The 72,089-nt window shown below is 43.0% G+C and overlaps 1 protein-coding gene across 1 annotated transcript; it reads right to left on the reverse strand.

The window, feature by feature from the left end:
- Positions 1-7,931: 7,931 nt before the first annotated feature.
- NAA15 (N-alpha-acetyltransferase 15, NatA auxiliary subunit) lies at positions 7,932-50,459 on the reverse strand. The gene is made up of 20 exons (XM_075615161.1): positions 50,059-50,459; positions 36,041-36,125; positions 35,356-35,460; positions 31,114-31,271; positions 29,770-29,904; positions 26,804-26,957; positions 25,757-25,876; positions 25,271-25,366; positions 25,059-25,165; positions 24,479-24,551; positions 24,214-24,383; positions 22,794-22,946; positions 22,292-22,420; positions 21,081-21,294; positions 19,922-20,115; positions 18,990-19,098; positions 15,883-15,981; positions 13,853-13,996; positions 10,022-10,119; positions 7,932-9,511 (listed from the first exon to the last, which is right to left on the reverse strand). Exons 1-20 carry the CDS (start codon positions 50,110-50,112, stop codon positions 9,311-9,313), a joined length of 2,598 nt encoding a protein of 865 aa, XP_075471276.1. The 5' UTR covers positions 50,113-50,459; the 3' UTR covers positions 7,932-9,310.
- Positions 50,460-72,089: the final 21,630 nt, after the last annotated feature.

Raw genomic sequence — 72,089 nt, forward strand, 5'->3', positions numbered from 1 at the left:
GACCTGGGGCATGTAACTTGCATCTTCACTGCCGAGCTGACTCCTGTTGCAGCGATCACTAGGAGCCAGTCATCAAGGATGGCAGCAGAATCAACCCCTCTCCCCCTGCATTTGGGACCCACGGTTCCAGCGGTCTCTGTGGAGACCAGACAGTGTCCCCTCAATCTCACATGGTCAACGGAGAGCAGGCTGTGCCCCAAGTTAATCACCACAGCTTCAACAAGTTTGTCTGTGGCACTGACAAAATTGATGGATTTTTATCAGACTTTGAGACACAGTGTCTGAGCTACAAGGTGCCATGACAAGACTGTGTGCTGCGGATGCAGCCCTTGCCGTCGAGCAGGGCAAAGGAAACCCTGCAAGCCATCCCACGAGAGGATTGTGATGACTATGAGCATGTTAAAGCATTACTGCTTTTGCGGTATGCCCTTTGCCCAGAAGCCAATCGGGGCAAGTTCAGGACGGAGAAACGCTATCCTCAGGAGTCCTATGTGAACCTTGATGCTCGCATGGCGAGACAGGGCACCTAGTGGGTGGAGGGTTGTGAGGCTACAAAATACAACACTTTGCTGAACTTAATGTTTCAAGAACAGTTACTGCAGCAGTGCCCCACGGACGTGTGGGCATGGGTCTTTGACCAGATACCTAAGACCCATTTGGAGGCGGGCAGGATGGCTGATGAGTATGTGTGCAGCCGTTCCCTGATTGATGAGAAAGGAGCTCCAAAAAGACCGGCTGGGCCAGCCAAGGAAGCCAAGCAAACTCCTCAGTGGGTGCACAAACCTGCAACAGCAACCAGCAATTCCAAGTCTGCAGAATTCAAGCATGAGAGAAGGTGATATCTCTGCAATAAAGTCGGTCACATCAGACCTGACTGTCCGGACTGTGCCAAGTCCGGTGGACCCCAGCTGGAGCAACGCGCTCCAGCTGCGAGGCCGGTTGCCCGTGTGCGACACACACACACAGAGGAGTCAACCCACAGAGGGTCGTCCACGGAGAGATCTGCCCTTGACCCCCAGGAACCAGCAGCGGAGGGAGAGGGAACATCAGGTTGCGCCAGTTGGGTTGCAGCCCCATGATGTCTGACAGAAACACCTGCAGAGGGTGATCATTGGAGACTCCGGCGCTACTGTTACCCTCATCCGACCTGATATGGTCCGACCAGAGGATTTGCTCCTGGTCACCGGGATGTGTGTGACCATGCCAGATGGAGGACCGTGGTCACTCCAGGTTGCCTGGGTCTTTTTGGATTGGGGTGCCGGACATGGCATGAGGGAGGTGGGGGTATTTCCTGGGTTGGATGCCGAGGTTTTGCTCGGAAATGACCTGGGGCATGTAACTTGCATCTTCACTGCCGAGCTTACTCCTGTTGCAGAGATCACTAGGAGCCAGTCATCAAGGATGGCAGCAGAATCAACCCCTCTCCCCTGCATTTGGGACCCAAGGTGCCAGCGGTCTCTGTGGAGACCAGACAGGTAAGCCAGACTGGGTCGCGACCAGAGACTGACTTACTGTCCCCTTCCCCTGTTCCTGTGTCCCGACTTAGAGACTAAAGATGGGTGGCCAGTGTTAGGAAGAGAATTTAGGGATGCGGTGAAAGCTGACCTCAGCTTAGAAAGTATGAGACTTTGGGCGTCCGAGTCTCGGGAAAATGAGGGGTCAGACCACTTCTTGTGGCACCGCGGGCTTCTGAATAGGGAGCAAGGTTCTACCGGGATAGATAGGATCTGGACTGGTAGAAGACAGCTAGTGGTACCCAGGGAGTATAGGCAGTAATTATTGCAGGTCACCCACTCCATTCCACTAGCGGGGCATCAGGGGGTCACACGCACAAGAGCCTAGCTGTTGCAGCGTTACTTCTGGCCGGGGGCATCAGGAGCAATGGCAGAGTTCTGCTGCTCCTGTGATGCCTGCCAGCGAGTAGATAAGGCGGGTGATCGTGTCAAGGCATCCCTGAACCCATTACCGGTAATAGGAGAACCTTTCCAGAGGGTAGCTATGGACATAGTAGGTTCCCACCTGGTCGGTGAAGCGCTACATCCTCACGGTGGTGGATTTTGCCACCCGGTACCCTGAGGCTGTAGCGCTTGCGACTATAGATGCTAAGGCAGTGGCAAAGGCATTATTAGTTATCTTCACTAGGGTATGTTTCCCTAGCGAGATCCTAACCAACCAAGGGTCGCAATTCATGAGTAAATTGCTAGTGTCTCTGGGATGCGTGCGGGGTGAAGCACCAGTGCACGACCCCTTATCATCCCCAATCGAATGGACTATGTGAGAGGTTTAATGGTACCCTGAAGCAGATGCTGCAAGCCTTCATAGAGGCAGAGGGGAAAGACTGTGAGATTCACCGGCAGCACTTGCTGTTTGCATACCGAGAGGTACCGCAGGAATCTACCAGCTTTTCTGCCTTTGAGCTGCTATATGGTCGCAGGGTACGGGGACCTCTTGACTTATTCCGTGAGGGATGGGAAGGGGAGACCACCAATACTGATGCCACTGTGCTTCAGTACGTGGTAAATCTCAGAGACCGGTTAGAAATGCTCATGGGGTTGGCACAGGACAATCTCAGGGATGCTCAGACCAAACAGAAGACTTGGTATGATCAGAATGCCCATAGTAGGTCATTCATCCCAGGTCAGCAAGTGCTTGTTCTGAAGCTCACTCGGGAGAACAAATTAATGGCTGCCTGGTCTGGACCGTACACGGTTCTCAGAAAAATGAATGAGTGTAACTATGTGGTACAGCTAGACGGTGAGACAGGTAGAACTAGGACGTATCATATCAATATGCTCAAGGAGTACTTTGCACCGAGTGAGGCATCAGTGCTGGCTATCTGTAGCCCACCGATGGGGGGCTTGGCGAGCAATGCTCTCCCCGACCTCCTAGGGGAGACTAGGCAGGGGGGTACAGTGGAGCAGGTAGAGATAGGGTCCCAGTTGAGTACGCAGAGGCTAGGCAGAACGCATATTACAGATCATCCTATGCTCACAGGTGATCTGCGTCCTATGCATAAGCATGCCTACCGAGTATCTGCAGAGGTGAAGGGCAGTATAGAGAGGGAGGTAGAAGAGATGCTGGCCCTAGGGGTAATTGTACCTTCCCAGCGCCCTTGGGCTTGTCCGGTAGTCCTCGTTCCTAAGAAGGATGGGTCCACCCGCTCCTGTGTGGACTACCGGCAGATCAATGCAGGGAAGGTTTCAGATGCTTATCCCATGCCCCGAATGGATGAGTTACTAGATGAACTCGCGGGGGCAAAGTATCTGACTACAATGGAATTGAGTAAAGGGTACTGGCAAATCCCCCTGACCGAGGAGGCTAGGGAGAAGTCAGCTTTCATCATTCTGAGTAGTCTCTATGAATTTCTAGTGATGCCATTCGGGATGAAGAATGCCCCAGCTACCTTCCAACGCCTGGTCAATAGGTTGTTAGAAGGGATGCAGAGTTACGCAAGTGCATACCTGGACGATATTTCTGTCTTTAGTAATTCATGGGATTCTCACCTGGTACATGTAGCAGCGGTGCTAGCAAGAATTAGGAAAACAGGGCTTACTTTAAAACCCACAAAGTGCTTAGTAGGGATGGCGGAGGTGTTGTACCTAGGACACCGGGTGGGTGGAGGGCATCTGAAGCCTGAACCAGCTACGGTTGAGTAGTGCAGTGGCCCGTCCCCAAGACTAAGAAGCAGGTTATGGCTTTCCTAGGCACCGCTGGCCATTATAGAAAGTTTGTGCCACAGTACAGTGCCATGGCTAAACCTTTGACGGACTTGACACAGAAGCAACTCAGTTCTGGGTGTCTGGTCTCCAGCCTGTGAAAGGCATTTCAGGCTCTGAAGACCGCCCTGGCCAGTGCTCCTATTTTAGCTGCACCAGACTATGCTAATAGAAGTTTTTGGTGCAGACCGATGCCTCTGACTATGGTATTGGTGCTGGGCTAAGCCAAGTGAGGGAGGAGGGAGAAGAGCATCCTGTGGTCTACCTGAGCCGCAAACTACTGCCCAGGGAAGTGGCTTATACCACGATAGAAAAGGAGTGTTTGGCGATCGTATGGGCACTCTGTACGGTTATCACAGACCATAATCCACTGAGTTGGTTACAAAGGATGTTCGGGGAAAATGCCAGGCTGCTGCGCTAGTCTTGCCCTGCAAGAGTTTGATTTGACCATCCAAAATAAGAAAGGCAGCGAGCACGGTAATGCGGACGGACTATCCCGCAAGGACAGTCCTGTTGACTTGGTAACCTCAAGAGCTGTGCTGTCCGTCAAACCACCAGTTGAACCCCACTTTGAAGTGGGGAGGTGTGACAGTGAGGGGGTACCCAGGCCAGTAAATAAAAGTATTATGCCCGGCTGGGTACCAGAGTCATATTGGGAAAATGTGGAGTGTCAGCTCTGCAGTCAAGTAATCGCTACGACCCTGTAAATGTATTATAATTGTATGTGTGTGTCCCACTAGGTATAGAGGGACCACATCAATACCCTGAGTGAAACTGTATAAGTGTTGTAACAAGTGATGTCAATTATAAACATTGTAACAGTGTTTCCCCGCAGACCGGAGAAAGGATAAAAGGTTTTAAATACCAAGAGCCTCGCGCATAGCACATAAACGATAACCTAACTTTGGCTAGGAACGTCTTAGCGATTTGAATTTTGCTGTGCGTGCAACTGGGGGTAAATTATTAAAACGGGTATATTTTACTTTTTATAACCTTTCATAAAAAAGTCATGAATGAAAGTCCCCCTCTTTTAAGGGTATTAATATTATAAGAGCCAAGGAATTTGTATTCAGGCGGGCGGAGCAGCGGAAACCCTTGATTCACAAGTACAGTGATCAAAAGGACATCCCTGCAAGTGAGTCATGCATAACTTAACCCGAACTTCTAATACATCCTGCTGGTACAGTGCCTGGATGTCTGCACCAGTCCAGGGTTAACAAAGGAACCCCATTTTAAAGTGTTAAGTGGGGAGGGGTAGAAGGAAACAGCTTTCTCCTAGCATATGGCCAGGTGTCCGAGGGAAGGGAGACAAGATTTCACCGGGGAAGTGGGCTTGGTTAGATATGCCAAGCGGGACAGGTGCGAAGTCTGCGCATGCCCGTGGCATACCATGAAGCCCTTTGCCCGGTTCCATGAAGTACTGCCAACCTTGCCATAGGTGGGGATCTTGGTTCCCACGCCACGATTCGCTGCAGAGTATACAGACAGGACTTTGGTGCTTTTAAAAGTCTGCGCAGCCAAGCGGGATTAATCTGAGCTGGATTTGAAACTTTATCACATGGTAACCTAAATCGATTATCTACGGCGGAGAAATAGTGGTTGTGAGCAGCGCCACTAGCCAAAGACTGTTTCATGGCTCGGTTTGCACGCAAACCCCACTTCTGGGGAATTGTGCCAAGAGACTTTATTTCTGTGAAGTTCTTTCCGAGAAGATTTTAATTTCGTTTTGCCCTGTCCCAGTAAGTGTTAATTCATATTTCGTAAATCAAGCTGTGTATGTTTATTTTGTAAATAAACCACAATTTATTTTCTCTCGCATTGCTCAATCAAAGGATCCGGTTATTAAGGTGTTAAGAGCTCTGGTCTCGCGTGACACCCACCCCTATTCCGGAGTGCAATCTACTTCTCTTGTGGCTATTGCCATAAACAAATTCATTTTTTTTCTTGTTCTTACTTCCATTTGGTTTTATTCATGAGAAAAACTACTATATATAACATTTTCTGAAATGCTATTTATAATAACTTGCTTAAAAATATATATCTAGTAGTAATTCCTTTCATGTAATGTGATTTTAGAAATTGTCTTCTGTATTTATGTATGCCAGGTCACATTATGATGTTGTAGTTGATTATGTGGGCCACTTAATGTAAATGGATGTACATGATTATTATACAAATTATATGCCAAGTTATGTATTTAGTAATTTATTTATAATTATTTATGCGCAACGTTGGTCATCCATGTCAAGATTTTAAGTTAAAATGCTACATGATGGATACGTAATTGATATAGGCAGATATTAGCATTAAAAAAAATCATTGATTGGGTCTTATATAGTCCTATTCATTGTACTAATGTTGAGGGATAGACATTGACTCCTAGAAAAACATTGCAGCCAGATCCTATTCATAGTGCTTGTAGAGGAGACCGGGATCACGCTGCGGGGTAAAGACATGCCCACCCGTGAATCTGGGAGTCCCGTAGGATACCAGAGAGAACAGGCTGATCGAGGATGGAACTGAATATCGCACTAAATGCTCATTTTGAATCTATTAAATGAGAGTGGGATTGCCACATGACAGTTTTAATACACTTCATCTACTTGCTACACTGTTTTGCCTTTTTTTTTTTAAACTTAATTTGAGTGAGCTGTCAAAATTACGTTAAAGATCTTAAGAGTGAAAACGCCAAATGTCTAGACACTTATGCTGCATCCATGGCAATTTCAGCCATGTGGAGGCTGAGGGAAAGAGGGTGCTTTCCCTGGCCATGGTACGCACACCGTCCGTGGGCGTGTCTAGGGGCGTGCCAGTGAGGTCACAGAGCTGGTTCACCCTCATTGGGCAAACCGCTCACGTGACCGGCCTGTCGCGCCAAGAAATCAGTTTCAACTGATTTCTTGCGCAACACACGCCCCCTCCCGCCCGCACATACACGAACAGTGCCTTAAGGCAGTCTGATCGCTCAGCGTGCAGACGCGTCTGCGCGGTTCTGCCATACCATGGCTGCAGCCTTAGAAATGTAGGTTTATCTTTGACTACATGTGATCAAATCAATTGGGACATTTTCCACATTGGTAATTTTGCACCTGAATAATTATTTTTGCTCATCTTATCAGTGCAATAACCCTTCCACCAACATACTACAAAAAAAAATGCTGTAGATCAGTATCAAATCTGGAAACAATCATAAAAGGGATGTTGCACATTGGCAAGTGTTGGGCTCACAACTAGATTAGTGGCCCTAGATGGGCCTCCAAATGCATGAAGCACCAGGGCCCATTATAGAACACGTCCAAATGTGTAACTTGTTACTTCTTTCTTTCTCTCTCCCCTCCCTCCCCCCATGCAATTACTATGTTCACTGTGTAATGATCACCAGTCTACGTAAACCAAAAAATAGACTTGTATAAAGCCTGCAGCATTACATTTCTTGATGCAATTTTCTAGTGGTTTTCTATTTTGTTACAGTAATAGCAAGCCCATATAGCTTGGTTTTGCTCACAAAGATGTATTCGCATGCGTTGATCTCACTAAAATGTGAGACTGCAGCAACATGCGAAGTTAGGCATTATTTTTATTGCACAAAAGCACTCTGTTGAGATAAGGCTTTGTACAAGGCAGAATTACACATGGAGTTATTTTCTTGGCCTTTATCACCCAAATCCAACTAGTGAAGATATTGAAGGTCTGCTGCCAACAGCTTTGGTGACCGAATGTCAATAACAAATATTTGAAACACTCATACAAATTATTTATATACCAACTTCTGCAGTATTCATACATTTTTTCAATGCCACCCAAATGTTCAGTTTTAGAGGTCCCCCCTCCCCCCCTCACATCTGGTTGAGGAGCCTGTATACTCAATGCATCAAAAATGACATTTCAGAAAAAGCAGTGTGGAAATGTTGCATTAAAGAAATATTTGAAGAACGCCACATTCGAATTGTTTTTTTTTTTTTTATATTCACTTTACTAATTTCTATAAAAAATAAAGAAAAGCCTAAAAGCTACTCCATATGCAAAAACAGAAAAATAAAATAAGTAACTTTGCTGATATCCAGAACAAATCCTCACTTGGCAGCAGGAGTGTAAAAAGAAATCCTCCACTTCAATGAAAATCTCAGCAAAGAAATGGCTCAGAACTAATTTATCCCAATATCTGTAGTGAGGAACTAAAGAAGTCAGGCACTGATTGGTTGAAATAGTCAGACGTGTTTTTCAAAAGGTTTTATTGCATTATATTTGGTACCTTATGTTTGACAACAAAAAGGAAATGACATGTATAACTGCAGGAAAAAGAAGCTGGTCTGTTATTGGAAAAAGTATCTGATGCCCCCCGGTTAAAATCTGAGGCCTGTCTGAATTAACTGAGCAAGAAATATACTTCTTAGAAATGTAGGGCTTCAAGTATTACAAACCTGTTACACTGTGGGGGGAAAAAATATCCAGAGGTATCTAAACTGCAGCACTTCTGTTATCTGCATAATGTGAACAAGGCCTGCTGAGGTTTTAACTGTAAGTCTCCTGATCATTCAGGAAAAATGGGAAGTCACTGCCAGAAAAACCTGCTCTTGGGTCCTTGCCAACTTCCAGCCATGGACAACCATCTTTTTCTTTTACCATGTAAAAGAAAAGAAAAAAAAGACGACATGCTCGATTTTTACCCTTTCGGTTGGTGCCACATCACAGTGCATGATTTCTTTTGGTTCTTGCAATACAGTTTTGACATGTTTGGCAAAAAATAAAAATAAAGCTGCTGCGTTGGGGGGTTTCACTTCTCCCTTTCAAACATCAGGGAGCATTACTCAAGTTTCTTTCAAATAGGTTATTCTAAAATGGTTCACAAAATTAAAAATAAAAAAAATGTTTGTACAAGCACACCAAGCTGATAAGTGTCCAGAGACTCCCAGGGGACACAAGTTGCTGAAAGCTGTATTCTCCTGGCACTTGATTCGAGTGTGCCCAGGTCACGCTTTCTTCTCTAGGTCTCTGCAAACCGCACTTCACGGAGTACTTCAGATGATCAGGATCGGACAGACGCCAAAGCCCCAACATCTCTGTGCTCAGTAGGAAAGAAAAAAAAAAAAGTCCAGTGCTATAACATCAACGTGAAAGCCTCGCAGTGCCCGAGAGGTCTGCAAGGACGTTGCATTGCACACCCCTCCGGTACAGGTAGGATGATGCTGCCCGAGATCATTGTAATCTCTTAACGACAAATTGTTAGTAATATTTCTGCCACACACCTGCTCTGACAACTGTAACAACCTTTATCTTTCACATAAATTAATTGGTTTTAAAAACAGGGTACGCCATTCAGTGATCGTTTGCTTTTGTTTTTTTTCCCCTCTTCAAATCTTAGCAGCAAGTTTTATTTTTAAGAATCTGATCCACCCATATCCTGTAATACATTATATATTTTATATATACTTTGTCAGCAGGATAAAAAAAAAAAAGTAAAACGCTCTTTAAAGGCAACAATTCTTTTACTCCTTTCATTCTCCACATACGTTACAGAGCGATACAGCAGGTGCGTGTCAAAAATATTAGATGGTTGATATGGTCCAATGTCTGTGTTCATTGTCATCAGCTGTTCACATTTCATTAGCCAGTTCTTCTGGTTCTGCAGAACTATCTCCGTTAATTGTGATACTCATGTCCTCTTCATATCCAGGCGGCAAGAAAGCTAAAGCGTAAGGGTAGAGCTTGTGGCAGCCGACCCGGTAACATTCTGCAACTTCTTTGCTGTCTCCTAAGCTGCCATCACGCAAAGCTTCTAATACCTCAGTACAAGTCTAGGAGAGAAGGAAGGAAGAAGGCGTTTAACAGCACCACTTTATTCTTTACTGTATCAGAAGCAGGTATTCTGGGAAGCAATAACAACAAGGTGTCTGCCATCTGTAAGAAACCGTTTTTTTTTTTTTTTTTTTTTTTTAAATATACTTATATTATTTCTTTTCTATGGGATTTACTATGTTGAGCGTGACAGCGCTTTGTCTTTACTTTCTGGAACCGTGAAATGCTTTTCCAATACATAATAGTGGGTTTGCTAGTATATTCACTGCGTCTGACATGCACATTCCTAAGATAAATTGCATTTTCAACCCAGATATCATGCAGAGGTATAATAATAGAAGGATGGGCCAAAGTCAGACAGTATGGTGGGCAAGAGGAATTTGTAACAAAACCGCACAACAAACAGCCATCTATACAGACATGGTGATACTAGAAAGAGCCATGGTGATGGGAGCAAGAGGACAGAAGCTCAGAAAAACAAATGAACTCTGAAGGATCGGAATATTTACCTGGAGGCTTCTGTTGTTGAATGATTCATCTAATGCTGTTGCCAGCTCTACTGCTCGTTTCAGGCTGGAAGGATCCAGATAATACATCATTTTGGCAGCTTTAACAAAAAATAAACACTATTAAAACCATGTGTTGTATGTAAGGTCACTTCAACTGGCAGCCCAACAAGTCCCTCATGGGACGCAAAGCTGTTTAAACAAGTTAGTAGTTAGAAGTTAGTAGGAGCAGAACAGTTTTCATACAAATTCACACAAGATAATATAAATATGGTACAAATGCTTGCAAAATGTTGAAATATAGTATTTCTAAAATGACATGAAATCATTTTTATTTACTGTACACTGGGAAAGTTTCTCACTTTACCCACCATAACTTTTTTAAACGTCTGGTTTACCCACTGAGCAGCTTCACTTTGCATAGCCAGCAACCAAGGTCGAACAGCTTTCTGAGCAGGTTTACTGGCTGTGCAATATGGCAGGTATAAGCTTAGAGGGCTAAACAGGCATGGAACAGAGAGCAAATCCTCCCGGGGCAATAGGGTTCCAGATTCACCTAAACCTATGGTGCAGATAAATTTTACCAACAATGAATGGATGCCATCTTTTGTTAGAAAATTGATCTGCACCTTGCATTTAGGTGAATCTGAAAGAATTGGCATTTACAGACACACGGAGACGGGTCACTCAAGTGCTGAAAATCCTGCGACACCAACTATATGTTATCCTTGAAGATACTATTTTATAACTATTGCACAATGTGTTTATTTCCACAAATAACCCCGGGAGGATTTGCGCCCCGTTCCATGTCTGTGTAGCCCTTTACGACCTTTTTGGAAAGTCTTATAACTGGAGCAGCATTTCACTGCGGTTGTATAATTTATATGCATTTATTACTGTATTATTTGTGAAAGCATTCACGCTTATTTTTGTTTGCATAAGCTTATAGAGGTCCATGTTAAAATGGATAAGTAAAGGGTGACACACTGAGCTCATTTGCATGCCATTTCCCAGAATCCCTGGCTGCACTGGAAGAACTGTATACTAAGGTCGCGTCCATAGTGCAGGATACGGCGTGAGCTACAAAACAAACACTATGATGCCAATGCATATGCGCATAGTGCGCGCGTGCACATTTCAATACAAACAAGTTTGTATTTCGAAGCACGACGCCACGTCACGGAGGAGCGCGAAAGCTGGCGCGTTCCACTATGGATGCGGCCCAAGATATAATGGGGAAAAACAGGGTTGCAGAGCTGTCTGAGACATGCGAATGCAACACAAGTGGTATTTTTACTTAATGTAAAATTACACTTAAAGAAGCTTGTAGCTCTTCTACTCCTAAATGTGGTCGGATTGGGCTAGGGTTTCCTACTGCATTTGCATGCAACATTTTATTACAAGTATGCCAAGTAATGGCTGCACTAACAAACAGATTGGTGCAGCCAGACGAGACGGATTAAGACCCCGTTTCAGAATTCCTGCACTGCAAGTTCCTCCGATTATAAATTACCAGGATAACTTCTCTATGCTGAGACCGGTTTCTTTCACGCTGTACACTGTAGTAATTACGCGACATCTAGTCTCCTTATGTAACCGTTTTTCCCATGCCGAGCTGATACTATTCTAGTTCACATTTCATTCTCCACACACAATATTTTGAGAGAAATACAAAGTTTCACATACCTATCAAGTATTAAAGTCGTAGACGGATCGCATACAGTAGTTGCGTGGTTGCCCATGATTGAGTTAACTCTTTCAAAGACTACTTACATTTTAGTGTTGACTCGCACAGGGTTAGGTTCCTCGGGTGCAAAGAAGCGTTGTGCACCTCTCTGTGCGAGTCCTCAATAAAAAGGAAGTCTGCTTTTTGAAAGCATCGATGTGCAGCTCCCCTTCATTGAGCGGTCATGGATAGTGACCATTGCGTTAATTAGTACCACCTCAACATCATTTTTGCTCACAACCAAACAATGAAATCAAAGTTTAATTGAGTGAGATTCCCACTGTACCCGTTAGATTGAAACAGAGGTACTGTTTAACCTCAAGTGCAGGCTTTTACGAAACATTAGGGATTCATTGTTAAAAGGTACACTGCTAAATAGTCTGCAGGCCTCAATACTGTAAAATGTTAATAAAAAAAAGTAACTTTTTGACAGAAATTCAAATTGTAATGGATCTGTGCAGGTGAGGTTAGTGGTGGGATTAAAAAAAAAAAAGTTAATAACCGGCTCTTACCTGTCGCAGCGGGCGGCGTCTACCAGCATCTTTTCCCTGCATGTCTTCTCAAAATGGCTGCGCGGCATCACGTGGCGTTGCCATGACAACGCAACGCCGCGAAACTTCACGTAGTGTCTCGTTGCCACAGCAACGGACATCACGTGGCGTTCCCGTTGGCATGGCAAAGCGGCGACATTTCACGCCGCTTAGCCACATTGAGAAGATATGCAGGGAAAAGATGCTGGTAGACACCGCCCGCCGCGACAGGTAAGAGAATGAAGCACCGGTACGGCGAACTTGTGAAATGTTAGTAACAGGTTCGCACTGTTCTCTACGCCCTGGCGTTGCTCAACCTGCCAAGTCACCAATAAAAAGGCAGTTGAAGTGAATTGGTCAAGGCATCAACAAAATAAATTAAAAAATAAAAATAAAAAGAAATCCCTATCTGTAGATTATACGATTGACGGTTAAAAATTATTTTAAAATACTATTGCCTGAAAAATTACATACCCAAGATTATTGCCTTTAAAAAGACAATAAAAACACACTACTGTACTGCAATTAGCTTACTTTGGTCCTTAGGACGGTCGCTGTAAAATTAACCCCTCCCACATTAGCTTTCACGAGATTGCTCTCCTGAGACTTCTTACGATTGCTTCCGTCTTCCAGCAATATTAAAGGAGCACTCAGAGCCGGTAATATTTTATTGCAATTTAAAAAAAAAAAAATACATTGAAGCAGGGGATCTCCAGAGCTGAAACCCATCAGTGTCAGCTCTGGGGACCCCCTATTTCCAGAGATAATTACCTCTGCTCCACAGACCCCATGCTTCAATCTTATATATTAAAAAAATGTGCAAACAAATTTGCTGGCTTGGATTACCCTCACGTTTATATTGCAGTTAGCGCCTCCAGGGTGTCGCTTTTCATGACGTATAATTTGTCTATAGGGCACTAAAAGGATTAAGAGTTGGAAATCCGTACTGACCGTTAATAAAAGGGCAGAGTTAATTCACTGTGAAACATACCCACAACAGGCAGGAAAATCTTTCTGTATGCATTTAGGAAATTAACAAGTTAACCTCATATCTAAATGTGACCTTAAATCACACACAAATGTTACTTCAACCAATCAGAACACAAGAGCTAATGAATGTACGCAACACGGAACCACGCAGAACGAAGTGTCCATAATGGAACAAAGATCAACACATTAGATCTCTCTCTCTCTCTCTCTCTCTCTCTCGCTCTCTCGCTCTCGTTTATAAAAAAGATACAGAGTAATTGGTTACAACAGGTCAAGTCTAATTATGAAGTCAATTATCTCCAGCTTCGAAAGTCAATGATTCAGCGTTGCTGTAACATGTAACCCCCCCACCCCGACCCCACAAAAAACACACTAGCTTTTATAATGCAGCAGTAAGGTCATTGTCCTGATCAGGTATTCCAATACAACATTATCTCTACATTATTATGCTGGTGGCTACCTTATCTTGTCCATAGAAATATATTTACTGCGAGACAAACAGAACAGGAAAAGACTGGTCTTGAAGATATTAAACATCCAAGTATTGCATCTATTCAAAATATTTATGGTGGCGAACAAGAAGCTTACCTGATGCTCTGTGTGGTATAGAGTTAATATTTTCTTTCAGAAAAGAGTTGTTAAAATTTGCAGGACTTGTTTCTCCAAAGAGCCTGGTCATTTCTTGCTTTAACACTGTTCTAACCGATTCATGCAATTCTTTGCTCTCAGATACTGTTAAGACAAGAGAATAAAAACAAAACATGTTGCTTAATGTTTCCGCACTGTTACACAGGCTCAAGGCACAAAATAGACAAATGCCAGGACTACGAGACAAGATAGTAATAAAAGATAACCAAACGTTACATTAGAGGTACATTAGAAACAGTTACATACATGTAGATCAATTTGTATAGCCCCGTCCATGTACATGGCACCTACCAGCAGTAAGTTCGGAAAGTGGTGCACTGACAATACCCGTTATAGCCGTCCTGTATCCAATCAACAACTGCCAATAGCCCAGAAAACACAGGCAGCGGCACTTGCGTGGTCTTCAAAATGAAGTTCAATATTAATTGTGCAGAGATGGACGTTTCAGCCTGCTCGTGAACAGTCATCTTGATAAAGGGTCACAAGCGGACAGAAACGTCGATCTCTGCATAATTAATACTGAACTTCATTTTGAAGACCACGCTAGTGCTTTCTGCATCACAGCAGTAATAAATGCAACAAAATATTAGGAGACATAATGGGAATAAGCACTACAGACAACGCTGAAAAGGAGTCACTGCCCTGAAGAGTTTATAACCTTAGTAGTAAGTTACAGACAGAAGGAAGGTCTACATCTGCGTCACCCCAAAGGCGGCCGTGTGAAAGACTTCCCCAAGAACGGCTCCCCTCTGCACAGAACCAGCATGCTAAGAGTTGGACATCCCAGATGTTTTCTGCCATGTGTTTCAACACCCTGCAGTGTTTATAACTGGACAAAGGAATTTCAAAGCCTAGCTGAATTAATTCAGAACCCCTTCAGCCTACATCTAAGTCACCCCAAAGGCGGAAAGCCCGTGGCGGCATCTGAAAGGCAGCTAAAGGGTGTCCACCGTTTGCTGATGTTTGGATATGTTACAGCTGCTCTATTGCTTCCGATACACACCAACCTTCTCATCCCCTGTCTCTAATGTCAGCTTACCTAGCCTATAGACTAAGATCCTTGAGACAGAGCCTCTAACTCATTGAATGTCTATCCTAACACTTCCAACACAATTTTAATCCGGTCTATAAATGTTACTTATGCCAATATTCATATTTCTGACTTTCCCTTAAATATTTGTAAACAGAAGGTGTTATATTTGTTCATTTAATGCAACCATTTATTATTGTAGCTTATTTTTTCCTGCCTGCCTCTTGTGTAACAAATAATTGAATCTAATTTAGTTATCAAACTGACTGTAAAGTATTCCGATTGCCCCGTATCTGGAGGACTGTATTTACATAAAAAACTAAGGATAATGATGTTACGGTAAATGTATGCAGGGGTTAGTACTTTGGTGCTATTCAAATGCTCTGTTCGGGTCTTTTTTTTAAATGGACCCTAAAAAAGGTGCAGAGGGTGCCAGTCAGATATTGAGGGGCATCCCAGAGATGTGGGGCAGTGCGTGAGAAGGGTTACAGGCAGGAGAGGGCTTTATATACAAATTGGGTAGACAGAAGACATCCTTGAGCAGAATATACATGGTCTCAAATTAAGTATGTGAACCTGGTGCTGTAATTCAAAGTAGAAGCCCATAAAAGTCCCCCAAACTAGTAGTTTAACTAAACACATATGTAGCAGCGTACAAGCATTAGAGGAATGCAACTATGAAACCAAATTTTTATAATTCTGGGTGTTTTTTAACAAAACAATTAATCTCACAATTGGCAAGTAAAGTGGCAGCATGTAGACAACTTAATGCTCTGCCCATATACCCTGATAACCAGGTCTTTGAAGAATCACATTAGTAAGTAAGGCAAGTAAGGAAAATAGTCACAAAAAAAGCCTCACTTAATCTCTGTGTTGCTTATGGGGATACACTACTACAGTCACGCAGTGAATGTGTTAACATGGTTGTGTTAAGACTTACCGGCACAAGAGAAGCGGATCATACACTGGTGAAGCCAAGGGTGGCTGGAGTCAATATCAAATGCCCTCTTCACAGACTGCAACATCAAGAGGAACTTTTCTGTAAAATAAATGTACTAGATGTTAACAGCTCAGCACATAACTCAGAACAACAAATACATCATCTGCACTGTAATAAATCCCCAAGAATAAAGGTACTACAAGAGGGATCTGAAACCATTCACGTTTCCACGGTGTAACAGGTTTAAGTAGAAGTCTTGTGCCTGTCCCAGAATCGCCAACCTACCATTTAACCCTTTGGGCGCCCCAAGCCTGTCACTACGTCATGCCCAAAGAAAGCTTTTTTGTTCCAGATTACATCGTGCTTTGTGTTCCCATGAACCACAGGACAAGATCTGCAGTGAAGGGAAATGGAAAAGGAGCTCTACCCTTCCGTTTCTGGGTTAAAGGTCGCTGCGGTCATGTGACAGGGCTTTGTCGGAGGGGCTGTGGCCATGGCAGCACTAACTGTTAAAGGGGAATTTCGCCTTGCCCGGTTTTGTTTTAATAAATGCAGTAGTTCCTTGAGTTTACAGCATTGCAATTCTCTAAGCTGTCAAATCGATCAAGATCTTGCTTCCCAGGGTCCAAAAATAGGCGCCGCCTATTCCAAGAGGAAGTGGTGTGACATCCTAAAGAGTTCCTATAGCAACCCAAGGCAGCTCAACATTAAAAATAATTCAAAAGGGCATATGGGGCAGGGGGCGAAATGAAGGAAATATTATCCTATTAAACCACTCTGAGGAATATGCTGACGCTTTACAAATAAGAATAGTATCTAATATTACACAACTGATTTATTTATTATTTAAAAAAAAAATAATAATAAAGATTTTGACTGAAATGCTGCTTTGTAACTAAACTTAATTACCACCCTGAAAGTACATTTCCTGTTGCTATGCACGTTTAGATTTCGCAAAAATCCTAACTGAAGAATGGTAACAACAGCCCATGTGAGCATGTCTGTGTGGCAATCCCACTTGACATCTCACATAAGCAGGGAGGGTGACTGTTAGGGTAACAAGATGTCCTACAAATGTCAAGTTGTCTTATAAAGCAATCATACTTCATTGCAACAGACAAACCATCCCCCCCCCCCAAAAAAAACTGCACATTAAAACGTAAGAAAAACAGTCCCATGGTAGTTTTTTTTAGCTTTATTTTATTGATTAAGCTAAAGATGATATAATAATTACCTTATGTTACAAATTGTTTATTATCAGTGCAGCATTTACGAATTACCAGCTTTCGTATAGAGGGATTCCGTACCTTTTCCCCCACACTTCACCCTGATGGCAGGGGTGGCAGAGTGAGGCTCCTCTTCTCTATCTGCTGTTACCGAACCCTTACTATTCCTCCATCTCTTTCCTTTCCTTCCTTGGAGGCTTATACTGCCCAGTTTTTCTCCTCTCCACGTGGCAGTCATCTATCGCCCACTTACCTCTACTCATCCCCCTTCAGTCTCTCTTTGAATCCTGGCTCTCTTCATTTCTCTCCTCCGACTCACATTTTCTTCTCTTTGGGGACTTATTTTGTCATAATTTTATCTCTCACTTCTCCACCTACCCATCGTTTCTGAAGAAACCTGCGTTCCATTAACATCCCGGCTCTTGATTCCACTTTGTGCTCCTCCCTGTCCTCTCTCAGCCCTGCTACAGACTGACAACCTGGTCAGGAACTACAACTCTGCCCAATCCTCCTCTCTTGATCTAGATGCCTCTTCTCTCCCGCTCTTCTAACCCCAGACCCCGACTCAACTGCCACACATGTATGCTCCACTCCTGCACTCGCTCCTCTGAACGCCTCTGGATGAAAATCGCAAACTTGCAGGCTTCCTTCACAAGAAATTTATCCTATTTCAATTCTGCCCAGGCTAAAAATAAAATACTTTTCGTCACTAATCAACACTCACAAGTCTAACATATGCCGACTCTTCCCTGTCTTTGACTCTACTGCGACCACCGTCTGTTACCTGTTTCTCTTCCTCTATTTCCCCTCAGGACTTTGTTGACAATTTCAAGACAAAGGTGTATTCCATGTCAAGACATCCCCTCTGTATCCTCTTCACATTCTACACCTCTTTCTACCACCCGACTCCTTTTCCTGTCACAGGGATGTCGCTGCTGATTTCTTCTCCTCTATCATCTGCCCTCTGGACCCCATTCCCACCCATCTCCTCAAACCTCTTGCGCCTACTCTAATCCCTACGCTTAAAAAATATTTTCAACTCCTCCCTCTACTCTGGTACCTTTCCCGCCTCCTTCAAGCACGCAACAGTTACACCCATACTCAAAAACAAGCTTGACACTTCGTGCCTAGCGATCACCCTGTCTAACTCCTGCCTTTAAACTCCTTGAACACCTTGTGTTTTCTCGCTTGCTACATTGTCTCAACACCTACTCTCTCCTATTCCCTCTACAATATGGCTTCCCCACTGCTCACTCCACTGAAACACCCCATACAAAAATAACGATTGACCTCCATGCAGCAAAAAACAAAGGTCATTACACTTTACTCATATTACTCGACCTCTCTGCAGCATTTGATACTATGGACCACCCTCTTCTTCACATTCTCCATACTCTTGGTAACCGTAACAGAGCTCTATCCTGGAATTCCTCTTTCATCTCTCCCATCGTACTTTCAGTGTCTTGTTTGCCAACACCACCTCCTCTGTCGATCTCTCTGTGGGTGTACCCCAGGGGCTCTGTCCTGGGACCTCTTGTCTTTTCACTTTACACACACTCTCTAGGTGACCCAACATCTCTAGTGTATCACCATGTTGATGACCCAAATTTACCTTTCAACCCCTGACCTTACACCTGCTGCACAGACCAAAGTATCAGAATGTCTTTCTGCTATATCATCCTGGATGTCCCTCCGCCGACTCAAACTTAACATGTCCAAGACAGAGCTCCTCATACATCCTCCCAAGCCCGGCCCTACAACCCCCTTCTATATTACTGTTGGCAGTACCAGCATACACCAAGTATCACAAGCACGCTGCCTAGGGGTCACATTTCACTCCTCCCACACAGTCGCAATGTAGCTATATAAAGATATACATACCTTTCCTGAAGTAAATTTCAAAGGCATACAGATGTGTTTCTATTTTGTTCTTCACCAAGTTCTTAAGCGGTGTTAAAAATTTAATAGCTTCTTCCAACGGACTGTCAATCTAAAAAAAAAATAAGTGTACATAAACAAGGCAAGTGGATAAAACAAAATGTGAGAACATTTTAGCTGCTGGACAGGCAATCAGATGACGTATTGTCCGTATTTGTTCTAAATAATGCTACAGGGTTAAATCCCACTGGGGGGTGTGTGTATTAACATGCGCAAACACAATACAGGCATACCCCGCATTAACATACACAATGGGACCGGAGCATGTATGTAAAGCGAAAATGTACTTAAAGTGAAGCACTGCCTTTTCCCACTTATCGATGCATGTACTGTACTGCAATCATCATATACGTCCATAAATGATGTAAATAACTCATGTGTAACAGGCTCTATAGTCTCCCCGCTTGCGCACAGCTTCGGTACAAGTAGGGAGCCGGTATTGCGGTTCAGGGCGTGCTGACAGGCGCATGCGCGAGCTGCCGTTTGCCTACTGGGCGACATGTACTTACTCGCGAGTGTACTTAAAGTGAGTGTCCTTAAACCGGGGTATGCCTGTAATACCTATATGTGTGCACGATTGCAAATTGATCAAATATAATTTGACCATATGTATGTAGAGATCACACACACACTTTAGAAAAGGGTCTTGTAACACCATAAGGTGAAGAATCTGATCACCTGAACGTCAACGTGCACCTCACGCCGTAATTGGAGGAATGGTTAATAATTTCCGCTTGCACAGTAAATGTACAAATGACAAACGTGCCCTTTGCAGCAGGTGACAGGCGGGGGCTTGCATGAAATAAAGCTGCCAGAGAACTCCAATTGCTGCACAACCTTTCCAGTTCTGCTTTTTCAGCCATGCATACAAATACCTTAGCCAGCTTATCGGGGATCAGTTCTTCCTTCGGGCCTCCAATCTCCTCGTCGTCATCTTCCTTTTTCTTCTTTTGGTTCCTCTGCTGCTTCTCTTTCTCTGCAATCTTCTTCTCTTCCTCGAGCTGCGCTTTCTTCTGTGCCCGCCTCTGCTTGTTACGGAGCTTCTTCAGCTCTTTGTCAGACATGTTGGCTGCAAGGACAACACGTTTCCGATGAAGACAAGAGGACGGGCGGGGGGGGAATAAATAAATCAGAACTTTAACCTTTCAATTACCTTTACCTGCTCATTCATATTTAATCAACCTTGAAACGAATGTGTGAACAAAAAATGAACTACAAAATAGTATAGAGAACAAGGTAAGGAGGAGCCTATTTAATCAAATCAATGTAGACTTCAAACTGTTGCAATTGATGTCCAATGTGTAACTGAATACCCACAGTTGATAATTTGAAACAAAAGCTGCTATGCCAAGCTTTGCAGCAGTAAGATGCAGCTATGTAAGTATATAAGATTATCAAAATGTTAACTTCAGAATGAGGCCTAAGCGTCTGTAGAGAAGGTAGAGAAAGGTAGTGAAGGAGCCACAAAACCGAGAAAAATCTACTGGTCAGATAACAGTTTTTAAATCGGAGAAAACCAAGATGTAGGATTCATGAAACTCAGAATCACAGTGTTGGTCATTCAACACACACACAAAATTATTATATGTATGTACATATCACTTTCGTAGTTGTTATCTAATAAAATTGTATTTTGTTTTAGCAGCGATTTGGAGTATGTTGATGTGCACCCCCTCAGCTATTACTCTGTAGGCTGCTGCCACACACACTGATCCGTATAGATATTGGCATTTCATTTCCGATTGATTATCCTTTCCCTTTGCAAAGAGTTCATAGGTTTAGGGACTATTTGTGATCCTTTGGTCACTTTCTCAAGTTACATATTGTATTACTTTCCCTTTGGCACCTTTGTTGTTTCGATAGTACTATATATGCACATCAGCTGAGAGGTTGTCATAGTGTAGTAGTAACATTTTCTATAGCCACTAAGACAGTTCCACGGGTGAAGCGTGTCAAACTACTGTTGAAGAAGGACTTGATAGGCCCTCTGAAGAGGAATAGGCAAACTGGATCCTGAAGAAATGGTCAACATACCTGTGTCTGCTTCATGCTCCTTATTCTCGTCTGTTAAGGGATTATCATGAAGCTTCAGGTAAATCTCTATAGCGATCCGTGCAGCTTTGAAATAAAATGGATGCTGTCTAAGTACATCTTCTAATTTTAGCAAGTCCACGTATGACCTGAGCGTAATTTTTCTCATACAATAGGTGTGGAAGTCAAACTGGTCATCTGTGATCTCCACAAAATGCTACAGACGGCAAGGGAAAAAAGGAACAAATGTTAAGGAAGAACAAAAAGAAAGCTTCAGGCCTCTATCAAAGGGCAAACAGCAATGAAAAGATTTAAGGTAACAGAAATTTAAAAGGGAAAGCGACATGTACAAATACTGGAATAAGGATACAAAGAGCTACTATAAACTTTTTCACAAAAGGTTATACAAGAATAAATAAAGTTTAGCAAATAATAAAATAATAATATACACCCCACTTCAAAGTGTATGGAATATTAATTGAAAGAAAAAATTGGAGACTTCAAATGATTTATTGCTGAAGCAACGTTTCAGGACCTAACTGGACCTTTCATCAGGGGAAAGTTCATTAGGACATGAAAACAGTGCTTGCTTGCTTTCATCATGATGTTGTAAGTAGTTTTTGTACTACTCCTTTGGAGATGACAATTTTTCCACTGGTGATGGAATATTAATTGAAATAAATGAAACAAGTGATCTGTACCAAAAAATACACTGTTAAAAAAATAAGAATTACTGTATGTTGTATATTGCCAATCACTGAACCACGTTTAAGAATTAACCTTGATTTACTGTTTATTTCATGTATATATATATATATATATATATACATGCAGATGAGCATACAGTTGTATTTGCATATTTGCTTTCCTGTGGAGGGTTTTTGTCACTTTTTTTACTCACCATAACTTAACTCAGTATTATGGTATATATATATAGATATATATATATAAATAGATATATATATATATAGATATATATATATATATAAACAACAACAACCTTAGGGACCCAACAGAAGTGGGGCGGATAAACAGGACATTATTGGAAGATACCAAAACCCTACACATTGCCTCACTACTCCATAACCCTGACACTTATCACAGCTAACACAATGTGCCTGAGGAATGTTTGTAACCGCGTGCCACAACATTAAACTTGAGAAGGGGAGATTCCTCATGTCCGACAAATAAACACCATTTCCTTGTAGACCTACTCTTTCAATTTCATGGCATTTCTTAAGTGCGTCACCATATTTATTCATGGACTGGTAAGCGTGTGCACTCTCCGTCTGGAACCACATGCACTGCATTTCATTCAGATTCTCCACCGCAGATGTTCCTTCCTGTGGATATATTTCAAAGAGGCACGTAGTGAAATGAAGAGCTACATAACACCATGTTTGTTTTGAGCGGGGAGCTGGAAGTATTGTTCTATTTATTCTAAAGGCACCCTTTATTAATGGCCAGAATTATATTGTGTTTCTGATCACATGCATGCATGGCGGATTCAGACTGGTGGGTAGATTTATTTTATTATACAACAGGAAACAAATAGCTGTTTTTTGCTCTGTTGGCATTTATTTCAAGACCAATATGCCACCCAAAGGAGCCATTTAGCCAACGTGATTCATCAAAGTAACTTGACTAATGGTTATTTAAGACATGTATTTAATTTCCTGCTGTTGTATTAGTTTAGGGGAGAAATGCCGAACAAACCCGTGTAAACTTTGAGCACATTTCCTCGGCCTCCTTTGTCATGTTGGCTTTTAACATGTATTTCGCACACTTTGAGTTGATAAACCTGTCGGCCGTGTCCAATGCCTGAGCCTCATCCATCCACCGAGCGGCTTCTTTGATGTTACCGGCATGCTGCAAAATGGAAGGGAAACACACATTAACACTGCTATACAAGAGACCATAGTTGACATTTATTACACTACAAATGTACTTTGAAACGCTTCTGGGAGAGAAACAAATGTCGCACTCTTATTCTAGTTGATTCAAAACACCTCACGTTATTGCAGTTCAACCAAAGACTGGTGCACGTAATCGTCATGTCTTGGGTTTTTTTATGCAGCTTTATCTTACTATGCAAGAAGGGAATACCTACAGTTTAAGAACATCTCTTGTATTGTGCACAACCGTATATATAGTATTTGTGAAACACTGCGTACAATATCAGGATTTTATGAAGATAAAAAACAAACACCTGTTTTTAACATTAAAATACAGGGGTTTGAGAGACTGGCTCAAGCTCAACAATGGCAACGGTGGGACCTGGACAAAACTAACAAAAAGGTTTCACGACACGCACAATTTTGCAGATTCTATATGCATAAATAAATCACAATGCATTTATTTTCCAGTGGAGCTTGTTGGTTAACTATGCGCTGATCTGATGGCAAGTAATTCTTGTTATACTCTCCAGCAAACAAATACCCCAACACTCGCATTACAATAACGTGTTTAAAGCGGGAAACGCAAAACCAGGAGCACTGCATTCTGCATACAAATCATCTGAAATACAGACTTCATAATGACCCACATATGCAGATATTAAAAAGGTATGATTATTTTTGTGGCCTTCTAAATGACAAATTATAATATAAATACAGTATAGGTTACAAAAATATTATTCAGAACGTTCAATTCTGTTTTGCTAGGATGTTACTTCTTCTAAATCAAAGAGTTGTACTGAACCAGTCAATTTATTCATGTCCGTTCATTCACGCACAATTCTTGGAGCTATTCAACGTAAGCGTTCTTCGGGTTATAAGACGGTTGTCCCACTTCAGGGATTCGCCATTTGCAGAGGCGTTCAAAGTTTGCCTCCCTCCCTTTTAAAAATCCTCCGGCACCGGATAAGGCCACGCCACACAAGAAGGGCGCAAGGGTGTGAGCGGAGATCGGTGCATGTATTTGTACCAGGGCCCACAATTGACCTGTTCCGCCTCTGCGAATATACACTTGGAGAGGGGCGAGGACTTTCTTACCCCACTGTTTCAACACCTGTGCTTATTTAAACATGTGTTTGGTGACCTCTGCGCTGTTTGCACCATTTTGAAACTTCCCTACATATAACCTGTGCTGAGATCTCACTGATCCTCAAACGAGACAAGATAAAGCATTACTATACCTTGTATATTTTAGCTTTCACAAGGAAAAGTTCAATCAGAGTAGGTGTGCTATCAATCGCTGCATTGATATATTCCAAAGCAATGGATGATTGACCGATCTTATCATAGTGTTGTGCCAAGTAGTACTGCACCCACAGCAAAGTTGTTGGCGGCTCTTCCTTGCCATCATCTGTGAAGAAAAACAAACAAAAAAAGTACTTTTAAGAATGGTTGTAGGATATAATAGTTGTTTTCATGTTCTGATTGCGTGCAACTGACACTCACCGTTAATGTTAAATAATCGGCAGCTTTTTAGAGACGTATCATAACCGACGACTAGATCTTCAATGATATCCACCTAGGTGAGAGAGATCACTGGGAAATAAAATGTCAGCAAACATACCGCAGATTATGATCAAGACCCTAATTAACTGGGAGCTTTCTATAGGTAGTTAATCTTGCAAACAGCAGAGATCTGAGGAAAAGGCCCGTACCCTCGATCCCGCGGCAGGTAACACTTATTAAAGTCTGAACGGCAAGAAGTTCTGTTTATTATTCTTGTAACTCAAATAATTTGTTGCCATAGCACCTGTACAGAATGACATGATGATGTACTGCCTTGCGACAGCCAGAATGGTTGCACAAAAGCAGCTTGCAGAGCAGCTACTGATACAATTATTTGCACCTGTAAATTGTGTGTGTATGTGTGTGTGTACACACATACACCTGCGTATGTGCGCATCTTCTTTTGTCTCAACCATATGAGTAGTTGAATAATGGTTTCCAGTTAAAGAAAGAATAGCAAACAAGTTTGGATGACTACCTATTCTTCAGCAGCAATATTTGAAAATCACCACATTTTTACCTTTTCTTTGACATTGTACAACGATCTTAAAGTATTGAAGACGGGTGGGCAGCCTTTGCTAAAATTCATCCTCAGATACTTGTCCAAACACTCCTTAAACTTTTCACCTGAAAAGCACACACACGGCACAAGTCAACACGTTATAGGAGACAGGGCGGCACATTGCTAACGTGCATGAGCCCGCTGGGGTAGGGCCGTGCTGCACTACATACCAGATAAGAAGTTTAAAGGCAGTCTCCTTGGCACCAGTCCCCTTGGGTATTTAGTCCAGCTGTCCTCATAGATCTTCAGTCTCTCTTCCATGCTGGCTAGATAAACCCAAGGAGACGCATGTGAGCACAACAATTGCAGTCAACTTCAACCAAACACAATCCGATCCAAATCCACCATTAGTTTCCTCTGTGGTCTGTCTCTATACAGTTTGCTAAACTTTTCATTGTTGCATCATGTCTGGCCAATTTCTACAAGAGTAGCAGAAAATGCGCCAACCTGTTTGCTACCTCAGAGGTCACTCCAAAATGGCCTCTCACTTGATTTACAGTTAAGGAGCAGTGTGACTAGGACATTCTAAGTTCAAGGAACCAACACATCCACTTGTGCATTAGTATTGAGGCATGAAGAACTTAACGGTCACCGAGTGTTACATTTCTATGGCTTTAAAAAGATGGCGCGCACCATTAACTGGGATAAAAGCTTACCTGGCTTCAGGGCCTTCTCCAAGCCCTTGTAATATGCCCAGTTCTCAGGGCTCCTATCCTGCAATGCTCTGTACACATCTCTTGCCTCTTCTAACCGACCCAAACGTAGCAGCAGTTCCCCTGAAATGAACAAAACAAAAATGCATAAGACTAGACGCAAATGTCGGACTCTGCAATCCTCCACAGTAATGATTTGGTCATAATCAAACAGTAGTGTGTCATGAAAGGCAGAACCATTTTAGCAGATTGGGTGGACAAAACACACCTGTGCTAGATGTAAAAGGCCCCACTACTTGTAAAGCCAGAACAAGCATCGAGAGGAAAAAGTCACTCCAGAATAACACGAGTGCTAGTAAGTAGTGCATCAGTACAGGTTTGTTTATTCCTTGGGTAGTATCTTATACTACAGGAGTGTGCAAACTATTAGAGCTGCGCCCCACCTGCCTTCTCTCCCCCCTCACCTCTTGTGCCGGCGTCTAATGACGCCACAGGGTCACGGGATGTCATTTGATGCCACGTTGCCATGTCGACTGTCATGGGATGTCACATGACTTTGCGGCACCTTTGACGCTGCGTCACAGAAGCCTTCTGAATCAAGGTAAGTGAGTTAGAGGCCTCACACGACCCCTGGCATTAAATTTAAATGCCTTGGGGAAGAGTGTGGGGCCTCTGAACACACCACGCCCCCCCCAGAAAAATCTTGCGCACCGCTGTTATACTATACTGCTGTTAGTAATATTAACACTTATTCAGGCACTTGCAGATTGAGTTGACAATCATTTCCATGTGCAAAAATAGTTTGTTGATGTATTGGATGTGATTACAATTTCTGACAATGCATATCATATATCCAGTGGTTATCAAGCACGTGTAAAAAGTTATTTCAAGGACATCTGCCGAATCCTATATCCCATTTGTTGACAGTATGACTGGCCCTCATTTTTCTTCACCGTTATATTCATTCTTTCACTTGTACAAACCTCTGATGCACGGAATTGTTATGTGGTGAAGAGAGTAATTTATGTATAAAACCCTCACAACAGATACCTTTCGTTTCTTCAACAGCTAGCTTATCACAGATCTGCTTCTCATAGGTGCACAGGTGATCCAGGGCCTCCTTGAAGAGCTCTGCCTCTCGGAGAACTTGATTCTGATAAAGAAGCAGCTCACTATACTCGTAATCCACTTTGTCTGGTGAGGTCTAAGCAAACAAGGAAACAGACAAGTTAAGATCATTCTTTCCCTTGAAACTGGGAAACAAAATTAAGTCCTGTTTTTTGCCCCAGGAGGCTGATTGGTAGTAAGCAAACACTGCGTAACACCAATACACACATTATCCTGCCATTTAAAACTGCAGACCAAGCAATATCCGTGTTTTTTTTTTTGTTTGTTTTTTAAATAAATGAGTTCTGTACTATGAGAAAATAATTGTAGCATTTAAAAAAACTAAAACGGAAATTACATTTTTAATGTATTATAATCTAACAAGCATTTTTCTGTTTCTATAGTAGCCATTTCCAAAGTCACATCCCCTTCCTCTTCTGAAACAGGCTCTGGCACACCCCTTTTTGAGCCCTCTTTCCAGCAGTGCACCAATTGTATCTAGTGACTGCCTGGTCACATGATCTTCCCCACAGAACTTTGTATCTTTGGTCCTCTTCTGCTGCACCGACAGCCATGTAGTGAACCCCCGAGTAGAATCATCGATGGTCGATCAAAAAAGAACAGATCGATCGGCAACTTAGCGAATTACTTATGGTGTGGATTGTATTGATGCACATATTAAAGAGAAAAATATATATTTTTCTTTCTTTTTTTTGTTTTAAACGGCAGGTTGGACAGCTGCTTTAAAGCAGTAATCTCCCCTAATATATACAGAGTGTGTGTGTGTTAGATGGATATATATATGTATTTTTTTATGTGTCTGTATTTTAGTACGTTTTTTTTTTTTTTTTTAAATCTAAATGTCCAACAGGTCGCTCACGCGAAAAATTTCATTAAGGTATGGGATTGTGACTTTCTATTGGTGAACAAGATGGCCATATTTGTAGATTTTCTGCAAAAAATTGGCACCCAACTGAAAAGCTTAATTTACTGGCATCATGGTACAGCCTTGAGGGCCCACTCAAATCTAATCAGGGAGAGGGATCTTCAGGATTGCTGCATTAAAGAGAGTCCATTTTATACAGGCCAAAAAATGAATTACAATCCTGTACATTTTTGATCATAGCCTTTACCCCTCCCCCTTTTAATCACATACATAATTGCCAATTCTTTCAGTAATATTGTAGAAATGTCAAAATAAAGAGAGCTTTCACAAACTCTTGCCAGTGTAAATGTACAGTATTTGCGTTATAACCAATGCCTGACACACAAGTGGAAGTTATAACTGCTCTGACCTACTGTCGCACGCTCTTTAGTTAGGTAAAAGTCTGTAAAGACCACAATATGCATTATATAAACAGTACAAACGTTCATTTTGCCATCAAGAGTTTAGGTCTAACAAAGAAAGCTTTTAGGCATTATAAATAACAATACAAGTTAAAGAACACGCAGAAGGGTTTACGTACGTGGGCGATTCCTTTTTATGCAGGTTCAATATACTTTACTAAAGACGACTAGGGCTTTAACATAAGATACTACAATTACTTATTTTCTCACAGTAAAGTTAGAACACATTTGAGCATCTGCTGCTTATCAACTGGGATCAATCTTTCAGGGAGATAAACTCCCCTTCAGATGTTCAGGTGGTTATTCAGTCTTTGTAGAAGTGGAAGCTCTAAGCAGCACTTAAACACCAGTGCATCTGCTCTGGCACAGACATGATTAGCGAGAACAGCTCGCACAAAAATGTGTCACAAAACAGACACTCATTGGACCAATTCCACGCAGGAATATTTTCAAAATTAATTTCTTTGTTGTGGTGGAGTACGGGTCAATGTAAAAATTAAAAATAAATAAAGCAGCCTGCCTGGGTTTCATGTTTTAATTTTACCTGAAAAAAGGGATACTTCCGAGGTCATCTGTGGTTGTGTGGCAAAACCAGCACAAAAACAAAATACAGGCATACCCCGGTTTAAGGACACTCGCGAGTAAGGACATATCGCCCAATAGGCAAACGGCAGCTCACACATGCGCCTGTCAGCACGGCCTGAACAGCAATACCGGCTCCCTACCTGTACCGATGCTGTGCGCAAGCGGGGAGACTATAGAGCCTGTAACAAATGTGTTATTTACATAAGTTATGCACGTATATGACGATTGCAGTACAGTACATGCATCGATAAGTGGGGGAAAAGGTAGTGCTTCACTTTAAGTACATTTTCACTTTACATACATGCACTGGACCCATTGCGTACGTTAATGCGGGGTATGCCTGTATACAAATATCTTCAGAACCGGTTCAGATAAGATTTAAAAAAAAAAAAAAAAATTCAATGAGCTGCCGGAATTGTGCTTTAAACCCTTCTGTTGACAAATAAATGCTAAATATGATTTTGGATCGTAAAACAATTGCTTTGCATCTTTTTCCATTTCATATTGTGTGCAATGAATTGAATTATATACAAGGAATTTGAATTCCAAAGTCAATTTCACTATAGCTGTCAGTTGAACGCATGGGTTTGTGAAAAGCATTTGCATTTCCCCCACTTGTTCTAATGATGTCGTAGTTACTGTCTGGCTCAGAAACTGGGTGAACATTTTACAATAATTAACATCTTCTGTTCTTGGTAGTATGACTGATGTAGCCATGCATTCGGAGAGCCTTCTAATCTAGCAAAGAATTGAAAAAAAAAAACGTATTTCATAACTCAACAGCACTTGACAAAAAAAAGTACATTTCAGGAAGAAAAAAAAAACTTGCCCTTTAATATAATCGGAGTTGTTCAAAACAAAGGGTGTGAACTATATGCAAAGATGCCTTAGTCAAACTTCAGAAACCAGTCAAAAACATGTTCCTCAACTAAAGATTTCCAGTCCTGTCCCAACTTCAAAAAGGTCCCGTACAGTACCTGCTGGGTCTTTCGAAATTCCTCCAGTATCTTGGCTGCCATCTCATAATCTTCCAGCAAATGGTACGCAATAGCATACCCAATCCATGAGGCCCTCTGTGCAGGCCGCAGCTGCAGCAACTGGTATCTGGTTTCCTTCAAGACAAAACCAAACCAAGGCTCAACCACATCGTCATTGCAGTCAAGCTACGCCTGTGCCTGTAAATACATTGGTCTAAAACCCAGTGTAATATAATATATGTAGGAATGCAGCTGCTCCATTGTCTGGTAGAATTCTAAGATGCTTACCCCAAGGCTACAGTAAAAATCTGAATCACTATTGATTTCCCTAGGTATGCTTTATCTTTGCAGAAGGTATGGGATGGGTGGGATTATATAGCGCCGTCTATGTACATAGCACTTCCCAGCAGTAATACTCGTGACATAATACTATAACACATAATGGGAATAAGCGCTTCAAACATACAAGTAACATTAGGAAAAAGGAGTCCCTGTCCTGAAGAGCTTACAATCTAAGCATTAAATATAGTATATTTTGGGAGTAAGATGGTCTTCTGGCGGCATTAGGGACGGCAAGTATGGAATTAGCAGGACAATCCAATTATTTTAAGTTACAATTATAGACTGTATTCTAAAGACTACAAAACCCTTTTACATGAAACAGTGGGGAGTTTGCTTTTTGATGTAAAGGTTTTTAAATCACTTGCTACAATAGTAAGGAGTGTGAAGTACTTGTCATTCTGATCAGCATAATCCTAACCATCACACGATGTACAATGTGCTGCACATTGTTGTCAGCATAGGGGACAAGCCACAGACAGGGTTTAAAAGCCACTTCTTGAAAAGCAACTCCCTACACTCACAAGACTTATAAAGGTTTGAAACCACCAGCAACAGACATTTATTTTATGTGCCAACTTCTGATACCATAAATTAGTTATTTTAGCTCCCAACTGCCTGTATAATATATTGTAATACATGAGAGTCCAACTCCAGTCCTCAAGGGCCACCAACAGGTCAGGTTTTCAGGATATCCCTGCTTCAGCACAGGTAGCTCAGTCAAAGACTGCATCATGTGTGCTCAAGCAGGGATATTCTGAAAACCTGACCTGTTGGTGGCCCTTGATGACTGCAATTGGCAACCCCTGCTTGTGTACGTGTGCGGATGTACACGCATGCATGCACACGCACGCATGCCCACGCACACATATATAGCATTGAGCCAGGACTGTATATATTTATTGTTCCATATTTACTTCCTTAAAAATAAAGAGGCAGCATGAAAAATCTGTGCCCAATTTACTTGAGCGTTGCTGAAAACAATGTGATTTCCCCTACACATACCCGGTAACCTTCCAGGTCCCTCATTTGGATCTGCAGCAGGGAGAGGTCCCTCAGGATCTGGAGATTGTCCTTGTCCCATTTCAGTGCATTCCTATAACACTTAATCGCCTCGTCATACTTTTTATCTGATCTCTGCAAAAGGCCGTACACATGCCAGCCTTGTGAAAAAGAGTGTTAAGGCGTCTACAGCTCATGAAGGTGGAAAGAAACATACAGGTGAAGAAAAGCTATATGACAATATGTTCACTGGCATCTGTAGGAACATATTGAATTTAACAACTTCAATGGTTGCAGTGCCGATCCCTTACCCACTGTGTGCAGACAATGGTTGCAGTGCCAATCCCTTACCCACTGTGTGCAATGGTTGCAGTGCCAATCCCTTACCCACTGTGTGCAGACAATGGTTGCAGTGCCAATCCCTTACCCACTGTGTGCAGACAATGGTTGCAGTGCCAATCCCTTACCCACTGTATGCAGACAATGGTTGCAGTGCCAATCCCTTACCCACTGTTTGCAGACAATGGTTGCAGTGCCAATCCCTTACCCACTGTGTGCAGACAATGGTTGCAGTGCCAATCCCTTACCCACTGTGTGCAGACAATGGTTGCAGTGCCAATCGCTTACCCACTGTGTGCAGACAATGGTTGCAGTGCCAATCGCTTACCCACTGTGTGTAGATAATGGTTGCAGTGCCAATCGCTTACCCACTGTGTGTAGATAATGGTTGCAGTGCCAATCGCTTACCCACTGTGTGCAGATAATGGTTGCAGTGCCAATCCTTACCCACTGTGTGTAGATAATGGTTGCAGTGCCAATCCTTACCCACTGTGTGTAGATAATGGTTGCAGTGCCAATCCTTACCCACTGTGTGTAGATAATGGTTGCAGTGCCAATCCTTACCCACTGTGTGTAGATAATGGTTGCAGTGCCAATCCCTTACCCACTGTGTGCAGACAATGGTTGCAGTGCCAATCGCTTACCCACTGTGTGTAGATAATGGTTGCAGTGCCAATCGCTTACCCACTGTGTGTAGATAATGGTTGCAGTGCCAATCGCTTACCCACTGTGTGCAGATAATGGTTGCAGTGCCAATCCTTACCCACTGTGTGTAGATAATGGTTGCAGTGCCAATCCTTACCCACTGTGTGTAGATAATGGTTGCAGTGCCAATCCTTACCCACTGTGTGTAGATAATGGTTGCAGTGCCAATCCTTACCCACTGTGTGTAGATAATGGTTGCAGTGCCAATCCTTACCCACTGTGTGTAGATAATGGTTGCAGTGCCAATCCTTACCCACGGTGTGTAGATAATGGTTGCAGTGCCAATCCTTACCCACTGTGTGTTGATAATGGTTGCAGTGCCAATCCTTACCCACTGTGTGCAGACAATGGTTGCAGTGCCAATCCTTACCCACTGTGTGCAGATAATGGTTGCAGTGCCAATCCTTATCCAGCCAATGGTTTGATCTTGAATTTTATTTTTAAACTTTCCACCACTCATGTATTCTTCATTTTGGAATTTAGTTAAAGTATGATCCATAACACCAGAAGGACCAGCTATTGATTCTGCATTTATTCACTTGTATGCAAGTTATCATTTTAAAAAGGTACAATCCGGATATGCCAATTATAAATAAGATTTTTTTTTAAATTGCTTTAATCAATGGCATATTTTTTATAAATACTGTTCTGTTCAGTGATTCAACTTTAAAAAAAAAAAAAAAAAAAAAAAAATGAAGCGGCTCGAAACAATTTATTTTCCTTTTCACAATTAAGGAATTACATGAAAATAATGATGTCGCATAATAACTTCATGCTTCCAAAATAAAATAAAAAACCAGGGAGGTGATTTTCACGATTCTCTTTAAGTCTCTCAAAAGTTTAACCTATGCATACCTCAAATTCAAATCGTTATGCAGGAAACCACAGGTTAATGCAGACATATACAAGTGTCTACATTGACTTCTGACCAAAAATACATTAGCCAAGTGTGTGAGGTTCTTTGCTAATAAGTGGCTTCCTAACTGTCACGGGAGACCAAGCATTTACACATATCACTGAGCAAAACCAAATCGTAAAAAAATTGTCATTTATTCCATAGAAACAGACGTACACACAGTGGATTACAAAATACAAGAGAAAACACACTTACTGCGGGTCTGGACTGCAAAACTAGCATTTTGTAGGTGAAACAGTCCATAAAACAAAGTCTTTAGGTTGACCGGGACTCGGCCCAAAATGTCCTGGAACTCAAATCGGCATGAAGTTCCTGACGCCACCGCTGTATCTGCTCCAGAGCTGCCGAAATCCCTTGACCGGGAGAGATAGTACCAAACATCCTGGTCCTCTTTTCGCCTTGCAATCTCAGCAACGACCGCTACGTTCTCTTTTCAGAACTTGGCCCCGAAAAGTGGGGCTTAGAAACTTTCTCGCCTTAAAATTTCTGCAGTCGGCTCGCTGGTATTTCTCTCAGAGCATCTTTTAACGATTTTGAATTTGCCGCTGATGTCTTGGCGCTTAGAATCTTAGAGAATCTCGCGAACGGATTGGCTGCTGGCTTTTTTTAATAGTATTTCAACTTCATTCATGAAATACTCCAGCCAATCAGAGCGTGGGAGAAATCCTTACCAGCCAATCAGAGCGTTGCCAGTCTATCTAAGCCAGGCAAGCACGGATTCGGATAAGGGCATGCACCAACTTGGCACCTCTACCACTTGTCAGTTAGAAGCCACCCGCTGAGTTAGGCTCCTCACAGTCTGGCTTGGGGCAAATGGTGGTCTTGGACCGCCATTCATCCCAAGATGTGGGTACTTGAGCCCAAATGGCTTTCACACCGTGGCAACCTCTGTGGCTTTTATGTCCGGGACCCGAGCAGACTTGATGGCACCAAGCTTGGTAGCCAAATGGTTTCTCTGAACCATGGACCTGGAAGTCTCCACCTCATATACTGTGCATAAGCATTTCCCCTTACACACAATGTTAATAATAATATTTTCACATTTTTCTTCTGTCCTTTAGGTACAGGGACTGACTGAAAAGACGCGCACGTTAATTTTCAGCAGTCCAACCCTTCCTATAGTGAAAATTGTTTCTAAGAAGAACAAAATAACGCTTAGGTTCATTTTCAGGGCTACATTCAAAATACATTTAAACTGGACTAAGGCCTGGGACATAGTCCCACAGACCCCGCTGAGCCGCGCTGAGCAGATGAACTTACCCCCTTCATTTGTGATCGGCGCGGCTTTAGCAGCTGCTTCCGCATGCGTGCGGAGGCTGAGAAATTCTGAGGAGACTGGCAAGTTTAAAATTTGCCGCTCAGGGGAGCGGTCACATCCAATGGGAGCGAGGGAATAGCCCCGCCTCCCGCCACACCTCCGTTCCGCCTCGCCCCCAAAGCACGCTCACTGCCTCACCTGCCAGGACACAAAAAGCTCCAGTTTGAGCAGGCGAGGCAGAGCAGGAGCGCAGATCAGTGCGGCCCGAGGCATATTGCCCAAGGCCTTAGACTTAAAAACATCCTTGCAACCTTATGGATGGTTGGAGCACCCCAGAACCCCTATACCGGTTCTGGTTATCTTAGCATATACTGGGGGACCCCCACTAACTTAGGGACCCCTGACTGTTCACGGGATACACATATCCCTATGACCCGGCACATAGGTAACCAGCCGGGCATAATACCTTTATTGATGGCCTGGTTACCCCCTCACCGTCACACTAACGAGTAATGTTTACTGTAGGTAATTAAACAAATAAAGGGCCTCTACAATGTATCTCACAGAACACAAAGTGAAGAAGGCTGGTTACTGCCTAGGTTTATACTACTTTTATAATGACAGAGGCCTAAAGTAAGGATGACTCCCTAAGAAGCAGTGTACTTGAAATGTCACTGTTGACGGCTTGTGCAGTCTATGGTATATACGCGCCAAGTAAGCCCCGGTGCAGGCAATTACTTGCAGAGCCCTAACCTACAAGAACTGAGAAAACAAGGAAAGAAGGACAAATATAGATTTGCTTTTGTTCTAAAATAAAATGTAAACACTGTATCCCTCAGTTAAAAGTTCCAAGGTTGTGTAAAGTTTACACATATGCTCATCTTTTACATGAACTACCAGCTTGGAATGCAAATTGCTACTTAAATGATTAATTTAAGGGGGGACAGGGGGGATCCACATAACCTGGTGCTACTGAATCAGAACCTCTGTCGCACGGAATATGTGTACAAGGTGTGTAAAAGGATACAGACGTGGCTCTTCAGGTCGTTCCTCAGGCCCCTTCGCACAAGCTCGTACGCATCCTCCTTCTTCCCAAGGCAGTTTAAAGTCAATCCCTTCATCGCCAGGGTTTCTGAAGCGAAAAATAACAGAGATGGCACGAAGAGCAACCGACTGTCACACGCACAACAGGCAGTCGCAGCTCAATGAGGCTACAATTAAGTGTCACACAGAGCTGATGTTAACCTTTTACTCAATAGTGCAAATAGCCACACAATGGAGAATATGCCTTATTGTGCGCTACAAAGAAACTCACTTTGTGCACATTTGGGAACAGCTATTAAGAAATATGTGCGATTTGATTCAGGAAACCCTCATAATTGGAATAGTTAGTAGGTAGAACAGCAGCATATAGTGTACGTTGTGTTGCAATGGTGAATACACAGCCATGCTATCCCTTTTCTAAAATGTTTATTTTGTTCTATTACTATTTCAGACCGTTTCACAGATTTGAGAATTTAAACAACTCTTAACAATACTACAAATATAATGGTAGATACTATATTTTACGCTAATTTATTAACTCAGATTGCCTAACAACCATACAAAAAGGACACAGGATACGTCATAATGCCACCCATCACCTAACAAATGGGATAAACCAATGTGGAGAACAGTAGGATTTATTTTAAATGTTTTCTGGTAAATGTTACCTCCATGCTCTGCAAACTTGGGGTTGGATAGGATCTGTTTGCAGAACTTCAGCCCATTTCGATATTGCTTGTGTTCATAACATCTCTGTAAAAAGAAGTTCGGAATAAGTTGCAACATTGACTAGTACTTCAACAATGCAATTTGGTGTTATATATATATATATATATATATATATATATATATATATATATATATATATATATATATATATAAATAAAAAAAACACAACTGCATTACTCCGTTAAACCACAAGTTCTTTAAAACTTGTCACAGCCTCACCTTATTTTCAAAACCTAGGTGACATTATTGCTTTTGTTTCATGCATTCTATTTAAAGTTACGTTATTTTACAAATGACTATAAATTTAGCTGCAATGTTTGTGTTGCATTGGCTTTAAGTTAAAAGTTGTATTTGTGTGTATCCTTCTAAAATTTGTCATGCTCCATAAATGTTTGTGACATCCCTGGTATGGGGTGGTTACACGCCAGAGTGTTTCTGCTATATAGGAAATGGCAGCCAAGTAAATTAGAAGTTGTATAAGATTCAGTTTCAGCAGAGACATAAGGCCCCTGCTCAGACCCACATAGCAGCAAAAAGGTTTAGTCCAACAATACAACAAAAGGTCCATAGAAAATAGTACTCTCAGCAATCCCTCAAAGGCGTTAAGAATGGAATGTCAGTGTATTACACAAAAAAATAAAAGGTATTTAAAATTACTACTTGAATTTAACAGATAGAGCAATTACATTAAAACATTTGAAATCAGAAGTGAAATCAGAAGTGTTGCAAAATGTATAACATTTTCTATTTTGCCCTCTGATGGTCAAATTCGAATTTCCGCAACAGTAAATACAAACGTAAAAAATATATAAGCGATTCCAAGGAACAGTCTGGGTCTCAAACAGGAGTACAAGTGAGAAATGCACAGAAGAGTCTGGCCAGTAATTCAGAGCTTCTAGGTTTATCAAATATCACTTAAACAATCACTAGTCTCTCCTTGGAGTAGTGTCCAACGTCTGGATGATCTACACATTTCTTACTAAAATCATCTAACACCTTAGGCTGCGGCCATGCTGCCGCTGAGCGCGCTCATGCTTGAGAGCAGATGGGTGGAGGGGGGGGGGGGGGCGTGGCAATTACGGGAGAGGCGTGTCATTGGCTGGATCGGGTCTGTCTGTGTGTGTCTGTCACCTTCCACCTCTCTCCGCAAGGAAGGACGGGGGGAGGAGGAAGGAAGGATGGGGAGGGAGGGGGGGGGGGGAAGAGGTGGGTGAGGGGTTAGTGCTACTGCAGCCACCTCCCCCACCCCACGCACTACAGCTCATACAGTATGTCTGGCTCCAAAATGTTCTTTATATGTGTCCACCCATGGGTACAGATCTAGCATTGCAGTTTACATACTGTAGCATGCAGAACATAAACTAGCCACTAATGGAAAAAAAACTTCAGTTTCACACGCATGACAAAAGTATTTGAATGCATACCGTTACAAATACTGCTGACACTTCAGAAAAATAGCTTTCTGGCTAAGCCCATGGCAAGCGATTTAACTGCATTGCAGGCCTCCCCAGAAGCTCAAAGAAATACAAAACCCGCAAGATTATTTCCCCGTTATCATTGTAAAATATTCCTAGTTCTACAAAATTGTGAGACGAAGGATTGAAGACATACCTGAGAATCATTATTGTAGGGTTTCCAGGTGCCTGCTGCTTTTAAATCTACATTGGGGGTTTTTTTTTTTTTGCATCAACATGCATGGTAAACATATTTGATCAAGCACTCTCCCTGTCAAATTTCCCCAAATCTGGCCTTCCGCAGCTCTATAAAATAACCCCGTGCTCCAAATCATTATGTAATAATGGAAAATATGTCATTTCAACACCTTACACCAGTTTGAGCACCTTTGCCTTACACCATAAAAGTAATTGAAACACATTTTACTTCAATAGAAGTAACAACATTTTCCCTTCTGGGTCTTTTACCTTAAATGCACCACCGTTTTTTTTTTCCTTTCTGAAGATATGGCTTCAAACAAAAATAGTTGCAGGGATTTTAGATGCAAAAGTCCCCAACATGGTTTTTTTATGTTCAGTATGAAATACTGTGCGTTATGATCAGTACTCCAATTTAAAATAAAATTGTAGACTGTAGCTTATTCGTACATTGTACAGGTTAAAAACATTGCTTCTACGGCTGTTTCTGTAGAGCACGGGCACCGAGAAAGCCATAAACACATTCTTGCGCAGACTTGCAGAAACTGCATAATTACGGTTTAATCCTCAAACTACACCGTAAATAAATTATGGTGGGGGAAATCTGACAAAAACCCTTCACCGTATATAGCATACAGCATATAAAAAGATCAATTGTGAGCACATTCACACAGACAGGTCTGCTTTTAACCATTATATCCCAGCAAACAATGCTTCCACAGCAGCTAGGGATTCTGGGAGATTACATGCAAATGAGCACTGTGTCGCCTTCTCAAATGATGCAAAGCCATCAAGACCCTTCCTTTAAATGCAGACACTGGGTAAGTTACCAGTCCAGTGTGTAGGCAGGATGTAGAATTCCTGTCACATTACGGCTGACTCCTCAACTTGTAGTTTTCAGAAATACAAGAGGCATGAAAGCTGTTCTCATTTAACCCGCCCCCCTACAGGAGCCGGTGTGTGGAAGCAGAACGGGACTAGCAGGGGAATCCCAGTTATCATCCAAAAACCACAAGGCTGGAATGGGAGCAAAATATTAAGACAATGAAGGGACAAAGAGGACGCGGCCTGTGTCCTGGGTTAAATGATGGTCTAGGTGTGTAGTGATAGCTAGTGATCTGTAATGTAGGCAGCACCAAGTGGCTGGCGAGATTGAAACACTCAATGACAGTACTCGCATTGACGTTTGCTTATCCCAAAGTTGAAATTCATTCACTGGATGAGGTAGCAAGTAAAGCAGTTATCGCTTGCACCGTCCCAGCTCCATGTTCAAATCAAGGTACTACGGATTTGCTCAAGAATAAATTAATTTATTAAGCCACTTCTCTTGAAAAAGGCCCGTAGAGCGGCCGAAACATCGTTATTCATGGCTCAATACATTTATTCTTCTTAAGCAAACCCGTAGTGCCTTGATTTGCTATTTGCATTGGTTTATAAATGTAGTGACACTGTGCTTGAATGAATTTTAGAAAGATTCAAGCAATATTTATACTATAAGAACAGGAAAGGAGTTAAAATATATAAAAAATAAATAAAAATTAAGTTAAACAACAGGTTTCTGAGGTGGCGGCAGTTTGTGGTTGTGAGAATACACTGTGGTGGCAGCCCATGCCCTTTCGTACCACCACAGAATCATAAAAATGCTGTTCCTAAAAAAATAAAATAAAAGCACTTTGACATAACGTGTATAATTACCCTTATCCATAAAAACCACCTCATTATGATATATTCAGCAGTTTTCTATTTAGGAGAAATTTCTATTGAAGTTTGCAATTGTTGCTGCGTCTTATCTTCAACATCTTGTGACCTGCTCCTAAAGTTGCAGGTAACTCTAGTGAAAAAATAATAATAATAATAATAATAATAATAATATGGTTCTCCCTCCCCCTCCCCCTATGTAAAGATTCCTTCCCCAAACTGTATAATGTGTTTGCACCTCCCTAATTTCCTCCCTAAAATGAAAGTGTCTACCAAGCTTCCACTTAGTGCCAACAATGGACTTCAAAAAGCTTTATCAGAGGAGGTGGGAATTAAGGAATTTATGGGATGGGCCCGCTTCAAATCTGCATAAAAACCATCTCTGCGCTTCCTGATGGGGTGGAGCAAGAGAAAAGGCAGAGGTAATGTCAACACATTGCAGCAGCGAAAAGGAATCGCAAAACAATCAAAATAAAATTGTGTTGGTACCCGCTTTAAGAGCATTATATTGATTGCACTTTCAGCATATGGTGACCCATGTTCTCCTTTAGGCCGCGCTTATAGTGCCGGCGACGCTGCCCGAAAACAAACACATTGCCGCCGCGTGTGCTTATAGAAAGCGCGACGGCGCCGTTGCGAAAACTGGTAGCCGGCAAAATTTGATTTTTCAAGGGCTGTCGCCTCACGTAACGGCCCTTGAACCAATAAAATAGCCGGAAACCCGCGATGCCGCCACCCGACGAAATGTAACTTTTGCCGGTGGCGACGGGTGACGTCACCCGTCGTGTCACCATCGACAGCACTATAGGCTTCACCCCTGGTGGCCACAGCTGGCGCGCCGCACACAAAGTACAGCCCTTTGTGGGGCAGGTGCCAGTCGGCATTTGCGCATGCACGGCCCAATGTGCAACTGCCTTTGTCAAAAGACAAGGTTTTTGTCTTTTGGCACAGTGGCTGGGCGTTGGCCACGTCATATAAGGATCGCACAACATGGCCTCCGAGACAGGACATCTGCCTCTACCAACATGGCCTCCGCGACAGGAAGTCTCATTCCGGGATCCATATAGGACCTTCCAACATGGATGCCAATGCAGGACGTGTGACCCCACCAACAAGGCCGTCGAGGCAGGAAGTCAGCCTCAGTCTGGAATTATTGCCTACACTTGCCTGCTCCCTTTATAAGGGCCTCATTACCCACTCTTCCTTGCCTGTGCAAGGTTCTGTATACCTTGTTAGCGGCTGGAAGCAGTGTCCTGCCTGCAAATGTACTTTGCCTATTGCTGACGACCTTGGAACTGTGAACTCTACTATTCTGCCTTCTCCAGCCCTGACCCCAGACCAGTGACCACGATAATCCTGCCCGGACCTCACTATTCTACACTTCAGGATTCGGATCCCAGGTACGGGTCGGTCTCTACTCTCCACCACTGCCTTGTGGGTCTGTCTCCTGGACCGTACACAGGGACGTACGCAACCATAACACATAGCACAGGCCAGAGCTCTTGGTGGTAAAGAAGGCACTGGAGAAAAAGCTCATCTCGCTTGACTGGTATTTAGCCTATGGGCCGCCACCAGGTACTCAAAGTTACGATAGTCCGTTAGTATGGTCACAGGCATTGAAGTTCCCTCAAGGAGATATCTCCATTTCTCCAGTGCCATCTTTACCGCCAATAGCTCCCGATTCCCGGCATCATAGTTACGCTCTGCTGCAGAGAACTTCTTACAGAAGCAACAAGGATGCAGTTGTGACATAAAATCTGTTCTCTGTGAAAGTACTGCACCGGCACAAACTTCGGAAGCATCAACCTCGGATGGACAGACAGAGAGGATCTGGGTTAACAAGAATAGGAGCTGTGGAAAAGTGTCTTTTTAATTTGAGAAAGGCAGCTTGTGCCTCTGGAGATCAAGAAACATGCTCTATCCCCTTTTTGGTCATGGCCGTTATAGGTGGGACCATTTTTGAGAAATCACGGATGAAACGACGGTAATAGTTCTCAAATCCAAGGAACCTTTGAATGGGTTTAAGTCCCTTGGATACATCATTCGCTCAAGGCAGACAGATTGATCCTGCCAAGGTCTCTGCCATCCTACATTGGCCACTGCCCAAGGGACTTAAACCCATTTAGGCCGAGGGCGAGCGAGCTTTGTGACACATCCGCCACACCTCTCCAATCTCCTGCAGCCAAATTCACAGATCGCTGGGAGTGCACAGAGCTATGTGTTACGTCGCGCATAGGTAGTATAATCTTAGCATACGAATGCAAAATAATAAAATCATTGCATATTAAGTTCTGTAACTAACAAAGGTAAAGGGTGAAAACCCTCAGCACGCTGCAAAGTGATAATGTCCATTTAAGATGCTTTCTTTTGCATTACTATACTTGGTCACTTATACATACATAGTTCTATTGATAGGACTACTCAAACTGTTGAAACACAAAGATTAAGATGCAAAACAGCGCTTTACAATCTAGAGCCAGTTCAGCAAACTGGTCTTTCCACACCAGTAGCTACGTGTTTAGTGAAGCAGCCTTTTCTGGAAGGTATGGAAATGACAAGTCTGACAGGCCCCCGGGAGCTGTCACTGTCAAACAAGCGATTGCATGTAGCTGCCAGACAGATCTAAGAGCTTCCACAGCCTTGAAAGGACAGACCCCATTGCAAACAAAACCCATTTTTAAAGCATGTTCCCAACATGCTGCTAAACACTATACTAAGGCTGCGTCCATAGACACTTTGCCCATGCGAAGGCGCGCGCTTTCCCTGGCCATGGTACGCGCACCATCCGTGGGTGTGTCTAGGGGCGTGCCATTGACGTCACGGAGCTGGTTCGTCCTCATTGAGCGAACCGCTCACGTGACAGGCCCGTCGCGCCAATAAATCATTTAACTGATTTCTTGCTCAAAACGCCCCCTGGCACACGCACACGCATGATGTATTGACCCGATCACTGCCTTAAGGCAGTCTGATAGTTCAGCGTGCGAACGCGCTGTCATCCATACCATGGACGCAGCCTAAGAGAGGCAGAGAAAGAGCTGTTCATAGCTAATCTATGCCCTTGAAATTACTGTCCATGTATATCCCCACATCGTGTTATCTCCTACAATATATTCCTGTTGGCACCACCACCTCACCTGACATGTTTCTTTTATCTTGATTATTATCAGACAGTTCAGTTGGCCCTGACCCATCTCATTATATTCTCTCATGTGGCAAGATGTACAATGCTTTGATTGCACTATACAAAACGTGATGCTGCGTAACTGCGTGCTTGCAATGCCACAAAGTTGTGGCTGCTCAGAGAATGACCGTAAAAACACATGTTCTGCATTCAAATGGAGAACACACACCCCCCCTCCATCACACACATAAAGCAAATAAGTTACATTTATTTACATTACAAAAGTAGAATTTGTCAGCAGACCAGAACCCCTTGGCCCATTTTCCAATCTGTTGCAGACCCTCCGATCCTATGGCTTTCTTTCGTATTTACGATGGTCATGTTTCTATTGTAAGCATTTTTATTTTTTTAATTCCCACAGTATTAGCATCTACCACCTGGTGAGAGAATAGTCTACAGATCCACACGAGTGCTCAAGTGATCCCTTCTGCTGTTGTAAATGGAATAAGTCGCAGTTCCCTGGTGTACGTCCCCTAGAAAACAAGCAACACCCCATGGTGTGGGCCCCAGGGTGCCACCCTTTATGACGTACTTCTATAGGGCACTGAAGTACTGTAGTTATTTGTCATGCTATTGATTTCCTCCATTAAAACCTTGTCCAAGTCCTCTTCCGGAGGTCTGTAGATGACCCAGTACAAAGTGTAACCTTCTCACCAGTTTAAGGTTACTCTGTTTTTTTGTTTTTTTTAAATACAAGGTAACGGTTATATAAAGGGCAAACCCACCCTTTTCTTCCCTGACTTTTTAAAATAGAGTAGCCGGGAACATCCATGTCCCAGTCCCCATTCTGAGCGATTGAATCAGTCTACGGACGTCTTATGGTTGAAATTATGCCTCTTTTTTTTTTTGATCGGCTATATGGCATACATTACATTCAGATGCTGGCTAAATTTACAACTATGCATTAAAACTAAAATACTAAATCGGAATAAGTTTTTGTTTTTTTAATGTTATAGCAAGTAACAGACCAGATTGTTTCCTCTGAGCCGCCATGTTCAGTGTCCTGTCTAATGAAGAACTCTCATATTGAGCCACTAAAAGGTGTTGCAACCTACAGGAAATCTTCAATCTTCACTTCTGCAGGAACAATTAGACATTTGAACTAAAAATTTACAACAAAAAATACAAACAGCTTAAAAAAAAAAAAATTATGCCGGCTTTCAAAAATCCCTAGTCATGGAGTTATGCCACAAATAGAGAATGGTGCCGTGTTAGCGCACAGAATCGACAAAGAAAAGTATGGTAACAGTGATCCCTTTACTAGCCAGGTCGTGGTTAGGAGGAAGAATGCAAGCTCTCAGAACCACAAAGGTCCCTTCAAGGTAGAAAAAAAACAAAGTCTGCCTGAAGGGACCTTTGTGATTCTAAGAGCTTGCACTCGCTTTGCTAACAACGACTTGGCTAGTAAAGGTATCACCTCTACTGCGAGTTAGGCCAGTTTTCAGAAATACCCGATGAATTTGTACAAGCGCCAATGTACTTTTGTATTACAATGGGATTAATCATCCGCTTTTCCAAAAAATTAGTCTGGCTCCAAGGAATAGGTTTTGGGAATCACAAGTAATTCATTTTGAATTCAGATCACATTTGCTGCGTACAGCAACACCTTTATTAGAAACACTGATGACAACTGAGGATACCTACTCTGAAAGCTTGCTATAAATAAAGTTATATATTACTGTTACCAAAAAAGGAAGAAACTAGCGCACCGCCAAGAGTGGGCACCAAACAGATGTGTTTTAAAATATCATCTTTATTCATTCCATCTGAAAGTGGAGGTTAATACCCTCCTACGCGTTTCGTGTAAAGATACACTTTATTAAGGACTCCTTGATAAAGTGTATCTTTACACGAAACGTATAGGAGGGTATTAACCTGCACTTTTAGATGGATTGAATAAAGAAGATATTTTAAAACATCTGTTTGGTACCCACTCTTGGCGGTGCGCTAGTTTCTTCCTTTTTTGTTCTCGGAGACCAGCATCTCCTCATCTGGCTGCACGCCTTACAGGACACTTGAAAGGGGCATCTGTGAGTACTATTTATTATTCTCTTTGAATATTCATTGTGAGTCCAGGAACCACCCCAATGAGGGTTTGATTGGGGTTTTCAACCTTATACCTTACCCTTCAGGGATTATTGGTCCATCTGGGGACTTTACAACAAGCATTATCTCATATACATACCCCCTTGTCTTATCCTGTTTATTTGCTTATGGCATACATCTCTATACTGAAGGGATTCAGCGTTGGAGCGCCTTTGTCACTTAAATCGTTGGATTGGATTACTCTGTTACCAAGTTGTTAATATTTCCTAAATTAATGTACTCAATACACATCTAACAGGCAGGAAAACAAACATTAAAAATGAAATCTAAAATGTACTATGGCTGCAGACAATATTGGAAAAAAATTGCACATCAACGTTATTTACATTTAGGTTCTTACATTTAACTAATTAATTAAAATAGTTTACCCGACGAGCAATTGAAAACCCAACACAAGCATCCCGCAGAACTCTGCATAACAGATCACTATGAATTTTATTTACAATTTAGAATAGATCAGCATGCAAGTAAATGAACAGAGCACATTGACTTGAACTTGCCTGACTCTGGATCAAATGTAACTTAAGAGTAGTATTTTGTTTAATTAGAATTGAATAAAGGTTGCATCCTATGGACATGTCTTGACCTAATCTGCTATGTAACTTATGGGTCTTTAACAAATTGTATTGCAATGGGGTTGGAAGACCAATGTACATCAGCAGCTTGATCTTGTCCAGTGACCTCCATGTGCTCCAGGCTCTAAAAGTTAGACTGCCAACTCCGGGGTAGGGGATTCATTTTGTCTACTACAGGGCTTTAAGAAATGTCAATTTATGAAAGCATGGAGATGCCGCTGCCACAAAGTGAGTGGAGCATAACAATATCAGTTTGAAAGTCAATTTGACAGCATTCCTTGGTTACACCCAGTAGATTACCCAGATACTAGATCGCAGCAATTTAAGTAAGCAACATGCAGGAAAGTCCCAAACAACAATACACTCCTAACTCAAACCATTTCTTAACGCACTACATAGTGAACTACAAAAAATTGTCATTCTATATTTTAAATAGTACTGCAAATAACATTTATTTAATTGGCCAGCTAACCCATTGGAGGTCACCTGAAGACTTTGGGTCAGTTTGCAATCCACTGCTTTAATTACGGCCTGGTTACTCCTCAGTCATAAGCATTGTATCCTGAGAAATCTTGAACAGTCGGTTGTGATGGCATGTGTGATTGTGTTGGCATTGTGCGGTTTGCCTAATTGCTTTCAATTCAAAATGGCAAAAGCAAATATCTCTTATATTTCCAACAAACAATTAAACCACAAAAAGACACTTAAGCCACACCAAATATTTGTATACAACAAACATGCTGGTATTTTACATAAACACACCCACAAACCTGTTCAATGTTATTATATATGGTAGATATTTACATATCACCCTGCTAAATAAAACTTGCTTCTATTTTAACATGTTTAACTTATGGGGGGGGGGGTAGGGAGGAAAGAATATTCTTATCTTCAAACTTGACTTAAAATGTATGCTAATGTGCATTGAGAAAGACCAACATTTTCCCCAAAAAAGAGCACATATCGATGCACAAAGAAAGCCACAGTACTATCAAATGATCGCAACCCCCTGATGCAGCAATACTGTCGAGGAGAGATGTACATTGAGATTGCAGGTAAATAGCATTTATTCCTAGAGGACAGCTGGCAACACAAATACAGATCACAATATGCCTTTTGTGCTTTTTATCCGTGCAGTGCACGTATGCAAAGGATGCAAGAACATGTGTTACAAGGCACTCCGCCCCCAGCCTTCAGAGTAGTAAACTTTATCAAAGGGACGAGCATGAGCCACAGCGGGGCAGGTTTTAACCTCTGTCTAGAGCAACCAGTGACACTTTGAAACTTTCTGGACCATTTTTTTTAGCCACTTGCTGATGGGACTTGCACACACAAAATGCTTATATCCTGAGCTCCAATTAATCAGAAAAAACATGCTGAAACTGCAGTCCTACAGCCCGCTAAAAACACAAGCCTCGCTCTCTCCCCAGTGAGGCTTCCCATGGGAGGCACACGGACAGGAAGCTTGATGTTCAAAGACAGGTTGAGGAAAGGCGGCACCTTGGAAAGAATGCAGGTCCCAGCCTGTCAGTAATGCAAGTTCCTATAGTGGGCAGTCCAACTTGCTAGGGAACAACTCAAAGTCTGCTGAGTAAGGTGCTGCTACCGCCGTTGGCTTCATCTACATGCAGCTACACTATGCATGTGGCCCCACAAAAGTGACGCTGCCCATCCCTGTGATGACAGGCCCCTTCCCGTGGGTGGGAACTGTCACACAAACCCATTAACGTTGACAGTGCAAAAGCCAACGCTTTAGTGTAAGAGCAAGTAAAAATATAAATATATCTATATACACTCATTTATATACCTATATACCGAGCATGTGAGACAAGGGCACCCAGAATGAGATTTGTAAACCTTGTTTGGAAAGCTTACACCAGTGGTTTTCAAGCTCTGCGATCCCTGAGAAATGTGTGGTAATGGCAGACATTTTAGGGGTTTATTTTATATTAGCTGAAGCGGCGGATCAGTCTGTATTTGGACAAAATCTCCCATACCCCAATAGTCCGATCAGCCACTTTGGCCGATATATAATTAGCCACTTAACCTTAAAGACACCATTTTCCTTGCACTCTTTTCACATGGAGTCATTTAAAAAATACTCAAATGTTACAACATGGCATTTACATTTAATATAAAATGGATGTTACTTTTTTTGTTTCTAAACACAATTCATGCCACAGCAATGGTATTTTTACATACATAAGGATTAGGCCGTGCCTATAGTGCCGTCAATGGCGACACGACGGGTGACGTCACCCGTCGCAAGTTATAGTTCGCCGGGCGGCGGCGCGGGTTTCCGGCCATTTCATTGGTTCAAGGGCCGTCACGTGAGGCGACAGCCCTTGAAAAATCAAATTTTGCCGGCTACCAGTTTTCGCAACGGCGACGTCGCGCTTACTATAAGTGCGGCCTTAGTGTGATGGTGCCTGCCATAAGTTTAAGAAAAGCCGTAGAGCTTAGATTGAACACATGCTCAGATTCTGAAAGAACATATGGATATAAAATATTTTTTATTTAAAAGTTAAATTGTAAATGTTACCTGTTGCTGCCAGGGAACATTATGTTCAGAACGTACATTGTATTTATTCGCAAATTAAAGTGCTGCATCCCATACCCAGTGGTCACTGCTGTTTAAGGAAACATAATTCAAACGTATTTAAAGCAAACTATTTTCAGGTAGTGATCTTCTGTTAAAAGCACCTAGAAGTCTTGAAAAGCAACTGCAAAAAAAGACATGGAGTCTAAAAGCAAGCAGTTATCAAGTTTGCACACGATGGATGATAACTAGAACCGTATAAAGGCTCTGGGAATAGTCTTTGTACTGACCGTTTTGAATATCTTCCCCTTCGGTTTAAACCTCTGCTTCCAGGTACTTGTAACTTTTGAGCCAGCATTCATGGAGAAAACAATGAGCGGGTTTTTTTTTTTAATCACAAATGGTCCAAATACAAATTCAGAGAATTAGATTTGGATAGCCAAGTTGCAAAAAAAGCCTTTTGGGCCACATAAGTAGTTTTTTTTGTTTGCGCTCATGCAGAAAATAAATAAACGATAGCACAGTTATTGATGATGCCCAATATTTTGCTTTTTAACAGTTATTTGGGAGGCAGAGGGGGTTGAACAAAAGCAGTTTTCAGCTACTGGGAAACGTAATCCAAAAACTCTTGCAGAGGGTTTGTATGTTGGCCATGTTGGATAATGCAGCACATTTTGGGTTACGACTGACGAAACATATACAACCTTCATGAGCAAGAATTTCTCCGAGAGGCTTTAGCCCTACTGAACAAACCTGTCTCAAAAGCCTATGTCTAGAAGGATGGCCCTGACTCCCATAGTTTAAACATGTAGTGTGCCCAAGTGGAATGTCCTAAGTTAAAATCTAGTTAAAAATAAAAAGGTAATGCACACCAAAAATGATTCAACGTCAACACTAGAATATTAGAAAGAAGGTTATCGGGTGCGTCCAGAGACAAGCAGTCATCGGTCACACGTTTATATAGTTGTAAAGATCTCCAAGCATTCCAAGGTCCCCCCCCTTTATACAAAATTGTATTTATTTTACATAAAGACAAACGTTTCGACCATAAAAACCTTCATTGGGATGTTATATAAAATAAATACCATTTTGTATTAAAAAAAAACCCGCTTCTAGTAGGTGGAGATCTTTAAAACCATGTTAAAATCTGCAACAAAATATGCTTGTGAGTTTACCCCTATTATTAGTTTGGAGATGCAGGCAGGGATTTGTATTTTATTGTGACGTTGGTACATGTTTACTTAAGTGGTGATATATACACATACATCCCATTACTTTGGATCACTGTTTCCCCATTAAAGACCATGACAAACAAAACAGTATTATAAAAGCTGCATGCATTTATAAAAAATAAATGTGAGTAAATATAACATAACTAGAGCGAGAAAGCAAGGGGTGAATGTACTATATACAGAGAACATGTAAGAGGGATAAAGAGATGGCATCTATCAATGTGATAGGCCTGAAATGTATGACACATAGGGCTGGACAAAATAGATTACTTTCGACAAGCATATTTTAAATTGGGAAAAGAAGTCCCAATGCAGTGTAGGAGAACACGAGATACACAGCTTGCTAACCAGCAGGACCCGTCAGGCCTAGCACAGATAACATACATAGACAAATTTAAAAAAAGGTTACAAAGAAAACCCTTTAACTGTGTCCGTCACTTTACTGTTCTTTTTCAAAATTACAGGAGCATTTTCTTCTGTCGACTCCACTATCGGCCAACATCATATCCTCAGGATGTCACACAGTGTGTGTGTGTGTGTGTGTGTGTGTGTGTGTATATATACACACACACACACGTATGAAAGGCCCAGTGATGTTACACACCGTATGTATAGATGTGTATACACGTATATATGAGACAGGCCCTGGTAATGTAACGCAATGTGTGTATGTGATTATATATATATGTCCTGGGTGTGTGTGTGTGTGTGTATATATATATATATATATATATATATATATATATATATATATATATATATACACACACACACACACACACACACACACACACGTATGGAGGGTATATATACACCCACACCCGTATGGAGGGCCCAGTGTGTATATATGATGCGGGCCCGGTAACGTCACACACAGTGTGTATAGTATAGAGAGGTGTATATGACGTCACACACACACACACACACAGTGTGTATAGTGATGTGTGTATGACGCGGGCCGGCGCGCGGCTCACCAGGATCCGTTTGAAGAGCGCGTTCTCTTTGGGCGGCAGGTTGACACTCGGCATCTCGCGGCCGCTGCGCGCGCCTCCCGCAGGGGCTCACGAGGAGATTGCTGCTGCGGCGCTCGGGTCTCGCTCCGTCCTCGCGCCCCCGCGTGCTCCGGTGACAGGGGAGGAGGTTGGGGGTGAGCCGGGTGATTAATGTGCACCTCCCGCACGCTCTCCTCCTTCTCTCCGGGGGCAGGCAGGCGCACGGGCCGGCTGGTTGCTCTGAGTTCCTGTCCCTACCCCTCCTTCTCCTCTCTTGGCTTCTCCGTTCCCCGGAGGCCGCTGCCGGCGGTTCACGTGGTAACTGAACAGACCGACAGAGGCAGCCAAAATGGCGGAAGGAGGACGGCTTCCCCTCCCGGGTCAGAGACAGAGCTGCGCATGCGCCGTGACCTGCGAGGCACGCCTCTTTCCGCCCGCTGCAGGACGCGTGACCACGCCTAGTCACCGCGTGTGTGTGGTGTGCGGGAGTCTCTGTGCAAGCCAGGGTGCCTGGGGGTCTCTGTGCAATCATTCAGCGTGCAGGGCTGCGAAATCCAATGTGCAATCATTCAGCGTGCAGTGCTCTGGGATACAGTGTGCAATCATTCAGCATGCAGTGTAGTGAGATTCAGCGTGCAGTGCTCTGGGATACAGTGTGCAATCATTCAGCATGCAGTGTAGTGAGATTCAGCGTGCTGGGCTGTGAGATACAGTGTGCAATCATTCAGCGTGCAGTGCTCTGGGATACAGTGTGCAATCATTCAGCATGCAGGGCTGCGAAATCCAATGTGCAATCATTCAGCATGCAGTGTAGTGAGATTCAGCGTGCTGGGTTGTGAGATAGTGTGCGATCATTCAGCGTGCAGTGCTCTGGGATACAGTGTGCAATCATTCAGCATGCAGTGTAGTGAGATTCAGCGTGCTGGGCTGTGAGAGTGTGTGATCATTCAGCGTGCAGTGCTCTGGGATACAGTGTGCAATCATTCAGCGTGCAGGGCTGCGAAATCCAATGTGCGATCATTCAGCGTGCAGTGCTGTGAAATTCAGTGTGCAGGGCTGAGAGATTCATACAGTGTGCGATCATTCAGCGTAAAGTGCTGTGAGATACAGTGTAACGGTGAAGGGGTTAACCAGGCTCACTAATAAAGGTTCAGCCCACTTGGTTACCCCTGATCCGTGTGTTGGGGTCCGAGAGTGCCAGCTCTTGGACCCAGATGTTTTTATGCATTACTGTGACTGTGCAAATAATGTGACATTAAAGATTTCAGTGTGTTTTTACCTTTCCTGGGGTGCTGAGACCAGGAGATTTCTAGGCTATAAGTTTCAGGATGGGTTTGCCGGAGAAAGTCTTTACAAAATGTGTCTATGTATTGGGGTTCCGGAGTTATGGTATACCCCAAAAGTTGGATCCGGGAAAAGAGTGAGATTCTCGGATACAGCCAAGCACATTACTCCGGTCAAACACTGACTGAAAGCGCTATTACAACTCACTGCCAGGATTCCTGCAGCAGCATCTTCCAGACAAGGTAAACGGGCATGAAGGGGTTAGTGTATACCTGCAGCCATCCAGACGGTCCCTTGTATAAGGAGGGGTACCCAGATACATGCCCAGGTACCCTGAACCTGCTATAGGTAGACCCCTCTTTTTGGTGTATTACTGTTATAAGGGTATGAGGATTTTCATTCAGGCCAGAACAGGAGATGACACTTGGTATAAGTACTAAACTTTAGAATGCATGGCAGGAAATCCTAGTGAGTAGTGAGTAAGCAATGCATAATTAGACTCGGGTTTCTAAAGCCACCCTGCTGATTCGGTTCCCCTGTGTCTGGTAGTTCAAAGAAACTGACACAGTCGAGTGGGGGGGAGGTAAATAGTTTTCCCTGACATGTCCAGGTGTCAGGGGAAAGGCAGACAACCTGTCACCAGGGACGTGGGCTTGGCTAGGTATGCTAAGCGGCTTAAGGGTGAAGTTCGCACATGCTTGTAGCATACCTTGAAGCCTCTGCCAGGCTCCCTGATGTATGGGTGAACCTTGCCAATAGGTGGGATGTTTTGTTCCCACGCCGCGATTGGTTGCACAGTTTAAAGATAGGGCTTGTGAGGTTTTAAAAGTCAGTGCAGCCAGCCAGGAGGTAGATTGAACATGCTGTAAAAAGATTCACCTGAGATTCCATCTGAGATCTTTCCTGTAACCAGAGTTAACATCGTAACTAAGTGTATTTTCATATTATTTTGTAAATTAAGCTATGTATGTTTATTGTGTAAATAAATTACAATTTATTTTATCTCACGTTTTGCTCAATCAAAGGATCCGGGTATTTTTGTGTTAAAAGCATTGGTGTCCCGTGACCGCAGTACTGGGAGTGGGAAGACGCTATGATCCGTACCAGCAACATCTCCACTCCCTCTGCACTGGAGAGACCAAACTGCTGGGGTGATAAACAGTTGAGGGTCTGCAGGTGAAGCCTCCGAGAGCCATATGCGCCCATCCGAGTCACCTGTTGCCCATCAATGCCCCAGGGGTTCATGAGGTTTCTCCAAGGAGTTTGCGGAAATAAACATGTAATGGTGGGTCCCAGGCAGTATAGTGGCTTCCTGAGCACATGTGGGAACTGCACAATTAGTAACTGCACCTTATTATGGGTGGTATAGATGTCAATTGCAGCAGGAGCGTCCAGAGTCACTCCCCACAATGCTTTGCATCCAAAGCAGCAAGGCATTGTGGGGTGTGACTTCAGAAGCTCCGATAGTAATGGCAGCTATACCAGCTATGCTAACCAAGAAAAACCGTCTGGCGACTCCAGGTATAGACACCTCCTGGCTGATAGCCTGTATGTAATTGATAAGTGGAGCAATGGAACAAGCCTAATGGAGGTATGGGGTTAGAGCTGTGTGCAGTCCTGTTCCCAATATGTGGTGATCGGCTGCAGATGCACAGCTACACGGATGGATGCTGCCTGCATGCAATTTGGGGCCGTATTGAGCGTGTGTTCGTCCCACAAGCTCAGGACACTGGAATCGGTCAAACAGTTTTGTTAGCAATCATCTCATGAATAGGCAATAAAATTTATTAATTAGGGGTTCATGGAAAAAATATTTTCTATTTAATTAAAGCATAATAACTCACTTGCTGCAATATTATTACACAACTCTGAACGACAACGAGTGCTTCTGTCCTTAATTTTAAAGAATTCTCAACCTGTTAATGTGGGAAAGCTTATTTTGTACACAGAAACTGAGAGAGCTTTTTCAAAATAAACCCTTTTAATAGATATCCTGTAACCTCCGAAGCTGTTGCAATTCAACCACTCTGTGTACAGGTAGTCCTCGCTATCCAACGTTTCACTTTACAACGAATGGCATGTCCAACGCTTTACAATGCAACCCTAAGGGCCGTTTTTCGACGCCGGAATGCGTTATCTGACGCCTGAATGTGTTATCCAACGCTCACCGCCACTGATTAACATGGGACTCACTTTACAACGGTTTCACTATCCAACGCTACTTCCACAACGGATTCCGTTGGATAACCAAGGACTGCCTGTATGTGTTATATATATTTATTTTCTTCACAGGCCCAAAACATCCTTTTTATATGATTTGAATGATGCTCAGTTTGCAATAAGTGTGCAAATATATTTATTTCATTTTCCTTTAGCCTATTCCGTGTTTTTTTTTATCTTTTAAACTGGATTGCCTACTATGTCCAAAAAGATGTAATAAATATTGGTTGGTTGGCAGACCCAGCCAAAAGAAACAGAGACAACCACAGAGGCTGTGAGTCATGAAAGCATGACCCACGCCATTGCGGCCGAATTAGCGATTCCTGCCATTAAAGTCAATGGTAGATTGGTTGTGATAGCACGGATCGTGCTATGGTGAGTACCGGCCACAGTAGTCTGGGTATCACGCCTTCATTTCAAAGGTGCAGTTCCACCAATCACCGCTGTGAAGGCATGGTGCAAACGTGCAGTGCCACCAAACACCGCTGTGAATCCATGGTACAAAAGTGCAGTGCCACCAATCACCGCTGTGAATCCATGGCACAAAGGTGCAGTGCCACCAATCACCGCTGTGAAGGCATGGTACAAAAGTGCAGTGCCACCAATCACCGCTGTGAAGGCATGGCACAAAGGTGCAGTGCCACCAATCACCGCTGTGAAGGCATGGCACAAAGGTGCAGTTCCACCAATCACCGCTGTGAAGGCATGGCACAAAGGTGCAGTGCCACCAATCACCGCTGTGAAGGCATGGCACAAAGGTGCAGTGCCACCAATCACCGCTGTGAAGGCATGGTACAAAAGTGCAGTGCCACCAATCACCGCTGTGAAGGCATGGCACAAAGGTGCAGTTCCACCAATCACCGCTGTGAAGGCATGGCACAAAGGTGCAGTGCCACCAATCACCGCTGTGAAGGCATGGTACAAAAGTGCAGTGCCACCAATCACCGCTGTGAAGGCATGGCACAAAGGTGCAGTTCCACCAATCACCGCTGCGAAGGCATGGTAATGATGCCTGCACCCCTTGTCCTACTCTCTTCCTAACTACACACAAACGTTTCTTCCTGTATTGCATATACTTTCCCTATTCCCACTCTAAATCATCACACTACAAATTGTATATAATGCCTGACTTGCTGTACAATTGCCATACTGCACCTGAGGAGCCCTGTGAGGTTTGAAAGCTTGTTTACTGGTACCTTTTATTTAACCAACAAAAGTTATCATGCTACCTATGTTTCCCTTTTTTACATAAATGGACCAATACGGCTAAAATCCCTTTTTATTTTTTATATAGGGAGGGAGAATAGGTGCATACATATTAATATATATATATTCCACTGGTGGCGATAACAAAATAATCAATCCCTCCCTTTATAGTTCTGCCAAAAGTAATAACTTTCAAAAGTGATTTAAAACACATACACTTGTAAATTACTAAGGTTTAACTGCTATACTGCATGTTCACCTGAACACTTTTAAAAACTTAAATGTGTTCCTTCTGCCACCGTCCCTACTAATGCTTTTAATCCTTAAGGTGCCTGCAATGAAATATAGGATGCAATAATCATTGCACGTTCATGGCCATTTGCTGAGGAGTAACAATGGCTTTGGTGACCATACCCCTTAAAAAAAGAACACAATACACATTTTCGTTGAATTGTATGCCCAGGGATCCCAATTTTGCAATTAGTATTTATTTCAGTACCTATGAAGATATACAGCACAGCCAAGACATATAGAGGAGGACTTGCCAGTCTGTACCTGGGCTCCCAGGTGTAACTCTCTATTTGTATTACAGAAATGCATGCCTATTCTTATTCTCAGCATTGTTATTGCAATAACGGGTGTATCTGCATTATAAATGTGTAGGGGAAAAGTATACTTGGTATGCAAGGATTGCTATTCGTAGTATCGCCGTGTACAACAGGGTGATTGTGCAGCGCTGCACTGCATCCGGCCTCCAGCACTGAATGGGTTAAGATCAAATGGCGCTGCCTCCGCCCTCTATCCATGATTCGGCGCTCTGCTGTTCTTTCCTGAGATCGAAGCCGAGCGCCGAGCGATCGATCAGGTCGGTCACAGTCAGAGCCGCCATGTTTGTGTCACCGGTGCCCGGGAGTCTGGGGAGGCTGAGAAGACACACAACGTGTGAGTGATACACAACATTATGACACACCGCGTGTGATAGATACACAACATTATGACGCACAGCGTGTGAGGGATATGTTACACACGTCACACATACACGCATGTTACACACGTCACACATACACGCATGTTACACACGCCATACATGTGTACTTAATACATGATCTCACGCAACAGCACACAGCCCTACACAATGTAACAGACAACATATAAGTGATAGCCAACACATTCCTGCCCTGTCTTTCACTCTGTTAGCACTTGCCACTCTGACTCTTCCTCAATATGATGTGATGTAGAGACACAGACTAACTCTTGACACTGTTACAGGTGTAAGCACAACACCTCACAACTCAATACTAAGCTAACTATATACATGTTAACTGTTACAGATGTACATGCGTGTATATCATAGGTACACGTGTATATTATAGTTCTAAAGAGAGCATAATTTGGACATACACAAACCGGTAACTGGGGTGCGCAGAAGATAAGCCAAAACTGTAACAGAAAAATATAAAGTCTGAATTAGAAAGTTCTTCAGCGTTTCACTCCCCAACAGAGGTTTTTCTGGGCGACCGGTCTGATTTGAATAAATTCTGCTCAATCCTTCATTGTACAATGGATGTTATCCTTGCATATTAAATACGCACATGAATATGGGCCATAGTAGATATGCCTACAAGTAAGAATTTCCATTAATGTGTTGGCGTTTGGCAGGCATTTAGATCATGAACAAATATTCCTGCTTCTTGTATTAAAGAATTTTCTGTAGAGGGCCATTACCAGTAGGAGAAGCCTTTGTCTGTCACGTGAAAGGGCTTACATTGGCCATATGATTTGAAGGATTTAATGTGACTGACCATGTTGGAAGCCCAAGGTGACCTAAGTGCATGTGAGTGACATTATCTTTTGCCTGATCTAAAGATCACCATGACTTTTCCACTTGAGGGAAGAGAAATGCTTTTAGGTCTCTTCAGATGGGGGAGCGCTCATTTTGTAATGTTAGATGTTCGGAGGGGCTTGTGAGCACTCTTACTTAACCCCTTCTCTGCCAGAGAGGTCAAATCCCCTTTTCAACATAATTTTTCAATTTGCCACGGATGCAATTTCCTTTTGTTAGGTTGATCTTCATACAGCAAATCCATTTTCTTGGCCCGCAAAATGATGGTGTGTGTGGTTTTTTTTTTAACACTCAATCCCTTTACATATTTTACTGTCACAGTTTTTGTTGTTTTTAGTGAAACACTTTCAGGGCTTATGAAAGAGGTTTTTCATTTATGCATCTTGGCAATCCGTGTCCTTTGATGTAAAAAGCAATATACATTGAACAGGCTATTCCCTCATATTTGTCATATTCGTGATATAGCGTATACATGGGCTGTATAATAAACTACAGTATGTGAAATGACTCCAAATGTAGATGCAGCCTGTATTGTGAATAGTGCAAAAGATGGGTACTGGTGCAAACTTGTAGGAGATATAACTGTTCTCAATTGAAAAGGGAACAACACAAAGACCACATAACATAGTGATGGAGGAAGTCCCCCACAAACCAGTTCTTATACACCATATTTCCTGCAATTGGGAAACTAAACGGTTCCTGATGGTAGCCAAAACGCCCCCCCCACCCCCACCCCGGCTTCTAAGTATTATTTTCCACCTGTGACCGTAGATCTACCAGGGATAGACATATGTTTTAGGTTCTGTTTACTTTGCAGACTGATCCATACAAGGCTGTATAATGAGCAAAGCTACGCATGTGCAGGATAGGATAAGTAAGATCAAAAGTAAATGGGATAGATCATAGAGCAAGATTTACAATCGTGTAATGGGCGATTGGTCCAACTAGTATGCCATCATTTTTCCATCCTTGTTTTTGTGTCTTTGTTTCATAGCTGGACTGAAGGTTAATCTTTGTGTGCATCTTGTATGGTTTCAGTTTTCGCTCGTACGCTATACACAGCAAGGAGTCCGGATTTCTCCAGACCAAATTGGCTCCGTGTCAGTCTGGCATTGGGAAGCACTGTCGCTGTCTGGGCTCTGGTAAGTCTTCTGACAACACAGGAGCAGTCTGTAATATTGACAGCACTTGTGGAGGAGACTGGCTCTGCAGATTTGAAGTGAGGGGTCTTTATCAGGGGAAAGGAGGAGAAGCTGTGCTCTTGTTAAAGAGGTTGTCCCACGTAGTCGTCAAAAGAAGAAAATATTTTCCTTTAAACGACTGATTAATGTCATTGTTTTCCTTAGATTCAATTATCCTTAAAGTCACATTTCCACTTGTTTTGCTTCCTGTATAAAAAATGGGTATGTTACTATTTTCTTAGCGTCCCTTATTTAAACCGTACCTGGTAAATATTGTTCTTTTTATCTTGGCAGCTAATGATGACAGCCTAATTAATTCAAACCAAACAACAAAGGGAAATACAGTCTGGATTTACAATTTCCCTGTCTTATCATAAGTGATTTGTTAAAGATAGTAAAAACATTTATAGTGCAGTTGGTTAATATGACAGCATTAAACATTTAAACAATCATTTAAAAAATACTTAGATATTTTCTTAAACCGTGTCAATCATTTGCTTTTTAGGTCCCTTTAGCGTAGGAGAGGTTGGGCCGTTACGTACGTCTGATATTACACATGGGGAAGTTAAAGCTCAGAGATACAACATACTTGAATTGGGCGTAAGGATTCCCTAACAAGAGTGTAGTAGCATTTTGATTAGGGGCCTTCATGTTTATCAGTTTCCCCACATGTAACATTATCTTTCCTAATTTAAACGGTGGTGCTGTGTAGGACAGAATATTATTCACCCTTCCTTTCACTTCTAAAGCTGAGTCCCCGCTGGCGCTGAGCGCGCTCATGCTTAGAGCATGAGCGCTGGGTGTCCTGCAACTTGCGGACGCGCGAGAGGTGCGGCGCAATTGCGGGCTATTTAAAAGCGCCGAGCGTGTGTGCCCGCGCATGCACCGCGTGAGCCGGAACTTGTGTATATATATATATATAAATGTAAATACAACTGTATGCTCATCTGCATGTCTTAGGCAGGTCTGCAACCCCGCCTTTCACCGTTATATCACCCAGCACTTCCACTGCAGCAAGGGATTCTGGGGAATGACATGCAAATGAGCACACAGTGCCACTTTTTGCTTCAAAAACCATTTTAACATGTGTGTGTGTGTGTGTGTGTGTGTGTGTGTGTGTGTGTGTGTGTGTGTGTGTGTGTGTGTGTGTGTGTGTGTGTGTGTGTGTGTGTGCCACTTTTTGCTTCAAAAACCATTTTAATATATATATATATATATAATGTATATGTATACAGTGTGTGTGTGTGTGTGTGTGTGTGTGTGTATTTATATATATATATATATATATATATATATATAGTGAATAGATGAGAACAAGGCACTCCGTCAGGTAAATCAAGGTGGGTGCAAATCCTGTATGAAATAATAGGCAATACGATACCGGATGAGCGAATATCAGAGGCAGCACTCCACGAGGTAGTCAAAAAAGAGTTGTATTTAGTGAGACATCATATCCAACGTTTCGGTCCTACACACGGGACCTTTCTCAAGGTGATTGAGAAAGGTCCCATGTGTAGGACCGAAACGTTGGATATGGTGTCTCCCTAAATACAACTCTTTTTTGACTACCTCGTGGACTCATCCGGTATCGTATTGCCTATATATATATATATATTATATATATATACATATACATACACAAGTAACCGTGCCAAGCGCCGCCCGCTCAGCGCCAGCGGGGACTCGGCCTAAAGAGCTAACTGCTTCCGCGTGCCGCCAGTCTGCATAGTCCTGCATGTTGATGATCACTTTGCAAGGGAGAGGGGTTCTCTTAACATAGAACATCAGAGCCGCGGCTGTATACAAGAACATGCTATTATTATTATTACTAGCACCAAGATTCCTATTGCAGTAATGTTGTGCTAACCTCCGACATCACACACGCAGCGTATTTGTGCATTATAAAATACCTGTGGTGATTAAAAAAGTTTTAAAAAAAAGTATATTTTCTTCATTGCTAAAAGGGTAGGATGCGGTGGTTTGTTATAATCTAATAGTGTGAGCTTGTGCATCCCGATACAAAGGGTTACGGGGTGGTAATTGTATTGAGAATTGTGGCAGATGGAAACATAAGTTGAAATATTGCTGGGTGTGCCATGCAACCAGTAGTCCAAGTGACTGTGTGACATTTCACATTAAAGACCTCTATTTTGACTGTTTTTTTTTTTTTGTTTTTTTAAATTTAGAAATCTTTACACACTAATAATGCTTGAGAAGCAGAAAGGAGAGAGGCTTCTTAAAATAAATATTTTTTTCTCTTTAAATACTAATTGCTACTCTGTAACCTCTTGGCGTCATCAGGCTTTAACCATTGCTTGCAACCCTTTATGGACCAGCCCCATGACAGGATCCAAATAGATCAGGGGTGGCCAACTCCAGTCCTCAAGTGCCACGAGCAGGTCAGGTTTTCAGGATATCCCTGCTTCAGCACAGGTGGTGCAGTCAAAGACTGAGCCACCCGTGCTGAAGCAAGGCTATCCTAAAAACCTGTTGGTGGCTCGAGGACTGGAGTTGGCCACCTCTGTAATAGATGAGGCACGTTCTTTTTATATTGTGGGGAATTACATGTGCCAATGTGTAACCTTTTGGGAGGGATGAGGGGGTCAAGATCGGTGACATTGGAGATTTTCATTCTTTCTCTTTGATTGTTCAAGATTCCAATTTTATTCTTGTCATTTTAATTCATTTTGGAATAAAACATTTTCATAAAAAGGTAGCTGATCTCTCCACCCCTAGCCGCTGAAATCAGCTGCATATAAATGGATCAGAATATGTAATGGCAACATACATTTTATTCAACAGTAGAAAAGCAACGGGCATTCGTAGAGTTGAAGAAACAGTTTATTGCATTTTACATATACCTCCTACACGTTTCGGTCCCAGCTGAGTGAAACGCGTAGGGGGAATATGTAAAATTAAATAATGAAACTTTTTTTTCCCCTTCAAATTCTGACGGCCCGCTGCTTTCCTACTATTGAATCTATTAACCACTACTTATTTATTCCGGTACAGTGAGTACTAAAATGCCTTTTTTCTAAGCATATATTTGATACCATAATGTGTCAACGCAAGAGGAGCTTCCAGCAGCTCCTATTTATTGCACACAGGAACAAGACGGTGTTTTAGGCATTGCTGATAACATGTATTGGGTACATCACGCTGCACCACTGCTTTAATCTGCCATGTGGTCCCCAGCATTTCAGAACAAAGTAGATCTGTGATGAATCATGTTATCTCCTCTGCTTTCAGCTCTTCAAGCAGCACAGTGAGGATGTTGCTGAATATAAAAAGAGAAATGGATTACAGTAAACAAGTGATCCTATCAAATACCACACTGTAAGTCCAGTTTTTTGGAAGGAGAAAATATTTTGATATTGTAGTATATGCTGTTTATAATTTATCTTAGGGCCAAGATTTCTACACCAGCAAAACATATCTTGATATGTTAAATGTTAAAAATAGCAAAGGTGTTGCATGGAAGCTTAAATTGCCAAATTAATAAGCTACACCCTAAATGTATTGCTGCAGGCACTTCTAGGTAGCTAAGTTGTAAGTCATCTTAGACCGAATTAGATCTTTTTCTTTATAGACTGCTTTTACTTTTATTTGTTCAATTCGCATAGAAACAAGTTTGCATAGTTTTCTGTTTTGGAGAGTTATTGTAAAAGAATGTTTGCGGTGGTAACTCTTAAAATGTCCACGGTGGGCGAGAGCGAGGTAAAACTTGCCCTTTTTACAGATGACATGCTTCTATGTGTAACTAACTCTGGGAGAAGCATTCCAGAAATCTGCAGCATTATAGAAAATTATAGCTCATTTTCGGGGTACAAAATCAGTGTTATTACAAGTAAACCATGTTAATGTAGAAAATAAATGACCTACTCATTAAGTTTAAGGTGGAAAAAAATAATATTAAATATCTTGGAATATATCTCTCGGCCAAACTTTATTTTTTATTTATATTTATTAAACTACTAACCAATATTGAAGAACATTATTAAACTTCTAGAGGCATGGGAAAATATAAATATTTCATTGTTAGGAAGATGTGCAGGGATAAAATCAATTATTTTTCCTACACTGGTATATGCAATGCAAATGCTCCCATTATTGATCTCAAATAAAGATCTCAACATATTAAATAAGATTGTTACAAAAATTGTATGGAGAAATAAAAAACACAGAACCCATTTACAAAAGTTATTTCTTCCCAGAAAAAAAGGTGGAACAGATCTCCCTAATATTCAGTTATTTAATAGAATTTCAATGTTTTAGATATGCTACAGAATGGTTATTAGGAAAGAGTAACTATATTAAAGGCAAATTAGACATAGAATTGTACAAGCCACACGGGGGGCGTGTCAAGAAAGTGTCATGCATGAGAACACTCTGTTAGCAAATAATAAAATGCATAATGCCATGCAATTTACAGAAGTATTCTGCAAACACACACACTATATATCCCTCTATCCACCCATCCCTCTATCCACCCATCTATATACACACACACACACACACACACACACACACACACACACACACACACACACACACACACACACACACACACACACATGCCATGTTAAAAAACTTTTTTTTTTTTTATAAAACGTGATTCATTGAAATAATCATTGTACACTACAAAAATAAATAAAAGTAATGGACAATACATCAGAAATTTCTCTCCATAAATTATCATTGATATTTCTGTCATGGTATGAATTTAAAGCTTCACGTTTGTAAACCTCAGAAATCAAATTTGAGTTTCAATATTTGAGTTGTCCATATTCTCACAGCAAGCAAGCACTACTCGACTGACAAGAACAGCTGAACCCCGTTATAACGCGGTCCTCTGGGTTCACAGAATGAGACCGCATTATAAAATGTTGCCGCGTGAGGACATACCAGCATCTGCAGCTCTCAGCTCTCTCCCTGCTTCATAGGTGCGCCGGCTGGTGATTGATCCTATACGTGTCTTTCACCCCCAGCATTTCTAACCTGGACAAACAAATAGTGTGTTGTGAATAGGTTCAGTTTGTGTTTAATCATTATTTTAACCATCATTATTTTACTTGGGTACTAATAAAGTTATATGTTTTAATTCATTCACTAATCATCCAGGTGAAGTGTGGGTGCCCGAACTAGGTTACTTTTCTTGCTCTGTGTCTTGTGGTTGGATATATACAGCCTGTCGATCCAGGACATCCGTTCACCCACCCATATACACCCTAACATGGGTGAACTCAGTGGATGCCCCGGGATGTTGTTCTCGCCAGAAGTCTACCAAGGAGTTGTGGGCGATGATCTCCTGCATGTCGACGCAGAGTACGAGTGTGGGTCTGCACCATTCCGGTCCAAAGCCTCAAGGGTGCAGTTGAAATCACCCCCGAGCACCATGTACTCGTCCGCGTCGACTGTCTCCAGGTATTCAGACAGTCTGATGAAGAACTGCATTCTCAAGGGTCCGGTGGCAGGAGCATACACGTTCAAGAAATTGAACGTGGAGTCTTCATGCCGGACCCTTAGATGCAACAGACGGCCTGGAACAACAACTTTGGCAAGCAGTAGCTCTGGCTGAAAGGACTCAAAGAACAGGGTCACCACCCCACTAGATGACAAAGTGAGGTGGCTGAAGAAGACCCTGCCTCGCCACTCCAGATGTCAGCTGGCTTCGGCCTCTGGGATGGTATGGGTTTCTTGCAGGAAGCTCACAGAATACCCTCCCTTCTGTAAAAAGGAGAGTACCTGGAACCTGCGGAACCCTTCCCTACAGCCATTTACATTAAGCGTACCGATGCTCAATGCCATTGGTAGTCAGGAGTTTATCTTGTGCTTCCCACAGGCGCTCAGGTTGCTGGATCCTGAGTAGCCATGTGGGCTCACAACAAGTAGTAAAACTTCCGGGCGCAAACATGGTCAAGGGTTCCGGAGTTTTTGGCCCTGTGGCCCTCATATTCCATGAGAGAGTGGAGCATGATTGAGGCATCCTTCCACCTCTCGAGGGCCAACTGCACCTTCAGGCTTCTCTGCCCGTAGAGGGTACTTTCCAGGAACTCAGCTAGTTCCTGGGCAGGGATAACGGGGGGTCAAAGAGTCCACCGACTCCGGCGTGCCAGAGGACTCCTCACTGAGCCCCAACTCCCTGGGCTCCTCTTGGCTGATGATCTCAAAACTCCCGCCCTTCCCTGCGGGAGTTAATTTCCTCAGCCTTAGAATTTGGTGTTTACACGGTGTCTGCCACCTGGGCAGATGAGATATTGCAGGGGCCTGCAGCAATCGTGGGAGGGTTCTCCTCTGCGAGCACCCCATGGGGAGAGTCCAGCACAGCAGGCGCCTCCTGCAGAGAGCCTAACGGAGACTCTGCACAGAGAGGGCCCACATCAGATGCCTCCCTGATGTAATTTGGAGTACTCGCCACAACACCCCCACTCATATCTGCCTCCCCCGCTCCATCCACCACACCCACCAACGACCCCCTTAATCCCACTCCCAGAGTCATCCATGGGGGTCAGTCCAAGTTCATCCCCCCCTCCTCAGGTGACACGAGTTGGGGCATTGACCTAGGTGTGCCACCTGGAGGGGGATTCTGGCCGACCCGAGTTCACGAAGACAGCTGCATCCGTTGTGGTAGATCCACCAAAAACACAAGTCCCCAGGGACTACCTTCCAATTGAGAGGGTTATTGGAAGGCACCCCAGTGTTTATAAGGCACCCCAGTGTTTATGTCCAGGGACAGGGTCTCATGCTGTATAGCACTCTGGCCTCCCACCCCTGAAAGTTAGGGTACCTCCCTTTCCCCTCTCGCTTCCTCAAGATCCCATGAGCCTACAGCCTCATCCCCTTGGGGATCTGAAGTGGGGTCCGGCCCACACTGGCTGATCTTAACCAGTGGGCAGGACCAGACCACCCTGTGCGAAACTGATGCTATGTTCCGCTTAGGAGTCTTTAGAGGGTGAACCTAGTAAGGTTCACCCTCCTCGTTCTTAGCCACCCTCTTGTTAGTTTTAAACTTCTTCCTGGGGAATGATTCCCCAGGAGAGGGTGCTGCTGTCTCCCCAGCAGGAGTTTCCTCCCGCTCCCTCGCACCCTGTACGGTGCTTACATTGGGGGTAGGGTGTGCTTGAGGGGGAGACAGCAACAACAGAGGATGGCTGTACCAGGGTTGCCTTTTTCTTCTCTCTCTTTCTTAGGGAGAGGTCCAGACGTCGCTGCCTGAGTAGGGGCAGCGACATCTCCTACGGCCCTAGGGGGGACCTGAACCCCTGAGGGCCCTGCTGTGGTGGGCACTGTTTTGGAAGAGGGAGGAGCAGGTGCAGGAGTTGTGGTAGATCTTTTTTTTCCTTTGGGGCAGCTCCTGCGAGCGTGCCCCAAGCTCCTTGCACAAATAGCACCTAACCTCCTCCGTGTCATAGTACACCGTGTACATGATGCCCTCGTAGGGCACCCCAAAGTACCCCTCCGCAGACTCAGTGCGGAGTGGCAGCAGCAGTTGTACCTGCCACCGGAAGGAGAGCACGTGCCCCAGCGCCCTATCCCTGCAGCCCAATGGTATTTTTGTTATGGGAGACTTAATGTCTCCCAGGGCTTGCAGGTGGGGGGGGCGCATGAGGCTGTCTGGGAGCAAGGGGGGCACATTAGAAAGTAGGATTCTAGTGCCCAACGAGTAGCCCTTTACCCCTCACTTGTTACCCAATAAATATTTTTATCGTTTTTGCTGGTTTGTGGCCCCCTTCTCTGACACTGCTGTGCTCTGTTTTTTGGACCCTATGGGACATCTACCTATAGCTGTACTAGGTTGAATCACTGCAGCCTCTGGGTGAAAACAAAAAACTTTTTAAACACCAAAATAGACCCCAAACTCCCTATAAAACACAGTGTATTCCCATACAGTTCCACACCAAAATATATCAACTGAAATAAATTTAGAAAACAATAAAACCGATTTCAAACCAAATGTTTGAGAGTTCTGTTCACACGCTTCCTGCTGAGGAGGGAGAGAGGGAGCTGAGGAGGGAGAGGGAGGCGATACACACACAGACACACACGTTTATAGGGAAATGGTAGATGTTGTTACATTTTTATTATAAAGAGAAATAGTATGAAAAAAAAAATGCCTCGCACGTGTGATTTACCACTGCGCTAAAACAGCATATGTTTGGCCCCAATTTTATTGTAGGGCTTTATAATGCTTTGCAATGTTAATGTTTTTTTTCTTTGCTTTGCAGGTTGACGATAAGCAAAAGCAATTAGTGATGGGAATTCTCGATTTTTCTTTCTTGGCTTTGACAGAACAGACTAATTTGAATATGTCAAGATAATATTTTTGTTCTTTTGCTGTTAAATAAATGCCTGTAATATATTGATTCGGGAAGCGTTTGTTGTGTTATTTAAGACCGGGTGGCCTAAGTGCAGTCCTTAACAGCTAAAACCAGGTTTTCAAGATTTCTCCAATTAGCAAGTAATTAACTCGTCTCTAGTTATTAAAACAACTTGCTTAGGTATGTACAGACCTAAAAAAAAAAAACATGCCCGGTTGGTAGCACTTGCCAACTGGTTTTAAGATGTGTTTTCAGAATATCTTATTTTGTGCCAGAACGATGACTGATGACAAAAAAAAGAACCAAAGTGAACGTTTGTTTATCTTGGAGGCAGATGTCTGTAATAGGGTGTGAACTGTCAGGCAACATAGCTTGTATACTGTAAACTATATATTAGCAATACATGATCTATATAGGGTGCCCAACTCCAGTCCTCAAGGGCTGCCAACAGGCCAGGCTTTCAAGAGATCCCTACTTCAGCACAGCTGGCTCAATTAGTGACTCAGTCATTCGGATTGAGCCAGCTGTGCTGAAGTAGGGATATCATGAAAACCTGGCCTATTGGCGACCGTTCACTCAAAAGAAAATGTAAACTGGCCTGGTATTCCTTAGTCGGATCACGCATCAAGGTGATGTAAGAAACATGGTCAGACAAAAGACGACCTGCCTCTAAGATATAAATGTTCCTATCCTGAAGGACAATGTCTCTGCCCTTGTCGGCTTGTCTTATACCGGTAATAATATTGTCATTCTTAAGTTCATGAAGGGCAGAAATGTCACACCGAGATATTCTTGGTATTTTTAGATTCAACACATAATTTCTGTAGATCTCTATGAACTAAAGAATAAAATGTTTCAATAAAACTGCCTTTAGACTGATAAGGAAAAAAAAATAGGATTGTGGTTTGAATTAAGTGGTGATAATAGGAGTGTAAATATGTAATTATTCTTTGATGCTTGTCTGTCCCGCAGCAAGCGTTCCTCTCCACAGATGCCGAAAGCTCTCTCTCTCTAGAGAGAGAGAGAGAGAGAGAGACTTCTTGTAGATATTCAATGTGTGGTCAGAGAACAACGGGCCCGGAGTCAAGCAGTTTGAATGAGACACATGCAAGCTCTGTATCAAATCACTAGACTGGTTTATTAAAGATAATAAGCAGAGTTATATAGACAAAAAGAGTTCTAGAGGTATTTTGCTGAAGCGTCTTAAAGGTATTTGCTGAAGTTCTCTACCTAATTTATTGCTACATAGATTAAATGTTGCTTACATTTGTGCCTTTCACTTATTTCTAGGGAGTGAGGGGAGGGAAGAAAAAGGGGGGATGTGGGAGTAGAGGGAGTACGGCTTTGTTTATAAAAAGCTAACATTCTTCTCTTATCTTCAAGGCTCAAAGTTCTAGGAGACTTGACAGAGCACATGATCACATTTTAAAGCAGTACACATTTTAAAAGTAAAACTGGGACAAGGGAAGACAAAATGGATACTAAAATATATATATATTGGAACAAAGGGAACAAAATGGTTACTGATACTCCTTGTTAATATATATATTTCAGTATCTGTAGAAATTATTATTAATTGTGAACCAATTGGAGACATATCACCTGTAGGACATGCCACCTTATTGCGTTCTGTCAGTTTAAAAGTGACTGTATCTGAGAAGTCACTGTCCCCAAGGTGATGAATGGGAACATGATCTGTAGAGCCATTACTATTCTTTAAGAGAAAGTCTTTTAAGTGTCAGTTTGCAAACAAGCCTATTTAAGTCCACAAAAACCTCAAAATGGATCAGATACCATACTAGGACAAAGAGAGGCCCTTATTCAAAAGATGGATCTGGTCCACCGTAAGTATGGGATGAAAGATTAAAAATAACATTAGGTTCAGGGGGAATAATCGATGTCTGCTCTCTGTTCATAACCCGTGCCCTAGATTCCTGTATTTCTTTGCATGCGACTACCTCGAGCATGTCTTCTTGTTTTTCTTCTTTTGTGGTTGAGATGGAGGTGGAGATGACCATATCCTCTCCCGTGAAGGAGCCGGTTGATGTTCCTTTAGTGACTGGTTCTGAGAGCCCATCTCTAAAAAATGATCAGTGATCTTAGAACAATGTTTAGACATTTTTTGACATAGTAACTGTGACGGTGAAGGGGTTAACCAGGCTCACTAATAAAGGTTCAGCCCACTTGGTTACCCCTGATCCGTGTGTTGAGGTCCTAGAGTGTCAGCTCTCAGACCCAGATGTCAAACATGCATTACTGTGACCGTGTGCAAATTATGCGACATTAAAGATTTGTGTTTTGAGTTTCCTGGGGTGCTGGGACCGGGAGATTTCTAGGCTGTAAGTTTCAGGGTGGGTTTGTCGGAGAAAGTCTTTACAGAATGTGGCTATGTATCGGGGTTCCCGAGTTATGGGATACCCCAGGAGTTGGATCCGGGAATCGAGTGAGATCCTCGGATGCAGCCAAGCACATTGTTCCGGGCAAACTCTGACTCCGAAAACGTTCTTATGACTCACCGCCAGGAGTCCTGCTGCAGCATCTTCCAGACAAGGTAAATGGGCATGAAGGGGTTAATGTATACCTGCAATCATACACGGGGTCCCTAGTATAAGGAGGGGTGCCCAGGTACCCTGAATCTAAGCTGTATGATAAAGTGCAGTGGTTTTTGTGTGTTAAAAGTTGGTGTTCCAGAGTGTGCTAGATAGTGTAGGCAGTATATATCCTTGCTCCATCCCTGACACCTGAACAGGGACTTACACATTTTTATCACACAAAAGACAGGACACAGTATATTTTATTGAAGAGTTATATTTAATAGGTGTATATGTTGATAACCCATGAATGAACTGTGGGATTTCCAAGTCAAGGGTTCTGAGGGACCAGATGGCTACCAAGCTTGGTGCCTATGGGTCTGTGCGGAGTCCAGACTTGAAAGCCTCAGGGATGCCAAGGTGTTCGGACAGGAGGGGTACTGCAGTTCTGCTTGAGTACCCGCATCCTGGGCTAACAGGGCTATCTGGTCACCATTTGCCAGAGCCCAGACTCTGTGGAGCCTGGACAGCGGGTGGGCTCAGTATGCAAAGAGGCAGAGGTGGCTGGTTGGCGCATGCCCCTTTGCAGAATGAAAAAAGGTGCCCTCTCGCCTTTACAATACCGGCAAATCGTTGATTGGCTGCCAGAAGAGTTCCCACGCTCTGATTGGCTGTACACGTTTGTGAATGGGACACTGGCTGCAAGGCTCCTTGTGGGTTTCAATCAGGAGCGCAGATTCCAAGCGCCAAACAATCAGCAGCAAATTCAAAGATACTCTGTGCTGAACTAAAGATTTTGAGTGAGAAAAGTCCCGCTTTTTTAGAACGTAGTGGTCGCAGCTGGCATTGCATGCCGAAATCAGTTCCAGGACTTTTGTGAGTACCTCCCAGTCGATGGAAAGGGCTCCTACAGAGGTCATTTTTGTGAATTTCGTTTAAAGAACAAATTTATTCGTTAGCCCCGTTCCCAGTAAGTGTGTTAACCTTTTCAATTGTGTTACATTGTGTGTACTATATGTCTTTTCCTGAAATAAATTACAATTTATTTTAACTCCTTGCTTTGCTCAATCATATAATCCCGGTATAAGACAGTGTTGATAAACCTTGTCTCCCGTGACAGACTTATTTACTGGTGGTAGTGGTGGGATAGATTGAGCCTGTTATAAAATCTTGGAGGTCTTATAACATAGTGGAAAACTCGAAGATTGCAAGCTCCCAAAACAAGCGGTAACTTACGTTTCACAAGGCACGTAAAACACAGGTTCTCTTTACCCATTAGCTTAGTGTCTGCGGGCGAACAGGAACAAGCGATCAGGGCAGTACCGGTCATTGGACCGAGCCAAGATTGTTACCCGGTGTGAAAGCTACGGGCTACGGACGGTCGGTCAAAGACACAGCTGGAGGAGGACTTGGAGTTTCACAAAGCCAGTATTGCTTCACCAGAGGGAAATGGCCCCTCAGGTGCAGTTGCAGTGGTCAAAAGTCAACCCGGGGTGCAGGCGGTTATTCCAGCCCCGGTGGTGGAAGGACATGGGGAGGGAACGGGCACCCACCAGGATAATTTTGGAGGATTGATTCCTGGGAGTGCGGCAGTGTAGGTCCCTCTGGCTGCCGGGCCGGACATCCCTGGCATCACCGCACTCCTAGCCTCATGGGGAGTGGGGGCTACCGCAGATGAGCAGATTCGGATGCTTGCAGCAGTCCACGGAACAGCATCCCCCAACTTTCACCATATCAACGGGAAGCAAGGTGCCCCCCGAGTGGACCACCAGTTTTAACAAATTTGTTGATGGCACCGACAAGATCGACGGGTTCTTGAGAGACTTTGAGACCCAATGTCGACGGTACCGAGTGCTGCAACAGGATTCGGTTTTGTGACTAAACCCCTTATTGTCCGGTGTGGCCAAAGAGACTCTGCAGGCTATCCCTCCCGAGGATGGCGATGATTATAGCCATGTAAAGGCTATGTTGCTCACACAATATTCCCTCACCCCAGAAGCTTACGGGGCCTGCATGGCATTGCATGGGACCCAGTGGGTTGTGGGGTTACCAAGTTCCACACACTATTGGACTTAATCTTTCAGGAGCAACTTTTGCAGCAGTGCCCCTCAGACGTGAGTGCATGGGTTTTAGACCGTAAACCTAAAACCCATGTGGAAGCTGCTAAGATAGCCGCTAGTTGCTGTGGAATGAATGAAAATGTGCCAACTCTATTTGTGACACAAGGGGGAGCCTCTGGCACTGAACCCAGCGCTAAGTGAAGAAGTGTGCCTATGAATGGGTGGCCGCTTTGAAGTATAGATATCACTTCCTAACCTGTAGACCTCTAAACCACAAAGTCAATTGGATAAGTGGTTTGCGGTCTAGCTGAAGTGGTTTTCTGTCAAAATGTATCCACTGGTCTCGTTAGCCACTTAAGCTGAACATATTGATGAGGGAATTAGGTTAAACCGCAGACCACATCACAGCCCGTCCAATTTAGTGGCTAACTTGCGCTAGGAGTGAGCTAGCAATCAAATTTTTGGATCCCAGGAAGCTGAAAAAATGACACACATACATATTTGTTTTATACAGGCATACCCCGCATTAACGTACACAATGGGACCGGAGAATGTATGTAAAGTGAAAATGTACTTAAAGTGAAGCACTACCTTTTTTCCACTTATCGATGCATGTACTGTACTGCAATCGTCATATACGTGCATAACTAATGTAAATAACGCATGTGTAACAGGCTCTATAGTCTACCCGCTTGCGCACAGCTTCGTTACAGGTAGGGAGCTGGTATTGCTGTTCAGGACGTGCTGACAGACGCATGCGTGAGCTGCCGTTTGCCTATTGAGCGAGATATACTTACTCGCGAGTGTACTAAAAGTGAGTGTCCTTAAACCGGGGTATGTCTGTATTGTTTATAAAGGTAGAAACCACATATAAAGAATAAAATGTGTTTCAGTGCTGGTTTTAAATGTGAAGACAGGAAACTTTTTCTGTCAGCCCGGTAATCAATCCTTTAACATGCAAATAAGTTAAGGGTGAATGAGCTGAGGGATTTTTCATCTCCGTACTTCAGAGGCACCCTGCACGGTTGGTGCCTCAGTGTCTATGAGAAGTTTGAAGTTGAACAGCCTCAGAGATTCTAGGTGTTAGGGTGGCCAGGATATTGTTAATTGCCCGATACCGGTGTGAAGTATGGACACTTGGTGGCCAAACCCCAGACTTTGTGTCGCCAGGTAAGGGGTTGGGCCCGGTATGCTAAGGAGCTTAGGTGTGAGGTTAGCACATGCTCCGTGCAAACCGGGAAGCAACTTCTGCCCTCTTTGCAAGGTACTAGCAGGTCGGGGATAGGTGGGAGAAATGTTCCCACGGGCGGGATTGGTTGTGCATGTTAGGTATAGGACCCTTAACCTTATAAAAATGCCTGCTGTCCAGT

The sequence above is a fragment of the Ascaphus truei genome, chromosome 1, assembly GCF_040206685.1.
Source record: "Ascaphus truei isolate aAscTru1 chromosome 1, aAscTru1.hap1, whole genome shotgun sequence".
Taxonomy (NCBI): domain Eukaryota; kingdom Metazoa; phylum Chordata; class Amphibia; order Anura; family Ascaphidae; genus Ascaphus; species Ascaphus truei.

What these genes read in the sequence shown, in the direction of transcription:
- NAA15 (XM_075615161.1), bottom strand. Translation starts at nt 50,112, where the DNA reads ATGCCGAGTGTCAACCTGCCGCCCAAAGAGAACGCGCTCTTCAAACGG. An exon ending in GGGACCTGGAAGGTTACCGG is followed by an intron (nt 29,905 to 31,113) that starts GTATGTGTAGGG and finishes TTTGTCTTGAAG; the next exon opens with GAAACCAGATACCAGTTGCT. An exon ending in GGAGAAGGCCCTGAAGCCAG is followed by an intron (nt 25,367 to 25,756) that starts GTAAGCTTTTAT and finishes GGGTTTATCTAG; the next exon opens with CCAGCATGGAAGAGAGACTG.